Source organism: Vidua chalybeata, chromosome 4 (assembly GCF_026979565.1).
Source record: "Vidua chalybeata isolate OUT-0048 chromosome 4, bVidCha1 merged haplotype, whole genome shotgun sequence".
In the NCBI taxonomy this organism is placed as follows: domain Eukaryota; kingdom Metazoa; phylum Chordata; class Aves; order Passeriformes; family Viduidae; genus Vidua; species Vidua chalybeata.
In genome coordinates, this window is record NC_071533.1 from 38,472,102 (window position 1) to 38,533,049 (window position 60,948).

At 39.0% G+C, this 60,948-nt stretch overlaps 3 protein-coding genes and 1 long non-coding RNA gene across 5 annotated transcripts in view; 1 reads left to right on the forward strand and 3 right to left on the reverse strand.

Moving 5' to 3' along the window:
• LOC128787394 (cytochrome P450 4V2) overlaps window positions 1-9,183 on the reverse strand; it is a 15,444-nt gene extending 6,261 nt beyond the window's left edge. The window contains exons 1-7 of the mRNA XM_053941484.1: window positions 8,940-9,183; window positions 6,563-6,675; window positions 5,902-5,987; window positions 4,216-4,406; window positions 3,707-3,776; window positions 2,575-2,701; window positions 689-880 (exon numbers count right to left, since the gene is read on the reverse strand). Coding sequence (XP_053797459.1) covers window positions 689-880; window positions 2,575-2,701; window positions 3,707-3,776; window positions 4,216-4,406; window positions 5,902-5,987; window positions 6,563-6,675; window positions 8,940-9,153 — 993 coding nt within the window. The 5' untranslated portion in view covers window positions 9,154-9,183. The remainder of the gene's footprint in view (window positions 1-688; window positions 881-2,574; window positions 2,702-3,706; window positions 3,777-4,215; window positions 4,407-5,901; window positions 5,988-6,562; window positions 6,676-8,939) is intronic.
• A 7,432-nt stretch (window positions 9,184-16,615) lies between these two features.
• On the reverse strand, window positions 16,616-41,280 carry FAM149A (family with sequence similarity 149 member A). 2 transcript variants are annotated; one of them, XM_053940094.1, is made up of 14 exons: window positions 40,900-41,280; window positions 28,931-29,041; window positions 27,860-27,992; window positions 26,144-26,286; window positions 25,252-25,377; window positions 24,919-25,095; window positions 22,913-23,103; window positions 21,383-21,537; window positions 20,143-20,246; window positions 19,726-19,944; window positions 19,298-19,412; window positions 18,500-18,628; window positions 18,041-18,122; window positions 16,616-17,213 (listed from the first exon to the last, which is right to left on the reverse strand). In XM_053940094.1, the coding sequence occupies exons 1-14, from the start codon at window positions 41,157-41,159 to the stop codon at window positions 17,140-17,142; spliced, it is 2,019 nt and encodes a 672-aa protein (XP_053796069.1). In that variant the 5' UTR covers window positions 41,160-41,280; the 3' UTR covers window positions 16,616-17,139. The 2 variants fall into 2 exon arrangements, with proteins under 2 accessions (XP_053796069.1, XP_053796070.1); XM_053940095.1 differs by lacking the exon at window positions 40,900-41,280 and adding an exon at window positions 30,934-30,999.
• Window positions 41,266-54,641, forward strand: LOC128786664 (uncharacterized). The gene is made up of 3 exons (XR_008430416.1): window positions 41,266-41,351; window positions 50,938-51,033; window positions 54,388-54,641. It is a non-coding gene; the product is annotated as an uncharacterized LOC128786664 (long non-coding RNA).
• TLR3 (toll like receptor 3) lies at window positions 45,016-54,678 on the reverse strand. Its single transcript, XM_053940093.1, has 5 exons — window positions 54,634-54,678; window positions 51,492-51,940; window positions 50,138-50,329; window positions 46,673-48,498; window positions 45,016-45,892 (listed from the first exon to the last, which is right to left on the reverse strand). The coding sequence occupies exons 2-5, from the start codon at window positions 51,933-51,935 to the stop codon at window positions 45,664-45,666; spliced, it is 2,691 nt and encodes an 896-aa protein (XP_053796068.1). The 5' UTR covers window positions 51,936-51,940; window positions 54,634-54,678; the 3' UTR covers window positions 45,016-45,663.
• Between the last annotated feature and the right edge of the window lie 6,270 nt (window positions 54,679-60,948).

The following is a 60,948-nucleotide window of genomic DNA, read 5'->3' on the forward strand; positions in this document are numbered from 1 at the left end:
AGAGAAGTTTTGAATGTCCTGTCTCTCAAGGTGTCCAGGGCCAGGTGGAATGGGGACCTGGCAACCTAATTGAGTTGATGACATCCCTGCCCATGGCAGGAGGGTTGTAAGTGTAGGTGATCTTTAAGGTCCCTTCCAACCCAAGCCATTCTACGATGAGTTTCTACAAAATGAAGCACTGATGCACAGTGAGCAACAGAACCAGAAGACTGCAGGCAATGTAGCAAGGGAAAAAATATGAGGAGACATAACAAAATGCAAGTCAAAACAGTGAAACTATTTTGAGCTCTCTTCAGTGTTAATGAAGTTTGCAACAAAAGGCAAGAGCCCATGGTCTGTGTCAGCCATTAAGTTTTCATTTCTCACCTGCTTTCATGGGTAGACTCTGCTCACACAGGCAGGGCCTACCACATATGCATTGTCCAAAGTTTTTCCAGGGCATACCAATGCTTCTATCCTACCTCTGTAGAATAGAAACTGAGATTTTCTCTTGGGCTTCCAGGGCTTAAATAACATCATGCTAAAAGCAACCTCCTAAACTAAGACAAGAGTCACCACCTGAAAATTCTGAGTCTTGGGTTTGGAGGAAAAAACCAAACAAAAAACCCCAGCAAATAAAACCTTCCAAAACAACAACAACAACAACAGCAGCAAAAATGAACAATAAACCAATTAATCCCTTGGTTACCTCAAACATGAAAGTATCCACTTCTTCACGAATATCCCTGTAGCTCAATTTTTTCCCTTCATCATCTTTTGCATTCAGCAGCATGTCCAGGAATGCTTTTCTCTTTTTGGAACCAGTTTCTTCAGAGTTGCCATCATTATCATGTTTCTTTTGCTGGGTCTTTTTAAGTTCTTCAGCTTTTTCTGCAATGACCTGAGATTAGAACCATTACATCAGATATGATGAATTCAGCACAAGTGCGCCGTCTGCTTCACACAGTTTTGTCCTAACTTATCAAAACAACATCCATCTGTAGCTGTCTACATGAGCTAGTTAGCACAGCTGTCAGCAATAGGTCATGAAATTTAACTGACTTTTTATTAGTAGTGAATTATGACCAATCTTTCTTGCCTCAAGCAATAAACCTTTAACAGCCTTTGTGTGATCAAGAAAATAGAAAGCCAAACTACATAAACAACTTGGGGGTCATCAAGAAGTATAAACATATCCAGAGCATCTGGAACACACCAATAATGAACGCCAACAACGGCAACAGCATATCAAAAAAATCACCACAGAGTGATCACATTAATAACCATAAGATCTTCTCTATCCCATCTGAGAACTAAGGAAAGATCTCACTTTGAACCTCCAAAAAACTCAGGAAACTGAAGAGAAGCCAGGGCATCTCAGAACCGTGTGTCAAGACTACACACAATATTGCTGAACCCACTATACTAAAGCTTCCCAAATTTTCTCCAGTATGAGAGCAATGGCTGAATTTCCCTTTTTTAGGTCAAAGTACAGACCCAGTAACAGATATAAATTTCTTATTGTTGCCATTGTTGTTGCAAAGTCAAAACAGGACTCTTCAATAAACTGGCATTGCTCTTAAAAACAGCAAAATAATTTAAAAGGGTGTAGAGTATGCATTTCTGTTTGGAGGAGTCACTGAATGGAAATAAAAATACAGTTACACACACACACACACATTGTTTTCCTCACTGAACACACATGTGTGTCACATATTGACTCATCCTTCACCTCAGTGCTTGCTGTCATCACCTACACAGGTGCAATTGTTATTTATGGTCCTTTGTCATCTTCTAAGATTTGGCTTCTTATATTCAGTGCACCAACCCAGCATGGGAAGAGTGCAAGTGTTAAGAGCCTGTCTCATGACTCACTGCTGCAATTTCCAGTAAAAGGAAACAAGAAAAAACAACACAGAGGCAATGTGGCATATCATATGTAGCCAAAGATCAAAGATTATTTCCTTTGTCAGAGACATTGATATAATGACATCATGGGGTACATGCATAGGTAAAGCAGCCTCTCTGATAACATCCTAATAGATTTGAGAGGGCAAACTTTGGCAGGAATAACATAGGAATTATTTGGTGAGAGAAAGGGCTGTTACTTCCACAGTCTAACAAGGTGAGAGAACACTTTATTTTATGCCAAGTGAGTGATGCATGCCTAATGATTTCTGTATCGGAGTTCCTTACTGCTGCTGTGGGGACCTGCATGTGTTTGCTCTTCTCAGCACTTCTGTTCCAAATAGGGGAAAACAAATACAGGCTACAGTTTCTGAGGACTGAACCTAGTGGCACTACCATGCAGAGCCCTATGTTTACTTCAATGAATTTCTGTTGTTTATTTCAGTTGTCAAGGACCTGCAAGTTCTGGCACTCCCTTGGAGTAGTCTACTTCCTTGTTTGAATTCAGCAGAGATCCTGAAAGGGAAATCAGCTCTTGTCTTCTTTTCAGGGAATTCCTCAGCATCCCAACAGAGAGACAGCATATCAAGAAGGCTGAACCTCATTCCCATTTGGAAGATCTGAGTGCAAAACTTTAATCCAACAATTAAAATTATAATTATAAATAATTTTTAACTGACTCTATACCGTATCTGTAAAATTGTGAAGGATGTTGAGATTCTTCTTGTGCTCTCTTCCTTCTTTGAACAATACATACAAAAAATCAGGCCAAAGCCAAGGGCTTATCTGTCGCCGTTGGATTAGATCACTCATCCTAGAGGCAAAACAATTATATCATGTAACAGTACTAGACAAAACCACCAAATTATAGCACATTTCAAGATCAAAAAAAAAAAATCCAAAAAACAACTTCTATGTACCCTAATGAAGTAGAACTTAACATATTGTGTAGGTTTAAACCCATTATTTGAAAGGAAGGCCATTCACATTTACGTCTTGATTTTCCATCATCTCAAAATTTCTGTTACTTATCCCAGCATCACCATGTTTTATATCTTTAAGTATTGATCTCTGAGGACAACATATTCTCATTTAGTCTGAATCCTCTTGAAACAGTCCTATTAAGTCATCCAACCCCATCACACCCCCCTCCAGCAAAGCATTGACAGTGTTGTAAAGACTACTGATGACAGGGTCCTGAAATATCTGCCCCAAGAACTCAAACAGTTTCTGAGCATTGCATTCCTACTTGAACATCCAGATACCAGACTCCACATTAAAGGACTTACAATGTATTTAAAAAGAAAAATATGAGACTTAAAGTACACTCAAGCACAAGTGGAGTACATTTGGAAGGGCTGATTGTCATTGCTATTCAGCTCTTGCACATGCTTTAGCTACAGAGGAGTAATTATTACCAACTTCAAGCACACTTGTGCTACAGTTTGGAAAAGGCCAAGGAACCGATGATAATCAAACCCTTCAGATCTACCCCTGTTTTTTATCATACCTGTCTCAACAAGCTCCATCAAAAGTTAGGAGTGAGATCATAGAATCAAATTAATTTAGGTTGGAAAAGACCTTTTAGATCATTGAGTCCAACTGTTAACCTAGTGTTAACCCAGTCCATTGCTACATCATGACCCTAAGTGCAACAGGAACATGTATTTCCAGCTCCTCCAGGGTATTTAGTGACTCAGGGTTAGTCTGTTCCAATGCTTTACATCCCTCCCTCTCTGACTCCCTGACGTTTCTTCCTGACAGCTGCAGCATTATTTCCAGCTCAACTAAAAAATAGCTAAGGAAAATGTGCATTTACCTGTAGATAGCAGAAACATAGTCAGAATCCTTATTCTTCTGGGCATCCACATTCCTGCCCATTGCTGTTTCTAGAAGGAAAACATCAACATTTCACAAGTACAAAGTGAAATGCACAGTGAGTTACTACTGTAACTCACTGGGTAATGCACAGTGTACACAGTGAGTTACTACTGCTCCCAGCTTCTGACTATCAACACACCATCCCTTCAACAAGTGAATATGCATATCCCTTTGCAGGGAGTGAGCTTTATTTGTATTTCCATGCCCAGGAATCCTGCTCCTCAAGAAAACTTCTCTTCTGACTGCTACCTCTGTCCTGCCTGTCCCAAAACTCAGCTATTCAGATGCAAGTAGTAAACCCTGGGAAAAAGGATGGGAAGGATGGAAATCTATTTTAAAAATATGCAGGGACATTGCTCTTCAATCATCTTACACAAACTGGCACAGCTAAACTCATGATCTTGTGCATCATTCACAATTCTACTACAATAACTGAACAGGACTTACCACAAATAATATCAAGGGCACACAGAGTGATGTCCATAAAGACATTAAATGGCTCCTTGTCAACATGCTTCTCAAGTTTCTTCACCAAAATATTTCCTTGTTCATTCATGACCTCTAGAAAGTCACTCAAGATTTCAAAGTGGAATGTGGGAGTTATCATCTTCCTCCGTGACCGCCACTTGTCTCCAGTGCTGTAAAATTAATGGGGAGAAGGAAGGCTAAAAAACTCCAAGTCAAAAATAATATCCTCACCATTACAGGAAGTGCCCAGTGAATACGGCAGCCTGGAAGAGATGGACACACTGTAGATGTGCCTTCAAGCTGTTCATAGCACCCCACGGAAGGAGCAAATGGAAATATTTCTTGCTCCAGGTCTCTTGGAAGCAGAAACCACCATTTGTCCAGGCGATCTCAACAAACGGTGATACCAAAAAGCCTCCAGACAATACATCCTTGTTAGTCAGTGCACAGGCTCAGAGGTACCAAGCAGAAGCCAGCTGGAGGCCAAACCAGCTATTCAGCATCAAGGCCTCAACCCACCCCACCATGTCTCTGAATCAGTAGTTGTGTTGCCTTCATCCACTGACCATGAAATGAGGCCTGCAGAGAACTAGGGCCTAGAGACTGCTTCAAGGCATGGCTACAATCTACTTCCTTGGACATAGGTAATCACTTCCCACATGCCAATGACAAGCATGGAGGCACAATGAGAGTCACCATCTTCCTGGGGGTCCTTGTTCACTTTTTCTAAATAACATGCCCCACAGGTACACAGCTGTCACTTCTGCTTACAGGGTAAAACTATCACACCATTGCCGCTGTGAACTTGCTATTGGGGCACTCCACAGGCCAGCATATCTGCTTGCTGTCTGCCACTGCTGCCCCTAATCAGCAGAGACTGAAACATTCTCCTCCATTATGTTTTTGAAAGCACAAAAATACCTCTGTATGTCTATGGAAGACAAAACAACCAGTAAGGAAGAACAGTGAGGATACACCATGCCTGATGCTCACAGACTTCACCTCTGCACATTGCTACTGATTAATTACTGCCTTGCTAAAGGCCATGAACAAAACGCAGGATAAAATGCATGCCTCATACTCTCACATGAACTTGCACTTCCCATACCACACGATCAGAACTGGCTTTTATAATACCCTGGTCCCATCATGAAGCTTGAGAAGTCCACCTCTGAGGGCTCCAAACAAGCAACAAAGTTAACTACTAACACTGGGACCTTGACTTTTTTTCAAAAATTCAGAAGAGGCACAAAGGTACTAAAGACACTCCATACTTACCTTGCTCTGACTCTTGAATATCTACATCATCCAGACCAATCCTTCCTTTGCCCTTCCAGGACTGGAGGACACCAAACCCTTACACTGCTGCTCCTTCCTTTCTCCACTCCTGATTTATGTTCCTACCCCGGCTCACTACTCATGATCCTCTACTTCATAAATTAAATTAAGCAAAGGGTGCAGATATTCTCTGATCCTACCCCAAAGCATCACCAACCTCAGGCCTATCCTACTGGTCTGCAATATGACCAGCTGAGATAAGCAATGCACACAATCTCTTTGTTCAGAAATACATACAGCATTCCTACCACCAAGACCTCTTCTTATCATATACCCTGCAAATTTCAAAAAGGCAGCAGTGCACCTTCATTTCATTGTACATTATACCTTGTCAGAAGTCCAGTGCCCAGCCATGGATGCAGGAATTCATACAGGTATGATTTTTCTATATGTTTTGAATTGTTCAGAATAACCTGTCAGAAAAAGGAACAGCAAGGAAAAAATATTACTTGTTAGATGAAGAGAGATTTCTTCACTATTTCTTCAATAAACACTCCAACAGAGAAACAGCACTGTCTTACTAGATCAAGGACAATCACTGTTGGCAGCAAAACTAATGACTACATTTTGTGGCATCAAAACAGACCCACCAAGTTTTAATGCAGAAGTCTATCAAAGAGACACAAGTTTTGCAAACTGAATTTCATCATGTTCTGTCCTTATTTCAGTGGTCCCATCTTCCTTGCTATCTGCTTGTTTGTTCTGATCTTGGGAGCAGAAACTTTCACACATGTGAAAACCAAGCTAATGGAGATGCTTCTTTGATGCTTTTATTTGCTGGTCATCTTCAGTATTCCCCCCAATCCCCTCTGACTAGGCTTTTTATATTCCTTTACTTTACACCTTTGTTTACCACTAACTCAGAGGACTATCCCAAAGCCATCAGTCTAAACCCTTTTTAACAAAAATTACATTGAGGTAATAGAAAGTACCATGTTGGACACTGCTCTGCATCCCAGTAGAATAGACAGGAGACCAGCACACTCACCTCCACACTGTCAGGGTGATACAAAAACATTACAGGCACTGGTCCTATCCAAAGTTTGAACAATGGCCAACTTCTGAACTCTTCAGAATAAAACTGTATCTGTTTAAAAAAATCTGGAATAGAAAATCAGAGTAGATCTTCAACAAGGGGGATTTACAAAATAAGCAAGACTCCTGTAATGAACTCTTGTACCATGTGCCCTGCAATTTTGATTTTCTTTTTGTTTTAACCTGCTGCTGTGACCTAGCAGCATATTTTGCACCTGTAGATTTTACAATTCAGATGTCCTAATCCCTTCAGGCACAGACTCACAACACAATTTGTGCCACAGATCAACCTGAGGGATACCACTGCTGTCCAGCTGCCAGTTGGACTTCATAGCAGTCAGCTCAGCAACCCAGCAAATACTCCTCCCACATTATTCTGCAATTATCCAGTCCATATCTTGTTAATTCAGCTATACAGAAAGCATGGGAGATAGCTGAATCTGCTGGCAGGGGAAGAAGAGTAAATGGTGTTTGATTTGATTCAGAAAGATTTTTGATACCATCTCATCACAGAGGACAATCAGGTTCATTCCACAATATTAGAGGTGGTGGCAACTCTCAGAAGGTTCAAGGATTAAACACTTCTTTGCCCTTTCAGAAACAAGCTTAAACAACAAATGACACCTTTACAAGCCTCTGCAGAGTTGAAAATTCAAAGGTCCCCAGATCAAACAAAAAAAAAAAAAAAGAGCAAACAGACAAAAAAAAAAAAACCAAAAAAAAGTTTCCTAATAGATGTCCAATGTCCAAATACAGCTTTCCCCAATTACAGCTTTCTTACAAAAAGTAAATATTTTTCCTAATATTGTCATGATTAAAATAGCACATTTTCCAGTAACTGTCTAGCAATACCAATAAAAAACTCCTCATCATATGAAAAGTTATTTTCCTTCCTGTTATAGAACCTTACCCTTTTGAAAAGTTTTTGGTTTTTTTTTTGTTATATTTTTAATGAAAATATTATAAACCACAAACTTCACCCATTTCTGCATGAATAAACAAGAACAAAGAAGGCTGGACATAGGAGCCATGTGATTCTTTAACTAAAATATGGGAGTTATGTGATTCCTGCTAACAAATGAGATTAGGGAACACACAGAACATCAGAGTTCACATCAAATTGCTTTCTGGAGATAGAAGCAATGTTCCAGTTTGGTTTGGGTTTTTAAAGAAGATTTTTTAAAAAGAGGATAAGAAAGAAAAAAGAAAAAAGAAGATTCCTCTCTCAGTCCAGCTCATATAAACATCCTATCATCCTCCTACTGCTTCCCCAAAGTCAACTTTGTGGAAATCTGCCTGCCTTGACATCCACCACAGATGTCTCATACTTGTCCTTAGATATGGGACTGGATCCAGAGGAAAGATATAACAGTGTTGTGAACAGAGGCACCGTGTCTCAGCATGGGTCAGCAATGGGCATTTTGCATTCCAATGCTGTACTCTCACTTGACTTCACCATGCTCCCATGACCCATTAGTCTCTCTTCTGGAAGCATACACAGCAGCACAGCCAGCAACACATGGGCACAGAGCAGAACTGGCATACACAGGCATCCCAAACACACACAGAGGAGTGTGGGCCACTGGCAGCAGACTCAGCAACACTTTCATACCACAAACTCGTTAAAAAATATGTTCCTGTTAAAATATGAGTTAAAACAGAAAGGGAATATCTAGCACATTAGCGCTCTCTCATGCACCTGGCAAAAAGAAGGTCCCATTCATCAGTTCAAGAACAAAAAGATTTGGTTTTGAGTGATGTGCTATACGTGCTCAGCAAGTTGTTTCACACTCAACACATAAATCTAAGTCACAGATGATTCTGGAAGTGAGCCAAGGTAAAAACAATTTGGCATGCTAACGTCCTTTGCGCATGCTTGCTTGGGGGAAGGTAATTGTTTCAAGCTTTGTTTGGATCATAGCAAAAAGTCATGAGGACATAGTGTTTAACTGTGAAGCAGCACGTCCAGCAAGAGCCCACAGCACGCATCCCTCTCACTAAATCACATTCCACAGCGTTCATGCTCCACCCTACCAACAGCTTGACAGTCTGAGCCCAGCAGCAGCTGCAGTCAGATTTAACCCCCAGTTAGCCTTTGAGACCAATAATAATGCCACATTTATGCAGTTCCTCTCCTTTCCTCTTCACTGCCCACTCCTCACACTGTTCCCCTCTGCAGATTGCCCAGAGAGCAAACAGCAACATCCTCTGATACCCCACCCCCCTTCCACAGCTCAGCCACACAAGCACTTCACCACCACTGGTTCCTCCAGCAAACCCCAGGCAGTGCAGGGACCTCACAGCTGGGCTACAGTGTGAGCTGGCATTACCTTCTCCTTTCCGCTTGAGGAGCAGGGCATTTCCCACCACAGGATAGCAGGGGCTGACACCCGGGATGGACTTCATCATCCTCCATTGCCTCCAGTATTCCATCAGGGAGGGCAGGGAGCACACAGTCACAATTGTCAAAAGCAGAGCCATAATCCCAGCTCCCCATGGCAGCAGCTGGGGTCTCCCTGAGAGTACTTCCACGATTTCCATCATCACCTCTCAGCCTCCTGCTCTGAGCTTCAATCCCTGCTGCGAAACTGGCGCTAACTGTACCCGGCACTGCAGAAAAGTTGGCCAGAAGAGCAGGAGGTGGAGCCACCACACAGGCCACTGGCGTAGCTTCTTGCCAGGAAAATAAACAGAGTTGAAAAACACTCTTATGGAAAGGCTGCATTCTAGGATTTCCTAGTGGCAGGCAAGCCAGAGGGAACAGTCACTGCCCTCACTTGGCTCAAGCCAAGTGAGGAGCAAGAACCTTCTTTGCAGGCCCATGCAATATCTCACAAGGAAAAACAAAGCACCATCAAGAGAAAAAAAACACCTTTTTACAGATTTGGGATAGATGAGTTTTCTCAATATCGTCTTTCTCAATCTGTTCTCAGGTGCTCAACACCATTTTGCCATAGAGAACTACTCCAGTGCTGTCTAACACGATAACTGAAGGGCCAGATAGAGAATACCTTTTTTCAGTGGTTTGATGGCTTCAAGAAGTTACAAAAACCAAAGCCCATAAAAACCCCTGATCAACAGCAGCACTGCAAAGCACACTGATGCATCTCAGCTCAAATGGCCTTTACTGATCTCATTGTTGAACGCTCAGGCACAGGCTAAAGGGTGCCAGTAAAACAACTGGCAGCACCAGCACCTGTGCCCCTACTTGCAAAGTGCCTGGGTACTCACAGTACCAAACTCATCACATACACTGCTACCCCTCTTGCCTCAGGGGGATCCAGGGTCTCCTCTCACTGCTGCAGGGCTACTGAGGATCTGTTTCTCAAAGGGGGTGCTCAGAAACCTTTTGGTCAAACAGAATTTTGTTAGAGGCAGCATGGTTCACAGCCAATTCACAAAACTTCACCCCTCAAATAAAGCACAAATGGTATGTGCTTATGGCCATAGTCACATTTATCCTCTTTGCTTTGTACCAAAAATGACTGCACTGACTGCAAAAGCATTTTTAGCAAATCAACAAATAGTACAAACAAAACTATGAGAATAAACACAAACAGAAAGCTCAGAACATCAGAAGTTAACGAAGTTTCTGTGACCCTTGGAATTAGAGGGGGGTATATTTCAGCACTTTGTTCTTGCAGTCTCCCAGCAGAGACTTTATGATAAATGCTGACTGTTATATCTTTCTGCACAGTAAACAGCTGGAAGTGAACTTTGCTACTCTTGCTGTTGTTTGCAATGGTTTGTGACAGAAAGCAGCAGATATACCCAGTCTTGCAAACACATAGGCAAGTTAGACAATCATCAGCCCCCTCTTTTGTTCAGGTGACATCCTAGGAAGGAAGCAAGCACACAGGATGCAAGCACACCTTTTGTATTTTTAACATGGAGATCAGATTAATAATTATACTCTCATATTTACAAAAAGTCTTGCAGTTTGTTGCCTTCATTGCACCAACAATTAGATTAAATAACTATTTGTGCTTCTGAGTCAAAAATCTGTACTTCTAACTGCTGATTATTCCTACTATGGGAAAAAAAAAAAAACAAACACAAAAAAACCTGTGAAATGGCAAGAAGGTGGAAAGGCACTGGGAAAGCAGTAGAAAACACTGCAAAGCAAACATTGCAGCATCCTGCCAGCAGCTGGCAATGGTGATTATGTTAATAAAAGGCAGCAGAAATACTGGAATGAGACATAAAAGACATATACCCAAGAAACAAGAAATGAGAGGTCTAGCATCTTTGAGGCCTAATTATGTCACCAAGACTTGGAATCATAACAAAACTTGGAGGATGTTCTGTAGGAAATGAATTTTCTACCAGATTATGATCAGCATTTCCTTTTTACCCAGAGAACTATTGCTTAGTGTTGGAATACTGTGAGCACTCCACTGCTTAGTGAATTTTTGCTTTTATAAATGCTTGTAACAGTGCAAACCTGCTCTTCATCAGTCTCTTGTCTAAGTGGAAGCCTATCTATCTACCTGTGCTGGCAGAAGACAAGCAACCTGTTAGGCAGCTGTGTCAGCCACGAAACACAATGACAACACAGGCTTCTGCTGGTCCCTAGAATGAAGCCTGGACTCTTCAATAGGGAAAACTAATAAAATCATCATTAACAGCAAGACAAAAAAAAAAAAAAAAAAAAAAAAAAAAAAAAAAAAAGACAAAACAAAGCAAAAACAAAGCAAAGTAAGTCTAAAGCAGATCTGATACAAGAGTGGGGCTCCTGCTGGCTCCACTCTGGATCCACTGCAGAACATAGTTGAGCTCAGTAGCCAAGCTGAATAGAGAAGTACACAACTCATTCTGAAAAACTAAGAATGTTTTATGATTTAAAAAATTATTTTAAAAACTAAATGCTTTTTTCTTGAGAAAGACTTTCTTAGCAAGAGCTTCTCTCTTTCTAAACACACATCACCACAACATGATTAACCCTTATGCAGAAAGCTACTCTGAAATAAACAGGCTATTTGTAGTCCACAATAGCCATCATCTAGACAAGAAAAAAAAAAAAAAAAAAAAAAAAACAAACCACAGTATGTCTCCATACTGTGGACAGCTGGAGAGCTGAGAGATCTCCCCAGTCCTCAGAGAGGAATTTTAGGGCCTGATACTAAATTGCATGCCCAAACAAGGTTACTAAAGCTTCATATCCAAAATATAGACTTCCAAGAACAAATCCTGAGGAAGATTCCAGCTTCAAATCCTTCTGTAGACCCTTTCTCACAGGTAAAGGACATTAACAGCATTGGTGAGACAAAGACCACAGCTGTTTTTCAGGGACACCTATTGGTTTGATGCCACCTCCATCAAACATACCTTGCTTTATTTCTGCAACCTAGTGTTCACTGTACAGCAGCAACTGCTTTGTTCCTTCACTACAAGACATTTTGCATTAATAGATTATCCCCAACAGAATACAAAAGACTGCCTCCTAAGAAACCATAATCTTCCCTACCAGGATGACATACGATAACAGAGACCACCACTCATGCCCTAGAACACAGACTACTGTTGCAAAGCAATTCTGGTAAGGTGTCAGTTATGCTGGCATAACTAATAGACAATTAACATTAAGTAGCTACCAAAGCACTGCATCTGTGTTTATTCATCAAGGTTTCCAGGAAAGTGCATGCTCCCAAGCTGGATGATCACAACTCATCCAAGGTCACAAGTGAAGATTCCGCCCACTTCTCTGTGATTTGGCTAAATTGTACAGGCTTGATTGCCTCCTCCTTGCTAAACTCCAGCAAGTTTAAAGAAAGCATTTAGCACTGTGCAACACATTACATGAAGTGAGCCTGAGGTCATGAAGAATGAATAAAGAGGGCAGTTTAAGACCAGGAAAAACTTGTGGGTCACAGATGCACAGCACTGCAGATCTGCTACCTGCATTCTTGCAGCATGGAAGATTTGGTATTGGTATTTGCTCTAGGAAGTTCTTTGTCCACATTTGATGTGCCTGCACATAACACAGTCATAGCTGTACATCCTCTTAGAAGCTGTGCTGGATTAGCCTTGGACAGCAGTCAAGTTTATACCAAAAATGACTGCACTGACTGCAAAAGCATTTTTAGCAAATTAACAAATCCTCCATTCACTCCCGTCCCTCAACAGGACACAAAATCTTATGGGCCAAAATAGACTGGAAGATTGCTTATTGGTTACCATCATGGGCAAAACAGACCCAACTTCGGACATTCAATTTAATTTATGGACAAAAACAGATAATGAGGAAAATAGAAACAAAGACAAAAGTTCTTCTCTGCTGCTCCCTCCTCACTCTTTTCTTCTGCTCCAGCATAGTTTCTCCACATGCTGCTGAGGAATCTCTGCTCTGAAGCCTGGAGTACTGCCTCCTTCTCCTTCAACGACCTTGGTGTTTGCACTGCTGTTTCTCTCTCTTTTCCCTCCCCACACTCCTCTGTCTGTTTAGGATTTTTTTGTACACTTGTAAATACTTTTTCACAGAGGTGCCACTGGCTTGGCTGCTGAGCTCAGCTATGTCCTGCACTATGTCCTGCAGGGGATCCAGAGTGGAGCCAGCAGGACCTGTTTCTCTTCTCTAGCCTTTTCTCAGAGAGGCCACCCCAGTAGCAGCCCTGCTACTGACACCATGACACCTACACTCAGCTGAAAAGCCTACCATGAAAAAATCACAAGACTGAAGGGGAAAATAGGGGTGAAATATCCTTCACATCACCCCCTAGTGAGACCAGAAATGTCAGTTACAAAGTGATGGATGCATGCAAACTGTTAACAATATTTAATATTTGGAAACCATATAGGTACTTTTCCTTATAATGTTCAGGGAAAAATCCCTCAGGACTAAACTTCTCCAGGTCAGAGAAAATCTTGGTAGGGGAAAAATTATAAAAGGAGTATTTGTACCAGTCAATACTTTATATCCTTCACCTAGGAGAAAAGGGAAAGGAAGAAGGATCAAAGCAACAGCAAATAGGTGGCTGTCTATAACTGCTTATAAAATAAAAAAGAGAAAAACCCTACCCTTTACCTGGAAAACTTTCTCAGTACTCTCTGCTGCAGGTATTCCAGCACTCATCCCAGCCACCTCTAGCTACTTAAAACCCTAGAATGGCCACATGGTGCATTCCTATCTCAATTTCTTCAATCTTGATAAAAGAGGAATGGAAAACTTACCACATTGTCCAGTTCTCTGTGAATCTTCTTCTGGGCTTCAGGATTACATCCAAGTAAGCACAAGGCCATTGCGAGGGTGTGCAGAGATGAAGTTAGAAAAGTAAAACCTCAGTTCAAATGGAAATTTGTCAGAGATGTCAAAAACTACAAGAAAGAGTCCTTCAAGTACTATCATGGCTTAGACCATGATGAAGTACCATGCATACAACCCACCCCAGTGGAACAGAGAAGAGTATCAGAAAAAATAATAAAATAAAAGCTATGGATTGAGATAAGAAAAGTTTACTGATTGAAATATAATAAAGTAAAATGAAAACAGGAAAATAGGAGAGAGGAACAAAACCCAAGAAACACAAGCAATTACACAAAACAATTGCTTACCATCTACTGACTTCAGTCCACCCCCAAGCAGCAATAGGTCCCTCCCAGTCACCCCCACCTCCCCCCCCAACCCCAGTTCATGTACTGAGCAGGGCCTTCTGTGGTATGGACTTTATGGTATGACCAGTTGGGGTCAGCTGTCTTGGCCATGCTCCCTCACTTCTTGTGACCCTCCCACTGGCAGAGTATGGAGCACTGAAAAGTCTTTGATGTTGGGCAAACGCAACTTAGCAAGAACTAAAACATTACCGTGTAATCAACATTATTCTCATAACAATTTAAAACATAGCACTGTGCCAGCTACTAGGATGAAAATAAATTCTATGCCAGCTGAAAGCAGGACAGGTATGTAAACAAGCAGAAACAGAAGGTAAGTGTTTGCCTGCTGTTTAATAGGAGAGATTAATTAGTCACCAACAAGACTGAAAAGGCATAGATACTCAACACTTTCTTCACCCCTATCCTTTCATCAGCACCAGGCCTTGGGAAAAAAATCCTGGCTGATGCAAACACAGACCCACTATCTGAGAAGGAAGGGTTGGTATGTGAACTATTACAGGAGCTTGTCCTCTAGGCATTGATGTGATCTGACAGTATCCAACCAAGGAAAGCTGGCCAATATAGCCGTGAGGCCACCCTCCATAATTTTTAAGTTGTGGAATTTGGGGGACACCCAAGAAGACTTAAAGAACGCTAATGTCATTCCTGTCTACAAGAAGGACTTCAGAGAGGATCCAGAAAATTACAGGCCCACCTGTCTTACTTCAGTCCCTGGGAAACTTACAGAACAAATTTTCCTGGGTGCTGTTACAAGGCAAATGGACCCCATGATTAGGAAAAGCCAGCACAGATTGACCAAGGACAAATTGTGCTTGACAAACCTGATTGCCTCTTACAACAAATGAACCTGCTTGAACATTGTCTACCTGGATATCTCCAAGGCTTTTGATATGGTTTCTCATGGCCTCCTCCTACAGAAATGTGTATCTGATAGTGTGGATGTGTGATCCATGTGATGGGTGAGAAATTTGCTGCCCAGCCACACCTGGAGGGTGGGAAATTGCTCCCTCTCACCCTGCCACAAGTGGAGTTGTCCAGGGAATGATACTGGGCCCAACACTGTTTAGTATCTTCATCAGTGGTTTGGATTATGGGATCAAGTGTACCCAGATGAAGTTTGTCAGTGATACCAAACTGAGTGAGGCAATGGACACTTTGGAAGGGAGAGCTACCCTGCAGGAAGACCTGGACAGGCTGAAAAATTTGGCTAACGAGAACCTTATGAAGTTCAGTAAGGACAAATATCCTTAGGTCCTGCACATGGAAAAACATAATCCAGGAGAGCAGCAGAAGCTGGGGATCTACCTGGCTAGAGAACAGCTCTATGGAAAGGGACCTGGGGGTGCTGGTGGACAAGCAGCTCAGTGTGAGTGAACAGTTTGTTGCTGCAGCAAAGAAAGCCAACACAAGTGCTGGGTTGCATCAGTGCCAGGAGAGATAAAGTAACTGTGCCATTCTACTCAGTTCTGGTCAGGCCACACCTGAATATTGTGTTCAATTTTGTCCCTGCTTTACAAGATGTGGACAGGGTAGAGAAGGTGTACTAAAGGGCAACAAAGATGACCAAATTACTGGGTAGCCTATCATGTGAGGAGAGGCTGAGAAAACTGGATTTGTCCAACTTGGAGAAAATAAGCCTAGGCACATCTTATCACCACATTCCTGTATTTAAAGGGTGTCTACTAAGACGACAGAGATTCCCTTATTTTCCATAAGAAGTCTTATGGAAAAGTGAGAAGTGATACATGCAAATTACACCTGGGAAAATTCCAACTGGACACAAGAGGAAAACTTTTCACAATGAGAATAATCAGCCATTGGAATAATCTCTCCATTATGTGGCAAGTGGTGAATTCCCCAGCATTGAAGACTTAAGATTCAGCTGGACAGGGTGATGGGCCATCTCATCTAGACTATGCTTTTGCCAGCAAAGATTGGGCCAGATGATCCTTGAGGTCCCTTCCAACCTGGAATGAGTCTATAATGATTATCAGGATAACCAGCAATTTTCAGGTACCCAAAAACTGACCAAAAGGGAGAAGTGTTAAAATACTTCTAGTAGACAGCAAACATCCCTCTTCCTCTGTCTTGCCACCTGAGAGCAATCCATTGCTGCTCTAGTAATTAGCAAATCTTTCTTTTTAAGCCACAGAAGCTTGTTGTTCTGCTCTTTTCTTCATTTGTGCAAGAAATCTCAAAAAGTGGGAATGGTCTTACAGATTTGTCAGCATGTGGTTCAATTGCTCAGCATCTATAAACATTTGGCTAGGCAGGGAAAACATTACTTGCTGTAAACAAGTTTATCCCAGCAGTTCCCATAGTTACTGATGACTAGAACAGCAATAAATGAGATTTCAAAAGAATTAAAGGAAGAAGAAAAGGTTGGTACACATCATACTTTTAAGAGATAAAATATAATAATATAATAATAAGCAGACAGACTGAAACATGAAGAAATGTTAACATAGCAGTTAAAGAGGAAGTACTGCAAACTTCTGTTTAAAAGTATAAATTTTATATATGACTAATAATTAGATAGACTAGAACATCTTTAAGGAAGTAAAAATAAGTAGGGACAGCACTTTATGTTCTAAATGCATCTTATTTGATAGGTAGAAAAACAATTCCCTAGGAAAGGCATAAAAAGGAGGAATGCCTGAGAAGAAAGTGCAGCCACAATCTCTTGATATTGCAAACAAAGCAGATACCTCAACCATTTATTTCATTTTGTTATAATTTCAACTCTAAGCTCTGGTCAAATAATTTTAAAAGAAGGTAATGCAGGCATCCTGAGGATTGCAAGGCTCAGCAGACACCGGCATATGCACACCTTCTTTGTTACACAAGATACTAAGTGGCAAATTTAGTGCTTCAGTCTTTCAATCAGTGCAGAGGGTTTCTGTTTCTTCCTAAAACAGGTTAAGAAGCAATCTGAAATCTCTTCTTTGAGGTTGGAGGATTTCTCTGAAAGGATCTGGAGTAATTCTGTGAACCTGGAAAATATAAAAGTTTGCTAATTGTTGTAGTTTCTCAAAGACACTCCAAGATTATATATGAGTTACTTCCACCAATGTACTCAGATCAGTATTTGCTAACCTGCCCTTATTCTTACATCACCTGTTATATAATTTTGTCAATGATATAATTATTTAAACTCAAGGAACTTCTAAACGAGTAAAGATTACTTATAACAACTCAAATACACCAGGAACCAGCTAGTCAGCTTTATTGTAAAAATGAAACAAAATGAGCTACACAGTGTTGTTCTCTTTTTTGGGGTTGTAAATTCAAGACAGAGCTGCAAATCAATACTGATTTTTTTGTTTTATGAGAGCTTTATAATTTTGTTAAAAATGCACATTTTCAAATCTTCTTTTTCTTCACACGAAAAGTTTATTAATTTCAGACCTAAAATAAAATTTGTCATAAGCAGTTCACAAGCATGCAACTGTGTTACTACTCTAGTAGCTGCAAAAAATATCTAGCCTGCACACTACAGCCTCTTAGTTGTAAATATGTCAAAATAAAAATAAAAAAAAAAAAAAAAAGAAAGAAATTATGAGATGAGATGATGAGATAGAATCCTTTTCCTACCACGTCATAACAAGAAAAAGAAGCTTCACAGGATTCCTAACCATAAGAGTTAGGACTCCCTCAGAACAAGTGAGAAGAAGCTTCAATCTAAACTCAAAAATCCTGCCAAGAAAACCTGTTCTTTTATGCTGAGATGGCTCTCCCTAAGCGCTATACTTTCTGACAGTATGATGGGTTAGTAGGTTTTGTTGGCCTTTTACATTTCAAGTCATTCTCCTTTGCCTACCTGTTATCAAAAATCCTTGACCGGTCCTTCTGTAGTTAGCAAAATCCACGGGAGTCAGTGACTTCTTCTGAGGTGTGTCTCTCTGTAAAAAGGAAATATATACTCTTACCTAGTGAGATACACTTATCTACAGAAAGGGTTTGATTATGGTTTTATGATCTAGTCTCGCAGACTGGATCCTACCAAAGTGCAAAGCTCAAAACAGCACTAAAACTGCACACTTCTAGCACACACACCCCTTTCAAAACCTGAAAAAAAATTCTTTCTTATACAACAGTCCCACACCCTCCCCAAGACTTTTAGCATCCTCCTCTCTTCTCAGGGATTCCTCAGGTAGCGGTAATCCTTGTACATCAGAAGTCAGGAGAGACTCAGAAATGAGACCTTCTGTAAACCAACAGCAGGCATGAAAGAAAACCTCTTCCCTTTTTCCAAGTCTCCACTTACACTGTAACGTACCCTGAATGTATGAGTTGTGTTGGGTCTTGAAAATTGATCAACAGTAACACTTCTTTCTCTGAGTGGCTGTTGCTCTGTCCTGTCAGCTACTGCACTTGACACTCTGCTATGAGCATATCGTTCTTGATGCTGAGAGAATTAAAAAGAGCATTAAGAGAATGCAGCAATTGAATAAGTTAATTTTTTTTTCTGTTGACATACAGAAGTTCACAAGAAGATAAGAAAAATATGTTTTCAATAACCAAAAGCATCAATTTATGTGCCTGTTTTTTAAACAGATGCAAGACTGTTTCTATGTTGGCATGTTGATATATCAACATGCTAATTTACTTCTGGTGATTGATTACTTCCCAAACCTTCAAAATTGGCCAATATTAGATCTGGCTTTTTTCAGTTGTTATCATTTTCTACTTCAGTCAGCATAGTTTTCTAATTCTTATAACCTAACATTAGTGAATAAAACACTGAAAAGAGCGATTTAAATCCAGATGCATAGACCAGCAAGGTTACTATCTTGTTATCTTGTTGGTTGGTTCTTTTTAGCTATTTTTTTTAAAAAGGTTTTTCTGTTGTCAGACAAGTCTTTCCACTATAATTTGTCTATGACCTGAGGTTTTGAACTGCCTTCTCTTACATTGTAATTGCACCCCAATGCAACACACATTAGCATGTTAAAACTATGTATTAAATACAAACCAACACCAGCTGTAAAATTACTTATTTCAACCACTGACATAGAATAATTTAATTCTAAATAGCTTGAAGTTCTTCACCAGTAAAATCATGAACACAACTTACAGGGCTCTGTTGCATTCGAGGTACTGAAATGTGTTGTTCAACAGGCTCAGAGTTTATTGGTGGTAACTTGTTCCGGGTTGCAGGCACACGAGCAGAAGATAAACTGCTGCAAACCCTACAGAATCGTAAGGGTTCCTCTTTTAGGAGTATTTACATTACAGACTTCATTGAAATAATATAAAATTATTAAGTAGTACATTTCTTTATAAAGCTTATCTACAGAAAGTAACAGCACCTAATACAGCAATAAAGAAGTAAAACAAATGGCTCTCCTTAAAAAAATCATGGCTCTACTTGCTTTCTTCTTCCCTCTGAATTCTACAATTAATAATAAATTGTGGGTTAGTTCTCAAGTAGTTTGCAAAATCCTTCAGTTTTTTTTGAAATTTCAGTAAAATTCTGAGAAAAGAATAAAATGAAAAACTCACAATTTTGTCCCTTTAAGGATTTCATCATTGTACATATTAGGAACTTCTGAGCATGGTTGGTCAGAGGTGAGAGCAGGTAACCTTGGTACTTTCCTAGAAGATGCCAGCAGAGTCAGAGATGATGACAGAACACTGTTATCAGAAATTCTCCCCAACCTAGCATGTGCTGAATTTGGAGTGCTGGAGGCACTGCTATGCTGTTTGTCTTCTTGATCATTCCTAGGGAAAGAGAAAAAAAGAAGGAATTACGATCTAGAAAAACAAGGGTTTAACAGTGCATTATTTCTACCTCTGCAAATTACTAGCATATCAGTGATCACAAGATCACACAAGATCACTGCCTTTTTTATATTTTTTTTTTTAATTGCAAGACATTTTTACATGATGCGAATTATGTCATATTTTTATGTCACCTACTGTGTTTTTTCTGCTGTGGCAGCATGCCTCTGTTGGAGCGGTTTTGCTTGAATTGTCATCACACCACTCAGATCACTATAGAAATTGCTGGAGAAACGGTAAACCTATTAAAAGCAACAACTCTGTGTTAACATTTACTTTTTTAGAAGGATGATCTTAAAAAGCACATAGTTAAGAGGTATTTTACTTGTTTTTTACAAAAGTTTCTTTTAAGATGGTTCAGTACAATTCTCAGGAGTAGATGGGGCAACTCTGCTTTTTTCTCTTGCTTATCTTCAACAGAATTTTATAAACACAACTTGTGTAATGTAGTTACTGAATTGCAATTTGATTTACAATATAGATTTCAGTTGAAGCCAGAGTTTGATTCTTCAAACTTTCCATTTTCCCTCAGCACAGGGGCATGATTTATCAAAGCATTTTACTTCTCCTGGCTGCTGGGACTGCTACAGAACAAAGCACATCTATGGGGAGAACCAAGACTGCTGTGCTATCTTTCCTGTGTTCCTTATCTCACTGTTTAGCAAGCATGGAAAAAGAGCCAATGGAAGAAAATTAAGTCACTTGAATTCAGTAGTGAGAGACAGGAGAAAAAAAACAAAAAGAACAGAAACAGTGGCTGGAAAAGGAAACAAATGCACAAAACATGAATCAAGAAATCCAGAAACAGAGGCAGGAAACAGCAAGCACGACAAATTAGGACATTTTATCAGTATAAGCATGAGCTTCTACAAAGACAGGTAAGGCCTAGTGCTGGTGGATGTACTGCAGAATCTCCTTTCAGAGGCAAAGAAAAAGTGAAGGAACGGGAGAGTCTGAAACTCGCAGTGTTGTGAGAAAAGCACTTCAAGTTGCAGCTTCACATCCCAGTTTGTGTTCTTAATTCTACCATGAAGAAATTTCTGGATCACAATAAAAGCAGAATTAGTTTTTTAAGGAGAGAATAGAATTTAACAAGACTTTGCCAATCAATGGCAGCAATACCTTAGTGATAAATTGTACCTTTAAGGTCCACCAAATAAAAACAACTGACAATAAACAAAAAATCAACATTGAATTAAACCTCATTTTAAATCAGATGACTTCAAGTATGCCTAAAATTGGTATAAAGAAAAAAAAAAAAGAGAAAATAAAGAAAAAGAGCCTTTTCAAGTTTTGATCAAGACTGTCCAAGGTTGAAAAAAAGGTGTCCAAGGAAGAAAAAACAAACATTGGACAGAAAGGTTTGTTTTATTCTTACCTGTGATGAAACAGAATGAGCCCCAAAAGATACACTTTGTGCTTCAGAGCCTCTGGAAAGGGGAATGGTCCCAGCATCAGCTGTAATATGAATGACTGGCAAACGTGGCAGTTTTGCTGTAACAGTTTTCAGTTTTTCCATTTGTTGGTCACACTCTGCACAACAGCAAAAAAAGTAAAGGAAATAAGAATGTTTACCAGCCATCATTTCTTGGGGTTCAAACAATATTACATAGTAAATAAAGACTTGCACATAGCTTTATGTTTCCATGCTATTTAAAAATCTAATATAAATTATGGGTTTTTGAAAGCATTTCCATTTGTCTGTGCTTTCTCTGACACTGACATACAAGCTGGCCTATACAGGTAGATTTGGAGGGGGTTGTTTAAGAAAATCCCCAGAGCTTTTCTTTTTTAAGTAGTAAAAAAACCCCAACCATATATATATATAAAATCAAAAACCTATTGATACCAGCATCATCTGACAGCAGCTATACACTGTTTCATTTTGGGTATATGCTACCATCTTATTTCTATTATAAATCCAAATTCTTTTCCTTCCTAATTTAAGTACTAGCCATATGACCTTTAAAAATATAAAAGGGCAAACCTATCATAATACTGCTAAATTATCCTCCCTAAACTATAATACAGAGAGCTAAACAATCCACCTGTGCTGTCAAAAGAACTTTTAAATTGCAGTAAAGCCTGAAGTTCCGATGCTGCAAGCATTCAGAGAAATTTTGCCATTTCTTACTTTGTTGTATTCTTATATTTGAGGTCGAGTGTACGTTACATTAGAGGTAACTTCCAAGACCCCCCTCAGGTATTCTTCTGTTACTTCTGTCCTTTTAAAATATATTGAAAGAGCTGAAATTTCCCTCAGCCTCCAGAGATAACATATGCACACTAAATAGATTTTCACTTCTATTTATTTTTCCTAGCTTTTCCTTTTCTCACTGAAGTCTGTTAGAATACAAAAACATAAAATTACATGCATCACCTTTTCTTCATCTTATAGTGAAGTCTTGAACTCCTGCACATCAGCAAGACTGTCTATCTCACTTTAACATTCTGACTGCCCAAGGGTTCTTTCTATTAATAAAGCCTAAGCAATGAGGACTAGGACTAGGAGACTCTGATTCCTAGGTTCCAGATCACATTGTCAGTGGTCCCCTGACTAATGATGACTAACAGCATCAATTTACATCTTCAAGAAGTGATTAATATTTTTATTTTTTTAAACATGCTCTCTTGCAATGAAGCTATTTCAGTCAGTATATTTCAGTCACTATTTTTCTTTTTACACCTCTCATACAAAACTCCCTGAAAATTAGGAAGAAAGTTTTATTTTAGGTGTGTGTGTGCGCACACATTCTCATGGCAAGGCATTACATATATTACTATTCTACAGCACTGGTTATCTTATCTAAAGCCTGGAATATTTGCTTAATTTAAGCAGATAGGGAAGGATGACTTTTCTGAATTAGATTCAAAAAATACCGTATTTTCAAATGAAATTATCAAATACCTGGGATACTAGTTTCCCAATTTTTTTTAATCAGTTCCTCCAATATTCCAATGACATTGCTCCAGATATGATCAAACACTTCAGAAGCCACAGCATCTTTGATACAGGCATTGGGAGAAACAGGGGGAATGCCACGCTTACACCTCTTCTCAGAAAGATGCATTTTCTGTTGCTCCCAAATCTCATCCTCACTAATAAAGGAAACAAATTCAAAAGAATTCCCATGGGAATTAACTTCCCCCCACCCCCTCTTTCAACAGAGAAACGTACATATGGAAGAAAAGGAATTCAGCTGGAGATAACCAAAACATTGAAACTCAAATTCACCTAAGGGAAGAGAAACTATTAAATACATATACACTGATTTCTCTTTCATTTGCTTGCCATTGAAAAATTTTTAAATCCCATTAGGGCATCACAACAGAAAGATCTACAGGTCTAGGAGAAAGTTTTATATGTGGCACATAGTCATTTGAGACTAAATCCTATGCTTTTTACAATAACATAGGCAACAACATCTGTTGTGTTTGTCAAGAGGACTCTCACATGAAAATTTCTTTCTCAGCATGCCCTGTGTATCTGCACACATCTCCAATTTCCCACCATTGATCAAAGATGAAACAACTTTAAAGGATTTCTGCAGTATGACAAGAATAGTAGAGCCCATAGCCTTACACATCCCTTCTTTCCTATACACTACAGTAGGAACAGTTATGCTTTTTAATTTTTTTTCTGTTTCTTCTGTTTCCAGGGAAACATGTTTTAGCTACATCTCCTAACCTGCTCTTCTAATACACCCTCTCAGGAAGAAAGTTTTAACTTTTTTCTTTTTTTTTTTTTTACCATTGTGTTTTTTCCTAAGGAATGGGGTTTTTTGGGGTTTTTTTTGAGGTCAAAAATATGCCTCCAAATTCCTAGTGGTTTCTACTACCTCCCTTTCTCTTCTCTGACACTTCTTCGCTTCTTCCTCAAGCCATACTGCATAATTCTTAACTGTATGTGAGATGTGACTGATTGGTCCAACTCACAAAATGACCAAGCTATTCTCATGTCAGGCTTTATAACAGATAATGTTTTAGTTATGGAGAAAAAGGCATTTCAGAACTGAAGGAAACAAGAAGCATATGAAGGAGACAAAAGAGAGAAACATACCTTCAGACAAGTCTCCCTCCCAAATTAAGTTTGCTTACTTATTAAAACAGCGAAAACTACTGAGAGTATTCTTAAACCTAAACGCTTCCTAAAAAGGCAGCAATCCCAGCCTTCTCTTTAAAAAAGAGCACTGAAAGGGTCTCTGAAAGGTTCCTCAGGTTTTCAGAACAACCATGTCTTTGTTCTGAGTGTGCATAAGGCCTTAGCACAAAAAGCTGTGCTTTGTGCCCAATGAGTCCTACCAAAGCTTTCCCCTTTTAGAGGCCTCTTAGAAAAAAGCACGTGATGATCTTTCATCCACCCAGTAGCCTAGCTGCTGGAACATTCAACTGGCTCGCAGGAAACCTAGGCTGCACTTTCAAGATGACTGAATGACTTGTTGCTCACAAGAGTGCTCTAAATGCAGGGTGTAACCTGCAGCTCTCCTCACAAAGCTGTTATACTCTGCACAGAAAGAATAAAGACTCATTAGGGCAGATAATGAGAGCACTAACAGTGTAATGACACTAAACAACCTGATGCTCAAGGCACTCATTTGGGGAGAAGGGATGCCTTCATTCTACCCCATCTCAAAATTAAATATTCGTTTTATTGAATATCCATGCATCAAATACCTCAAAATAACCAGTGGTCAAGACATTCCTCTGAAATGGGAGATGTGAGCTTTAAACCACTAGAGAGGCAACATACCTAATTTTCCACATGCCCAGTGAGTGTTCTGACCACTCTGCTACTGAACACAGGGACAGAAGGAACTGTATCTCACAGAAGAGAAACACCATTTAGGAACCCTGACTCAGTTCATTGATAATTTTTCATTACATTCTTCAAAAATACATATATCTGTTATTTACAGTTCCTTGTTGTCAAAGGCAAGATATTCCTCTATTTTTCCATCCTCATCGTAAATTTCTTCTTCCAGGAAGGAATACATGGCTGAGTCTGAAGCAGAAATCCTAGTGGAACTTGAATCCAGTGACGTATGTATTGGAGATACTGTTGGCATCAGTTTAGAGCCTGAGATGCAGAGTCTGAAAAAAATACCAAGAAAATCAGAATTAAAGATTCAGAGAAGAGAGAAAGTGCATATTTAATTACACTGACATGTTTCAGTAATACAGAAGTAATATTTGTACATGTTTCTGAAGAGGGAAGACCAAAACAAAAACTTAAAAAAATTAACATACTCTTTTGTATGACCAGTACAGTCAAGGAGACCAGGCACACACTTAGTATCTACATGGGCATCATTTCTGCTCTGAAAATGCTGAAAACCTTCATCCTTTGGCACTAGGAGTTGCTTTCCTAGAACCCTGAATAAAAAGGAGAGAACAAGCAGTGTCATAGGTGGAAACCTTAGCCATATGCAAATATCCAGAATACAAGCACCTGCAAACAGTAGGCAATGCAAAAGCACAACTTATATCTGCTTTGAGGGGCCAGAGCCTTGTGTATTACCTTAATATTGCCTATTATTTAAGTCATTAAAGTTAAGCTGATTTACACAAGATGAGAATCTAGTTGAAAAATTTTAAGAGCAAATAATAAAACTTGTTAGATTGTTCTAAAGCCAGACAAAAGTAAACACACTTCCTTTCTTATGAAAAAACTCTGTAAGATACATTTAAAACTGGATGCAGAAGACAAATAACATCTGCTGTGACTTCACTTATCCAACTCCAGTATCCACCAATGTGAGTAAAAGTGCTAATCAAAACTGTTTACATGGAAAGTTAAGGCTACTGTTAAAGTTCAGAAAATGCACGAACTCCAACATGCACAATGTAGAGAGGAAGAGAGTAAAGGTGAAAGCAACTCTAATAAATATACATTAAATTATATAATAAAATAATTTCTGAACAACTTTGCCTACAACCATTTTATTAATCAAAATAAAGGGCATCAGTTGCTAAAGCACCACTGCCCAGATTTACTGAGCAGCTATGGCACAGCTCAGTCCCAAAGATACAGATTTGAATGCACAAGTGTTGCTGATGCCCAAACCATAAGAGGGTACCCCAAAAATTCAAATTCAAAATTCAAACTGTTTAAAACTACTACTAGCAAGAATTTCCTCACCTTATATGAGGAAATTGTTCAACCCAATCTGCACATTCTGCCTTCAGGTTCTCTGTTTGGGAGGTCACTTTTCCTTCAAAGAGCATTTCATCAATCTCCAAAAATAACTGATGCACTCTCTGTGTGTTGGCTTTATCAAATTCCTATATATTATAAAGTTAATAGTTGTTAGCAAATATGCATGTATACTAAAATTTCCATGATATTTAAAGAATAGAACAACAGGAATCAACCTGGATGTGCATGTCAGAATGCATGTTCAGACTATATATTTTGGACACAATTTATATACCACAATGAAAAAAAAAAAAAAAAAAACAACAAAAAAAGAAACAAACAAACAAAAAACCACAACAAAAAGAACACAAAAAAAAAATCCTAGATAGCTGGCTGGTACAAGTTGATTTAGCAAAAAGGAACTACTAGACTGTATTTCTTTGACATTAACATATAATATAAAGCTGCCTAGAATTAGCCCACATTAAAAAGAAAAAAAAAAAACAAAACACAAGAAAAAAACAGTTATAAGTTCTTTGGTTTGGACTCCCAGGTTGCTCCCAGTGCTAATGTGAAGCACACACACTGCATCTCTGGCACCCAGGGCACTTTGCTCTTTCAAGAAGTGCTCTTCTTCTTTCTAAGTACAACAGCTAAGAGGGTAAAGAGGGAGCACCTTACGCCTGTGTGACCTAGTTTAGAGCTTAGGATACAGCTGTCAGTGTGAGAAATGCCCTTCCATATTTCTTCACTGAACCTACAAATCAGTGCTACTGAAGACTGAGTTAACACAGAGGCAAATGAAAATAGTAGAGAAATGCCTGATTTTATCCAGTGATATGGAGACAAGCACTTGGCTGAGGGTTCCTCAGCTTGGCACTGTTTGTAATGACATTTGCCACTTACATTAGATACTTTGATACACTAAAAAAACGGATACACTAATAACGAGGCCCAAATCATGCTTGTTTACTTCCAGCTGAATGCCTCAAAGCACTTCAGGGTACAGGAGGGATCACACTGAAAAGGAATGAGAAAATAACTCTCACACAGGTTACTGTAATATCCAGAGTGAGGCTCTCTCCTGAAGGGCTGGCTGCGACAGATGGGGTCAGTACCCTAAAGATTAGGGCATTATGCAAAAAGAATACCAGCCACAGAAGGCTTTCTGAAATGAAACTGGCAGCAACTGCAACACTTTTGGATTTATTTAACACTTCCAGCCTGCACCAGGTATGCTTCAGAGGTCAGCCTTTGTAACAGTAGGACTTCCCTCTGTATCATTTACAAAAAATAACTGAGTTAATGTAAGAGCTTAGTATTTACCAAAACTGTAAAATTTATATGCATGTTTATGAATGTACTTCATAACTGAAAACATTGAGAACAGTTCCATTTAGACATTGCCTGCACAATGCGGTGTTTGAAAAGACATGTTTTATCATTCACTTGGACTCAGAAACCTAAGCCTATCTTCTTCAGTAAAACAGCTTTGTTTTCCCCGGACTTAATCATTTATCATTTTATTCCATTTTCCTTTGTTACACATTAGCTGCACCAATACCAACCTGCAACCAAAACTATTTTTTAAATACTCAATTAATACACTTATTCATGAGGCTGTTATGGATGAGGTGCTGCATGTCCAACATCAGTAAAAAACTAATATTTTCTACAATATTTAGGGAAAGGGGTACTGTAAAAGTTTCTGTGACATACATCATCCCTCCAGGAGTAAACCGAACTTCTTTCAGTAGACAAACTAGTAGTATAGCTGTTTATTCCAGACCAAGAATTATTCAACTCCGTGGGTGTTGTACAATCACTAGGTGGAAGTGATGAAAGTGTCTCACTGAAAAGAAGACAAATTAAAATGAAGAACACAATTATTTTCTGTATAAACATCTTTTAAATAGAGCAACTAATCAAGTAAATGGTGCAAGAAGATATTTTAGAGTGAATACATGCTCCTATTAGTACTATTTACTGCCTTAAAGGCAATTCCTTCTACACTATTAAGTTTTTGCATGCATATACACCATTGCAACTGTATGGCACTCTAAAATATGCATATATATGTGTGTATGTATTTGAATATAATTATATGCATGTATCTATATTTCCAGCTCGAACAATTATTTTGGTTTCTCCATGTCAGCTAGTGATCACATGAAAAATAGATGAAAGATAATATAAGCTTTCTTTAACACTTTCACATTAGAAGCTACCACAAGAAAACTTTTGCAAAACTAAGCACAAGATCTCTATAGGTGTTTCAAATAGCACTGAGTTACTTGTCTCTATGAGGTGTTATTTATGTTGCTAAATCTGGTGCACTTTAAAATTTGATCCAGAGCAACTCAAGCCCCCAAAGTTCTAGCTGGTCCCTGCCAGCTACCACCCAACCCCAGGATGCAGGGAAAGCAGTAGTAATTGGATGTGCAGGCAAATCCTAACCAGTGTCATCTGGAATAAAATTTCTTGAAAGTTAACTAACCTGCAACGTTGGTGAGCATTATTTCAATTTAATCATGAAGTCTGATTTCCCTTCCAGATCTAATCAGTACCCTCTACTGTGATGTTAAAATACTTAAATCCATATCACAAACCAGGAATAAAGTTCAAACCCTTTAAACAGAAAGTTAGGTCAATTTGTATCCTGCATTATATTGTGCAATAGTTATTATCCATGAGAATTACTGGAAGAATGATTAGTGAAAATTAACTCCAATCTGGAAATATCTAAGTCAGAAGTGAGTTAAAAGTATTATTTCAGAAGTACATGTATACCAGGTATAATTGTCAATGGCTTCTTGAACATTTCTTGCAAAAACTGATGGAAGAGATACTTCACTTTTTCCAGAGAGACTTCGATTTGGAGAACCTCTGGACAGTCCCTTCCTATAAAGAGAGAAACATAACATTCCATAATTTTAAATAAAGTTAATTCACATCTCCACTGGAAGGGGGGATGAGGAGGGCAGGGGAAAGGAGAAGAGGAGGAAGACAACTACTCTGTTGAACTTTTCAATTTTTCAGTCCTATCCATCAATACAAACATTTGCTTAAAACAAACTACTTTGTTTTAAAATAGCTTTTATTTGTCTAATTTCCAAAGGTATGTTTAAAAAACATGTACTTTTACTCTGAGACTTGCTTTACTCCACTGGAATCCTCCTTGGATTTTGTACTTCAAAACTTGCAAGAAGTACATACAAATGAAGCAGCACCTCACTATTGCAACAACAGACCAAAGGCACAAACCAGTATTTGCCCATACAGCAGTTTAATGAAGGAATGTTTTTTCCTTTGTTTGGGAGGGTAGGGCTTTTTGTTGATCTTTTTTTTTTTTTGTTTGTTTGTTTTCTTAGATGGAAGCTGCTTATAATTACACAACTGTTCATAATTACATATTACATTTGATGCATGAAGTTGGGTCATTAATATGCTAAACCCACCTCTTCAGAACATACACAGACGTGTGAAAGTGTTCCTTGGAAACACTTACAACAACTGATTGCTTCACCTATTTTCATGCCATAGAAGCCTCACAGCAGCATGATTGCATCAAAGTAGATTTGTGAATGAGTAACTATAAGAAAACAGCTCACAGTTCCAAGAATTTTCTTCATTTCTTTAGACAAGAACTGTAGATTGGCCCTGCAGCAGTTAGGATTGCTTTGTCTTCTTTCTATCCTTTCCGATATTTATCTTTCCATTACACATACTACAAAGACACATATGTCAAAATCGAACTCCCCACTCAAATGGACCACATCACACATCCTACTGCTATGTCTTGGTTAAGAAAACAGCAAAACCAACCATAAGTTTGAACTTCTCATCAGGGAAGACCTTAAATTTAAAATTCTTTAAGTCTGGTAAAACAGCAGTGGAAAGCATTTCCATGTGTTTGCACTTCATATCCTATCTCTTCCCTACGCCTCTGCTTTTGATCAGTAAGCACCAGGAAGCTCTATGAATATTCATAAAGTCCAATCCCATGACTTAAGTCTCATTTTGTCCTAACACCAAGATGTATCTCCCAAGAAGTAACAGTGAGCTCACAGTCCATTTTCTACATGGAATGCTGTTTCCTTCTGTTCCCATACATCCCTCTCTGTCTAACATTTGCCATATTATTTATTGCTCAGGCAGCCTTATAAGGTCTTTCACTTTTTTTTTCTCATAGCTGACCCTTGTTCTTAGTATTTTTCTACAACTTAATACATCACCAAGGTTTAACACTTCACTGCTCTTTACCTGCTCAAACTGCCCAGGTCGGATTCCCAGGAAACACCACTGGAGGAGGAAACCACTTACTGTTAACTTCTGCTTACTAATATCCAAGCTAAACCTCCCCTGGCACAACTTCAGGCTGCGTCCTCTTGTCTTGATGTGAGGTGGAGCAAAGTAGTGTTTCTGCCACATTTTTCCACTGCATGTTGTTGTACTACGTTTCCCGACTCCTTGGATCACATGCCATTATATGTGCCAGGAAATTGTTGCAATAAAATAAAACGATAGGAAAACCCCCTCCCAGCACATCTATAGCATCACTTCCCCTGCGCTAGCAAGCGAACACCAGAAGCTGGAGCAGCTCCCGGCTGCTCGGCGAAAGCTCCGCAGCGACGGGCATTACATGGGGACAACAATACAGCGGCAGCGCTCCCGCCGCCCCGGCAGGACGGCAGGCGGGCCGCGGACACCGCCCCGCCACGGGCCGCGGCCCCCGGCCCCGCCGCCACACTCACCCCGGGACCGGCGGCCCCCGGCCCCGCCGCCACACTCACCCCAGGACGAGCAGCCCCCGGCCGCAGCCGCCCGGCGGGCCGGCGCCCCGCGCCCTGCGCATGGGGGCGCGGCGGGCGCCCCTCGCAGCGCCCCGGCGGCGGCAGCGCCGCACCGCCCGCACCGCCCGCACCGCCCGCTGCCAGCGCCCGCACCGCCCGCGGACTCCCCGCGCCGCGCCACGCCCCGCGGCAAGGCCTCGCACCCCTCCGGGCCTCCCCACGAAAAGCTAAAGCCTCAGCCTGGGCGGGAGCGGTGCAATCTCCCCATATCTCGCCTCGCAACACGCAGCCAAAGAACGCCGAGCTTGGTCTTTCTGACCAGAGGAGGCTTCCCTCGCCTTCTTAGATGAACAAGGGTTATGCGATGCTAGCCAACTACATAAAGATTTTCTCTTGTTAATCGAGTTCTCCTCTGAACTACCCCTATGCACGTCACCGATCTTCTTCAGCACGGGTGCCAGGGCAGAGCATAGACTGTCAGCTGCAGATTTACACCAGCTCCAGTAATCCACTAGCTCCATTCATCTCTAGCTCCAGGACATAAAAACTCTGGCGTCTATATATTTTGCATAAAGCGTCTTATAAAGGAGAAAGCAGATCTGCTCATAAGCAAGAAGAAAATACAAGAAAGAGAAAATAAAATAAAGGCAGTATTAAATACTCATTAAATATGAAAATTAAGATAGAAAAAGCAAGGCATATGAAGCCTCACCTTACAGGAAAACAAACAGCATTTTACAGGAAAAGCAGCATTTAAATGGCATTTGAAGTTTTATAACCAAACAAAGTATTACTCACTAAGACAGGCGTATAGAAAATGCCTAGCATTTGTTCTCTGATGATAAAATATTTTCTTTTAGCCTGTTCAGTAAGGAAAGTTCCGCATTCTTCAAAGCCCCATTCTTCCGTGTCAGTAAATCATTAAGAAACTGCGTGTGTAATAACAACTTTCCTTGTCCTTAGCAATCATTCTTCTATAGGAGCAGGTTTGTCCAACACTTCAGACACATGCACACACACGAAAATAGAGTCCTTTGTCAAGAAAAACTTATCCAAGCAGATGAAATCTAGAATAGCAAATTATGTCCTGGTTAAGAAAATGCAATTTTAACCTTCCACCTTCTCCTACATTTCCACAGTGTAGAGACTAAGAGCAAGAGTTAAATTTTGTGCAACTGTTTTGGAAGGCTTTTTTGTTATTGCAGCAACAAGATTCAGCCATTGGTCACCCCCACACCTTACCACCATAAAACCCCACAATATCATTTGCATTTCTCTAAACCAAGCCCCTCCTTCCTTTCCAACCAACACAATGATAATTATATGGATAAATAATTGTGAAGGAGGGTATTATTAGTACTAATACTACTTCCATCACTCTAATTTGGAACTGGAGAGAACTAACAAAGGACATGCCGAAAGGCATTCAACCAGAGGAGTTTAGAAAAGTCAATTAACAGAGAAAAATGCTAACTTTAGTATCTGTCACACATGCTATAAGACCTCTTTAACAGATGATTCAAAGTCTGCATTGTAGCCACAGCCCAATAGAAAATATTTATTATGCATTGCTCCCTTGCCAACAATGTATAATATCCTAATTTCTAATTAAGCTGCTGCCTTGTTGTCTGAAATAATTAATTTTCTTAGATTTCACATAGTTACATGTTCTTTACTATTTTGGAAGCATGATTTGTAACAAATGTAAACATACTGACCACATCATGCTCTCATAACAATACATGCTTTATCTTTTAACCTACCATTTACAGCTGGGGCAGTTAAACCTGGAGAGAAAGAAGGCTCAGGGGGACCTTATCACTTTCTAAACTACCTAAAAGGAAGGAGTTTGCAGCCAGGTAGGGGTTGTTCTCTCCTCCTAAGTAGCAAGAGGCAGGATGAGCAGAAGTAGCCTCAAGTTGTGCCAGAGGAGGTTTAGATTGGATATGAGAAAAATATTCTTCACTGACAGGGTGGCCAGGAAAGTGGTGGACTCACCAACACTGGAGTGTAGGTGTGGCACATGGGGACACGGTTTAACAGTGAACACGTCAGTGCTGGGTTAATGGTTGGACTTAATGATTTAGGGGTCTTTTCCAACCTTAATAATTCTCTTTATTCATTTCACTCATATTCTCACTTTCTGCTTGTTTGTCTATCCCACACTTGGTTTGTAAAACCAAGAGATTATTATTTATATGCCAGATTTCTGTAAAACTTTGATGTGAGAGTATAAAAGAAATTAAACTATAAGCTCTCTATAGCATAAATGTGAAAACACATCTATTGGGAAAAACAGATTTTGGAATTACACCAATCTTTCTTAAACTGGTCTGGGACAATTACCATGGAAGTCTATTTCTTATTCTTCTTTGAAGTGATATAGCAAACAGAAGCTGTAACTCCAGAAATCTGGCTTGCTCAAATATTCCTCTGTAAAGGGTCACTCTCAACACAGTACCCGCCTGTCAGGGGCATTTTCTTGGAAGTGAATAGACACTCCTGGTCAGTATCTTGTTCACTGAGCAGAACGTACAGACTTTGTTGCAAACAACACTGAAAATCCGTCACTGCACAAAATGGTGCTTCCACATGTTCACCAGCTAATGCTGCTCCATATTTGGAGCAAGCAAGAAACAGACATGACATGACTACTTTTCCACATCGATAATGTACAACATTCCAGGCATGCATCACAGTATTGTAGTTGAATATTTATATCACAGAAAATACTAAATTCATAAGAAATAGACACATCCTTTTCCTTCTAGGTCAGGCAGTCATCTGATCAACTTGGTTGCAGTCAGCCATGGTAAGCTCTTCCATGTATTGTTTGATGACAAAACACATCTTTTTCAACATTGAGAGGACCTTTAGGAAAAGCACTGTCACCCTCTTGTAACAACTTCAGTGACCACAAACTGCCAGGTATAGCAGACAGTATTGAATGTCATTGGCAGTCCCCAGAGGAGGTCGTACTATCTGAAGACTGCTGTAACAACTGTGCCAGGGCTGAGCATTCTTACACTTGGTTAATACAGCAGCACCAAATTCTTCCTTCAGTACTCTGGACCTTTTATGAGACATATCCAGTGACTTTTATAGCTCATGAAAGCAGTCAGTTTGGCTCAGCATTTAATCACTTATTGCAGCAATACAAAGAAAATCCAGGTATATGACAACAATGCCCGCCCCTGCTTACAATCCCTCTGCCTCAGCTTTCTCAAAATCAGACTTCTTGTGGCATATCTTGAAAAAGCATCCCAGGAATAGTTTAGCTGACGTAACTCCAGTAGGTGAACGTAAATGAAACAGAATTATGAGAAATTTAATAGAACATTCATCTAGCCTTCTGCAGAAAATTATTTTAAGGCAGCTATAATATGTTTGGCTTGTTAGTTTAGAAATGGCATAGCTTATTAAGGAGAAGGAAAAAAGAAACCTACCTTGAAAGGTAATATAGTAAATTATGACCTTCTTAGCTTCTAGCAACACTACTTTATCATTACTGTTACTGAACATGCCAGAGGCTTGACAGCTAGCAAAAATACACTCCAAAAATTATAGCATGTCTCCATTTGAGAGTGTCACTCCAGGCTTGGAGATAATTTTCATTTTGTTCTCATCTTTATTAATGAGCACTGCCAGAAGTGTTTTAGTATTTTCAGTCATCTGGTTTTGGTCAATGAATGAAGTACTGACTATATATAAAGCATCATTATCAGAGTTTTTCCACTGATAGTGTTTAATCATACCACCTGATTGGCCCTTTCCTCTTAGAAAAATGTCACTTACTGTCTTTGAAGCTATGCATGGGTTACTGATGCTTTGAGGATTCAACTACTTTGGGAGGATTTGTACAGTTGAACTCCTGGTGAATTTTTCAGGTGACTATCTTTTTGCTCAGCACAAATTACCATAATTAGCCACAATGCCAATTTTCTTCATGTGTTGCTAAAATTCTATTTGTAAATAAACATAAAAGCCTCTTTTGGTTCAAAAAGTAGGTAGCATTGGAATGAGAGCATGAAGGTTTCTCTGTGTTTGCCTGCATCATCATCTACAGTTTGTCAGTCCTCTGTGGCTACGTCCTGCACAGAATGCGCACTAGGTGCACTCAAAATCACCTTTTCTACCCAAGATCTGTTTCCCCTAAGGGTCAAGGTTTTCACTTGTTATTTCATCTGGAGTGAAGAAAAATAATAAAGAAGCAAATGTAATTATTTTCTTAAATCACTGATAACACTAAAAGCAGGCCATCATTTTTAATACAATCTCAATCTGTGTGCATCTCAGGCAGCTATTTGCAGTACATACACTTAAGTGCAATGCCTCCTATTAGACATTTTCATATTGAATTCTGAAACAGATGTAAAGCTTTTCCAACCATTATCTGTGTTGAGTTCTGTTCCTATCTTTATAAAACTAAGTAAGAATAAACTGCTCCAATTTTTAAGACAGGCTTATTTGTATATAGTAATTTTATTCTTCTGCAAATTTTAAAGGCTTTGTAATTTTGAAATGCATTCAAGATGGCATGAGCTTGCAAGGTATTATATATATAATTTTAAATCTATTTGTAATTTTGATTCTATATAAAAATGTAACTGCAAGTGTAATTCTTGGTTATAGGAAATACAAACAATTTCTGAGTGCAAGATACTATAGAAGTAAATCTGACTTTTTAATATAAATTATGAATCAACACTGAGAAAAATACTATCATCTTAATTAACTGCAATAATATAGAATGCTAATTAGTGTCTTAGAGAAGGTGTTTTATTTCTTTGGACCTGATAGGAGGCATTTACTGCTGCAGGATCAAGTGTCTGAAGAGACAGGGACAGAGTAGCACCCTAACAAAACACTTGGAAGTGATCCACAAGACTTTCCCCATGTATTCTTTTTAAGTAAATTTGGAAATCCAGTAAATATTTTTTTTTTAATCAGACTTCTTTCAGCAGCATAACAGATTGGATCATGTTTTCCCTTCTGTTCTTTGATCTCTGAAGAAAATTGCACATATAATGAATCACTGAGAACAGGTGCAAAATTTATCTTCTCAGAATTAAAAAAAAAAAAAAAAAAAAAAAACAAAAAAAAAAAAAATCTGAACTGTGACAGTTCTATGGCACAGAGTGAAGCAATGTAATTGTGGGGAGACCTTAGTCTGCATATGCTCAGGCATACTAAATACTTTTCTCCTTCCTCTGTAACCACAAACACCCCTGGCTTGAGATATCAAGATGTCATATTCTAAAACATTATGTAGCCAAACAGATTTGAGGACCTGAAAGTTTTCCTCTGTTCTTGCTATAGTATGACTTACATAGTGGTGTACTAGAAGAAAGGCACTTCTAAAAAACAAAGTAACGATCCTTTATTCATCCCACAACCACAACTCCTTTCCTAAAAACCAGAGAGAGAGAGAGAGAGACGGAGCAATAAATTGCAAATCAGAAATAAGCAATTGCACAATACCACTGCTCACCACCTGTGTGGAATATCCCTTTGGCCAGTTCAGGTCAGCTGTCCTGGCCATGCTCCCTCACAGCTTTTTGTGCACTTCATCAGTGGCAGAGCCTGGGACACTGAAGAGTCCTTGACTTGGGGTAAGCACTGATTGGCAACAACCAAACATCAGTGTGTTATCAACATCATTCTCATACTGAATTAAAAACACAGCATCTACTCAGGAGACAGAAGTCATCAGAGCAAGAATGTAAAAACTATCACATGCCAACTTGTGAACATTATGAACATATGTTTTCAAGTGAAAGACTCAAAACAGCACAGAAATCCCCACACTGTTATCCATATGATGTACATACATGCACAAGTACACATTCACACCACATCAAAACTTTTCCAACAAGACTTTAGCAACAGTGAAAAAAGACTCACTGATTCAGTCCCCAGTATTTTGTAAGACAAGAAATCTCTAATTCCTTTAGCATTTGACAAAGCTGACAGGAATAATGTCACCACTGAAAAGACTACAAATTTTCACCAAACTCCTGCAGTATCCAAGAATCTTCTTCCTTACCGAAAATATTGATGAAGAATAAAAAATGCCCATTATGGGCCCAAACCTTAACTAAAAGTGTGGCCCCCATGAACAATGCATGCTGAACTCTACATTAATGAACAATTAAAAGAAATAGTCCACTAACTCAAAACATTTTAGAGGACTTTATGACAGTTAAGAGTAACAATAAAGGCTGAGGGTACTTCCTCTTCTTTTCATAGTTGTCTTAATAATCCTGTTTATTGAGCACTGGATCAGAAACAAAATGCCTGGTTGTAAACATATCATCTTAGTTTCCAACAAACAAGTCCTCTCCATCTAAGAAAAATTAAAGGACTTAGAGCTAACATGAGATTCTTTGGATTTAAGGGCTTTGTGGTTGCTTTTTTTTTTACATTTATTCTCTAGTTGATTAGCTTGTACTGCATCTAGCCCTTGGACCCCCAGCATAAGAAGGATGTCAACCCCTTGGAGGGATCCCAGAGGAAGGCCATTAAGATGATCAGAGATCCAGAACACCTCTCCCCTGAGGACAGGCTGAGAGTGCAGGGATTGTTCAGCCTGGAGAAGAAAAGGGGAGACCTTAGAGAAGGCTTCTATTACCTAAAGGAGACCTGCAGGACAGCTGGAGAGGGACTTTTTACAAAACATGTAGGGCAAGGGAGAAAGGCTTTAAATTGAAAGAGGGCAGGTTTAGATTAGATACCAGGAAGAAATTCTTTACTGCGAAGATGATGAGGCACTGGAGCAGGTTGCCCAGACAAGCTGTGGATGACCCATCCCTGGAAGTGTTCAAGACCAGATTGGACAGGGCTTTGAGCAATCTGGTCTAGTAGATGATGACCCTGCCCATGGGAGGGAGATTGGAACTAGATGATCTTTAAGGTCCCTTGCAACCCAAACCATTGTTGGAAGTCCATAACATTTTCCAAAAACTGAACTTTATATACAATATTACTAAATGTTAGGAATTATTTTTAGTAGCATCCATCTAGAGAGTGTAGATGAATGTGTAGCGCCATGTGAAATTAAAATTTGCTTCTGAGTTCTTGTACACTTAATTGCAATGAAAAAATAGACCGTGGCAAATCACCACATTACTGAATTTACTTTTTTAGATCAGTACAACAAGGGAAGTGACCATCTTAGTAACACTACAATGCCCTATCTAGGTTAGTATGCATTATACAGTGTGAAAGAGCTCTATTGCTTTTAGTGGGTAAAACAGAAGACAGGAAGTCAGAATTCCCACTCTCTTCTGCAGCTCATCAGGTTACTTATATCCACATTCTCAAAGTTAATAATTTCTAAACCCAAAGCTTGAGCCTCGAGGAATAAAAGTTGACAAAAGATAATGTTATTTGTACATCACAGATAAAGCTACACTTCTCATATCAAGTTCACAAACATTTTTTTCCATGTGTCAGAAGCATTCTGAAAATAGGAAGCAGCAAAATTAGTTTCTACAAAATAGAATCTCTAAACCTCTAAACAATATAATTTAAGCTTTGCCCAATTTAGATTAGGGAGGGGTTGTTATCTCGCCTACCTATTGCAACATGTTAGGATAGCAATAATAATGTTTCTTTAAAAAACAATCTATGTATCTTGGTACATTAACATATTGTTGTAAGTGTAGCATAAAGCGTCTTCATATTCTCTGAAGAAATGTCATGGTCTTTTATAGCAGAATATATTTTCTTTCAAATAAGAGTAAAAAACTATGAATTTTTTCCTCCATTATAAAAAAAATATTTATTCATTATAAATCCTCCTTCAGTTTCGTTAAAAGAACATGAAATTGCTATGTAAGTAAATAGTAAACGTTAAATCTCACAAAGTACTGCCATAGTTTAGCCCTATACACTATTAGGACAAGTAGTTGTTAGTTGTGGAAATCAGAAAATGTAGCATGTCTGAGAAAGACAGCAAGAAATCAGTGCCAGATTTTCACTATTTTGCACTATGTACTGTCATTGCTATCAGCTCGTCCATACTTAAGAAAAAAATACTAAGACATAAAATGGATCCTTTATTAACCAATTACTCATTGTAGATTGTTATCAATGAAAATACAGTGGCCATCGATGTATTCTAAATAATTTTAAACAGCAATAAAACTTGTAATAAAGGAACTTTATTTACATAAGCAAAAGCTTCCTGTGTATAACTATCAATAATATATTATCATATTCTGTAACTCACAAATTCTAATCTCAACTCTAAGCAAGGAATACTAAGTTTTTCAATATTTAATTAAGATGCTTCTTCTAAAAGCTTAAGTGAAACCACCTAATTAAAAAAATGCTAATGTGGAGGTATAGACTTTCCTTGTCAATGTGAAGTATCTTTTTCCTTCTTCTACCTCTTTCTGGTTTGGTTTTGGTTTTTGAAGACAGACAATACCTTATCAGTATAACCTTTACTGCTATTAATAAAATATTTGAAATGCCACCATGCATACAAAGGCATAAGTTAGGGGATAATTAGGTGATATCAATTAGATGTGCTTCAATAGCAAGTCAAAATGAGTAATTTGCTGGACATCATCAGTTTTAAAATAATAGGGTTTATTCTTCATCCCAATAAAATCAGTTTGTTTTAAGAGTGGATTCCATTCTTCAATTTTTTTAATGATAAAAGTCATAGACATTTTTCTTGGCTTTATTTTTGGTATTAAAAAAAGAAGTAGCTGGGGGGAAATTACAGGGACATAACACTGATTTGTTCTGGCATTGTTTATATAAAGCACCAAATGTCTTATAAACAGAGCTCTGTTACTACACATAAAACAAGATTAGCCTCCCTATTCATAAAAGGCTACTATTTTACACAAATACAGTAAAAGTTTAAGCCTGAAAAAGCTTACAGTATATTCTGAAACAAAATTAAAAGCTCTAAATTGGAGAAGGGGGAAATAAAAGAAGTATGTCAGGGAGGATTTGTGCTCCTACTTTATAAATATTATGCTACGTGGAAACCGAACTTAGAGCTTCCAAAATCCATCTGAAGATTTAAGTGTACTAAAAGATTCCAGTCCTTTAGAGTTAAAAACTTAAATATACATTCATTCCTATCAACACCTAACAAAACTTTACTGTTCTTCTGATTGTCCGTTGCGAAGATTAGCACAGTTTAGTACTACAGAAGCAGCAATTATAGATGTCCATAAAATATATACAGTAGCTTCCCTTTTTTTTGTGATAGTATGAAAAATTCCACCAATACAGTAATGCAACTGTTGCTCACTTTTATAAACTCTTCTGTTTTAAATACACTAAGAAACCACTGCATTATACCTCTGCTATAGCAAAATATCACCAAATGGAAGCACACATATTTAACAAGCTTCTTTTATATGCAGCAAACCCTAAACGTTTCAAGGTTATACTTGAAAATTAAACACAGAAGCATCCAAACCAAGTTTCACACCTGTTGTTGACACTTTAGAACCTCACTAGGCAGTGACTGAAATGTCTGCTTTGATGCGCAGTAGCAACTTCGAGACAGAACTTGATACAACCCGCACACCTACGTGAGGGACCTTTACGATACCTACTCAGGCTCACCATCCCCTGCACGCCCTCTGGACCTCGGCTTCTCTCCCTGCGCATCCCGAGGTGGGGACGGGACAATTTTCCTCCGGCCGTGCAGGGCCGGGCTCTGACTCCCATCCCCTTCCACGCGGAACCGCGAGCGTTTTCCAGCTCCGCGTTCCTTACGGCGCCGCACACAGTCCGCGCGAGCCATCGCTCCTGCCCGTGAAGATGTGCCTCTCTGCCTCTGGCATACTGCCGGGGGAAGGTAAACCCTGCCCACTGAGATGTTCGGTACTGCTCAGGACACCCAGAGGCAGAAAAAGCCATGTGGAAGGAAGCTACAGGAGTGAGGGGCGCACACCTTCCCCGTGCCCCCAGGTTTGCGGGGCGCTCACTCACGTGGGAAGCCGTGGGCTGCCGGCCGCCTCATCGCCCTCGGCCGCCGCCTCCTCCCCGATGTCGGGCAGGGTGATGAGCAGCCCCTTGGCCGCCGCCCGCCCCCCGGGCTCCTTGTCCGTCTCGCTGGACGCCGGGCTCGGGGTGCGGCCGCCCCTGCCCGCGGCGCGGCCCCCGCCGGACGGGAGTCGCGGGCTGGGGGCCGGCGGGGAGCGGCGCAGCCTGGAAAGAAGGGCTCCCGCCCCCAGGGCCGCCACCTTCATGGCAGGCTGGGACGGGAACCCCTTCCCGGCGCCGCAAGCCCTGTCGAGGGGCCGGCAGCCTCCGGCGGGAGCTGCCCGCTGCCTGCGGCCCGGCAGGCGTTGCTAAGCCAAACAAACCACGCCGGGCACGCACCGCCCTGGGCGGGGAGCACCGCGCCGGCGGAAGGCCCGGGAGAGGCCCCGACCCTGCAGGTAGAATCCCACCTAATATTATGGGGCAAAAACGAAGCCCACCTGCCAGGGCAGCAGGGCCCTCAACACATTTAAGCCCTTCGGCTTAACCAGAAGTGGGGAGTGAGAGCGACCCAACCCAGCACATCTTTATCACCATGCCAGGCAGAGGCAGAAAGGAGCTGTGTGGGAGCAACAGCTCGCGTGCTTTTAAAGGCGCTCCCAGCCATCCTGGGCAGTTCGGAGAGCAGTAGAGGGTGACAGTGACACAAGCCAGACAGCTGAGGGCACACGAGTGGGGAATAATTAACTTTGCCCTAGGTTTCCAGCACTGGGTTGTCTGCCTGGCTGAAGACAACTATGAACACACCAGCAGCAGTTTGGGAACACTGTAATGCTTAGTATTATGGATAAGGCAAACATTGTGGCAGCTGAGAACATGACAGGTCCCGTAGCCCTTGGAGTGCCCGAAAGAACAGCACAGGCTGAAAGTTAGACCTGTTGCTTTATACATATGAGCCCCAGGATTATACATCAAGCAACTAGCTGTACTATCGATTTTAACTTGGCAGCTGCTGGTCCACAACAACTAAGGGTACAAAGTGAGGAATTTTATCCCTGCCTTGTCTTCCTAGCACACATCAAGTAATGCAATGAGCCAGCAGAGAGAGCACACAGAACACCAAGTACAGGACTGAGATTTGAAACTGGGGCATTCCTGGCCTTTTTCTTACAAACCAGAATAAATATGTTCTGACAAAACCTTATGGAATAGGTGTGCTTAAATCTAACAGCAGCACAATCTGAATTGTGCTTTTTACCAGCACAACCGTGGTAAAAAGCCCTGACTGAGCCACAGTGAAAGTAGCATAATTGAGCTCATTGGTGGGTAGTATATTTATCTCAGCTATATATACGAACATCACTGTCTGTAACTTGTTCATTACTCCTTGTGTCCTGGTTCTGGCCAGGATCAGGTTCATGTTTGCAGTAGCAAGGAGGGACATGGCTAGGACCCTAAGGTAATTCTATGTCACCTCACATCAAGCATGAGGGGCAGAGGCCCTTTGATTTCCATGTGATAAGAACTCACATGTGAATCGATCACCTCTCTTATACACTCTGTTATTAATATTTTTAATATTTTCATGTTACTGTTTGGTTTTTATTTCATTGCTTTTTCAAGTAAATTGTTCTTATCCAACCCATGATCTTTACCTTTTGTGCCTCTAGTTCTGCTCTCCAGCCTGCCAGGGGGAGGGAGGAGTGAGCAAGCCAGCACATGGTTTAGGACACTAAATTGGGGGATACTACTCCTAAACCATAACACCCTATCAGTCAAGATCTGCAGAAACAGTTGGGCTCCACTCCAAATCTCCAGACTTGAGCATTCTGCCTCACTCAAGTCCTTTACATATTCTGCTTTCAATACAAATGGCTCCTCTTTAGTCCTACGTAATATCTTTGATATTTCAAGTTTGTAACTTCAAACTTTTCATTTATTTGGTTTTCAACTCATCAGCAAATCAGAATTATATAATCTGATGCTACCCACTGCAAAGAGACTGCCCAGCTCAGACACAGACTGAATCCTGAAAGCACTTACAACTCTTAGCCATGGTAAACCCATTTATTTATTCTCAATAAAATTGTCGAACAAATCTACAGGAGCAGACCAGATGTAAGTAACTTGCAGAAAAACAGGGAAAATTTATAGGAAAATTTTAGGTCTGGTGTAACTGATGATTACCACTGGCCCTTTGATTATGATTTCTGTGCCTTTTTTTTATACATTATGAACCTTTTATTAATTTTATGCATTGTAAACCTTTATAATGTCTTTTACTGTGGTAATTATTTTAAACTGAATCTAGGTACAAAAATAATACATGATATGTATTATGTACATGATATGTACATAATTATGTATTATACATAATAATGTATTCATCATATTTTTATAATTTAAAGGGATTTTTCATTCATCACTACATACTTCTTGTTTGTATTCCTAGCTGTATTACCAAACTAAGAATTTATAAGATTTTTTCACTGTTCTGAAACCAGTTTTGGGGGCTTTTGTAGTAAATAGAAACAACTTCAAGAATTTAGACATGCTGTCATTTGTCAGGCTCTAAGGGTCATAAAAGACCATTAGATAATCTAGTCTAACCTCTTGTATCACATTTCACCGCAGCATTCCTCCATGCGTTCTCTTCATCTTTATGCCATTTCTAATATCCACGTGAATACTAGTAATATCAATGTGAAATACTAGCATTTTCTAAACAATTTATATTGATGTGGAAAGAGAAATTCTGCTACTATGTGTCATTGCAGATTTAGGATAGGAACCCTGTCACATGTTAAGTCTTTAAATAAGAGAACGAACAATTGACATGGTGCATACCTGGCACACCATAATTACCAACTTGCCTCCTCAACTTTCATGGCCTAAGCATGAAGAAAGAATTTGTCACTTTGCCTGAGAAGGTCAGAAAGATGAGATGAAAGAATCACAATGGGGATAATCCTATTACTGTAATTAGGGAATCATCATCTATCACTTCAGCTGTAAACAAAGCCTGTTTTTGTTTTCAGTCAGGACTGCCCGAGCAAGTGAAGACATCTGCACTCCCTTCACTATTCCAGTGCATGAAAAATCCTATTTCACTAATTATTTGTCTTGTTTAAGTTTTTATCATCATGAGACATAGGAAACCTATTAAAACCCAATTTTTCATCTACACGTGTAGCAAATAATGAGAAAAGCTGTTTAAAATGTGAAGTATAGAACTGTTTTCTAAAGCAGTAAAACAGCATTCTTGTAGCAATAGTGGTATTGAAGTTGATGAGGGAAATGCTAGGGGGAGAAAGCAATTTCAAAATATTCCTGAGCTATTAAAGGATCACAGACCTACTAAAAGCTGATAAAGTTTTAAAAAGTCCTTGCAGCAGCAATTAAATATTAACAAAAGTATACAAATGACTGCCTTGTGTCTAATTTACAATCACTTGTGCTCAGACTCACCATAAAATTTTAGCCAGTGTTAAACATTAGAAACACTCTTGCAAAGCACATTTTGCTCAGCCTCAGCTCTCTCTCCAGATCAAGCTGCTAGCCCATATGTTTGAACCTTAATGCCCTGGCAATTGCCATCTAGCCAACATTTCTGTAAAATATGTTCAGGAAAAAATCAAACTAGCTTAATATTCAAGAAATAAACTGCAGAATTCTATCTGATTTTTTTTACGGTTTTCTTTTTTACTATCAAAGGCAAAACTGTGTATAAAAGGAAACAAAAAAAAATTAAAATTAATCTAGTTTTGAAAATTTTTTCCCACTCCACCTCTAACTGTGGTCACGATAATGTTTCTGATATTATTTAAAACAATTTATTTGGTTTTGTTGTTGTTGCTTTACCAGTAACAAAATTTTTGGTAATGAAATTGCAGTAGCACCACTTTCTCCATGAAGTTGGCTTCTGGTTATATTACAAAAATATCTGTGCCTTTATTCATGTTATATAGGTGCAGCAGCTGTGCCTTGGCCATGCTTCACATTGATTTCAAGTTCTGTGTACAGGCCCACATACAGTTTTGTATGCAAGGTGACATCTCTCAGTGTTGAATGTCCTGCCAGCTCTCTGAATTTCACCAGAGAAGAGCAAAAATATTTTTCCTGATACCAAATTTATTAAATCAGTTGACTCATCATCCTGAAAGTCACTTTTTGATAGCAACCAGCAGGCATAACCCCCCAGAAGGCATAATCACAAAGGTTTTAAAACTCACTTTGAAACCACTCACTTTGAAACTCACTTTTGAACTGCAAATTCTTGTTTTGAATTACAGCAGTCATTTTCTGTGTTACTTACTGTGTTTCACAAGGAAAGCTTTCCAGCTGGAGGCACTGAATCCCCTACGTTTCAAAAGCAAGAAGTAGTGTCTACTCTACCTTCTACAAAGAATTTACTGTTTTATCATTAATGCATTTTCTTTTGTATATCCCCTTAGAGAGTCTGTCTTTTCTACCCTACATCATTTCATAGAACATCAGTGATTCTCATTGCTTTTCAGAATTTCTACCACATTTTTAATACACTGATTGAAATGACTATCCACCATGATCCCTTTTAATGTCACTTCAGTGCAGCTGAATTCAAATATCAGCAAAAATATTAATATAAACAAATAAATTTAAATTATAATGACTCTTACATATATTTACAGGGTGACAATCTTTTTGAAACCTTCATGAAGACTTGCTAGTTTTCCAGTGGTAGAAAATATACATAAAATGACCCCATAATTTAAATCTGTAGTTCAAAAATCAGTGCACTTTACTTTTACATTTAAGTGCCATCACTAATTGCTGATGAAATGCACCGATTCGTTCTTTCTGGGCTGGCCAGTTCAAGATGCAGCGAGATCTGAACATTCCTCTTCTCAGGTGAAGTGCATGATATAACTTGTAATCTTGGATATCATCAAGAAAGATCAGTATGATGGAGTCCCGACTTTGTTCAACAGCTTGCTGAAGAGCATGATACACCTTGAAACTGAAGCAAAAATAAGACAAAAATCAGTGTTTTCTATTATGTGAAAGAAAAAGAAAAGACAAACAGTTCTTAACAGGGATCTTAATGTCTATTTTGTGATATACAATGATTATTACTTTTCTTAAATTAGTTGCCTCTAATGAAAAAAAAAAATTAATGCTCTAAAAATATAACCTACATCTACTGCCTTGATTAGCAAAATCCCTTTCTTTACGAGACCACTATATAAGAATGGTGAAAAGACTAATTTAAAGACAAACAAAAATCATCTTTCAATGCTAGTGGTCTCACTCATTGTTGCTCTTCTTCAAATGTGTAATTTTAAGGAAAGCAACCTGCAAAGGTGTCAGCCTGACTTTTGGGAAAAAAACCCCAACCAAACAAAAGACCCGCCCCAAAGAAAACCCGAAAGCAAAAAGAAAACCAACAAATCAACCAAACAAAAAAACCAACCAAAAAACCACAACAAAAACAAACAAAAAAAAAACCCAAACAAATAAATCAAACAGCCAAAAAAAGCACAAAAAAACCCCAAGAAAATGCCTACAATATTGACTTAAACATTCAAATGTACACTACCGTATGTGTGAAACAATTAACTTTATTAACTTAGGAATTATTCTGAAGTTACAATATATTAGGTAAATATACTGAAGTAGATTTTGAGTGGGTATTGTTCATTAAATGCTATTTTTTTTAATTACAGTTAAAAAATTATCTTGTTAAAATATCTCTTAAGAAATTTTCCCCCTTACAGATAAAATTATATATCCTACTCACTTTTTACACCAGGGATCCTGTAAAAGGTGTTCAGTCACAACAAAAATAATCTTCCTGCTCATTTTTATGCTGTTAATTGTGGCTTCAAATACAGATACACCTGCTTCAAAATCCCGTTCTTCTAAACAAAACTTAATTTCAAAGTGGTTATTTTTTTCTAGAGACATGAAATTATTAGACACCCAATTCTTGTCCTCTCTTGCATGAATAACATAGGCATCATATTCATACTGTTCCTGTTGTCTCTCAAATTCTTTAAAACCAAGAATTCGATTGACTAAAATATTCCAGTAGAAAACTATTCTCCACCCTTCAAATTGGATGGTAAGGACAATAAAAATGAACAGCATCACAATAGTGGTAGAGATCACAAAAAGAAGTTTAAATGGAGCACTGTCTTTGCAGGCTGAACTATCAAAATACAAAACCAGACTACCATGATATTTAGGTGGGGTGTTGCAAATGTACTGGGACCTCAATCCAGGTATATCCACTTGGGTCTCATTAAGCCAATCAGCAAACCAAGCAATGCTTTCACAGGTACAATCAAAAGGATTGGAATCCATCTCTAGTTTTCTCAAGCTCCTGAAAGGTGGGCCAAATACTTTTTCTTCAACTGAGGTTATCAGATTTTTCTGAAGGTTCAATGAATTCAGAGAGGCTTGGTCATCAAACAGAGTTGCTGGAAGCAAATTCAAATTATTCGATCCCAAATCCAAGTGTTTTAATTGAAACAGACCCTTGAAAACCTGAACTGGAATTTCATCAAGCCCATTTGATTTTAAATTAAGAATTTGCAAATTGGGAAGACCTTTTAAAAAAAGAACAGGGCCATCTGGATTTGCATGTTTCCAAAGCCGGGCTAAATTATTGTGCTGCAAATCCAGGATGTCAAGTTTGTCAAGTCCATCAAACAAGTCTTCTTTTATGTTTGCTATGTTGTTATTGCTGATGTCCAGGACAGTCAGGTTTCGTAGACAATGAAAAGGTGAAGGAGAAAGTTCCAGATTACTGCAGCCTACCTTCCTCAGCATCAGTTTTCTAAGGCTTGGGACAAAAATGAATGATTTACTTTGCAAAGTCAAATTTTTATTATAGGAAAGATAAATATCTTGTATATTATTGAGGCCTTTAAACTCATGACCTGTAAGCTGTTGACTAATTTCATTGAGACCAAGATCAAGAATTTTCAGGTGTCCCAGGGAAGAAAATGCCTCACTTTCTATTGCAGAGATTCTGGTTTTGGTGAGGTTGAGAACCTGTAAGCTAGAATTAGCAAGTGATGAAAATGTTTTATTAGTTATTCTTTGTAAGTTTATGTTGCAGTTGCAGAGACTCAGATATTTCAGGTTGTTCAGACCTGTGAACATATTAGCAGTAATTCCTGGAAAATTGTTATTATCCATTATAAGGTACTCCAGGTGGTACAGCCAATGAAAAGAAAAATCTTCAATTTTCCCACTAAGTGAGTTTATGAGATTCAAATGTTTAAGTCTGGATAATCCATAAAATAAACGTGAAGATACGTGAATATTATTAATCTTCAGGTTTAAGTATTGTAAACTTGAAAGCCACTGAAATGAGTCATTTTCTATGAGAGAGAGAGAATTTTGGGAAAGGTTTAAAATTGTAAGATTTGTTCCTTGTAGTCCCTGGAAAGTTGACTTGTTAATGTAGGAAAGTTTCACGTGGTTCAGTGAGAGGTTTCGAATCTCTGTGTTTGATAATTCTGTACAAAGTTTCTTTGTGCGATTTTCACCAAGCTCAACATTGTTCAGTATGAGGCCAAACAAATTTCCAATTGTATGGAAACATCCCGTATGAAACTGAAAGGACAAGAAAAAAAAAATCTTGAGCTAAACAAGGGAATTATGTAAGAGAGTTGACCAATAAAGCAGAAACTTGGAAAGGTTTTAAAATGTGATTTTCATGCAGAATAGAACTCCTACACTCAGATTGCTTCACAGCCAAGCTCAGACAAACACTTTTTGGAGTTTACACTTCTTGTGACAATATGTCTATCATTTATAACATGATTATCATAAATATGAGTAGTATTATTTTAGAAGAAGATAGAAAGTGGCTTAGTGAGATGCAAGTTTGTATCAAACAACCAAAACTCCTTCTCTAGAAGTATCTGAAAATTTTTGATCTTTCTTTTATTGATATAGGTATACTAATTTACTAGTTATTAGGTCTGCAGACAGACAAGAAGAAACCCAGTTTCTCTGTGCAAGCTGAAGCTACTATGAAATCTAATACTACGCACTTGTTTTCACAATATGGATCACAAGCTTTCATCATAGAGCTGTCCCCTCATCTTGATTAAGATATCAGCTGATGGATTAATTACTCCATTTTTCAGAATGATTCAAATACATAAGTCTGCTTTTTAGAGAGCAGTACTGTAAAACCAGAGCAGCTGAAAGGGGCACAAAGTAGCGGTGCCCAAGAAAGGAGTTGTGCCATTTACTCATCCACACCCTGTAGCCTTGTGCCAAATTGCCCCACATGCAGTCACACAGTGAACCAGGTAGGGAACCAGTGTGGCTATAAGCTAACCAAGCCAAAACACCTGTAGAGTTTCCCCAGTGATCCAGTGCATAGCCTCATAAAAACTGGTATCAAAAATAGGAAGGGATGAAGTGGCCAAGCAAAATAGGATGGTGGGATTCACTCTTAGCACTGATACAAACTTATACCACCTTAAAATATTATTGTAGGTTCAATGTACATATTTTTTAGAGATCAATAAACTGGAAACAAAGCAAAAGAAACAAACAAAAACCAAATGAACCAAGGAAATTCAATGCATATTCAGTGTTTGTATGCTGAGGGTGAACCAGTTTACAATTGCCACACTTAACCATCACTCTTCAAAGAATCGTAACACCGAGATGCAGGTCAGAGAGAACAGTGAGGTAGATGGAAGACAAAGCACCCATGTGGTTTTTTTGTTTTGTTGTTTTTTGTTTTTTTTTTAAAGAGTGAGTATATGTTTCTGGAATGATTATTTCTCTGGTGTTCCCACAGCCACAAGCTGAACGCTCTCTTTGATTAACTGGGAAGTGAAACCTGTATTGTATAACCAGACTTGAATAATAGCACACTTTTTACCCACTTAGAAAGTGTGTCAGCCCTTCACCTTCAGCATGTGCAGAAAAAGTTCTGCATGGAAAATACCTGGTAAGGATTCTTAGAGCATCTCGATTTAGGTCTTGCTTGAGACCTCTGATCTACATGGAACCATCCTATATGAAACCAGCCTGTGCCAATTTCAGTGGCAAAACAATAATTCTGTAAGTCACTTCTGGAGGTCAGGAGTAATGCTGTATAAAATAGAATGGGTTTTGGACCTCAGTGCATCAAAATTGTAATGTAAATGCCATACAATCATAAAGGGTAAATCAGGATAGTTCCATCTTCTAATTACACCTGTTAAATTTGTGTTGAAATGCTTCCTACCTCTTTTAGTGGATTTGATGACAAATCTAGACTATTCAATGAGGTGTTGCTAAGAAAACTGAAGTCTTCTTTTTTCAACTCAGTGATTTGGTTGCTACCCAATATGAGCTCATGGAGTTTCTCCAACTGTTGCTCCAATCCTAAATTGGCTGACTTTAAAGAATTATGAGATAGGTCCAAAATATTCAAGTTCTGGAGAGAAGATGCAAGAAAAAAAAAAGGATAAAAATATTTTTTTATCTTTATTTTATTAATATACAAAAATATTTAGAAATATTTCATTAGCGTATGACAGATTAGTTGCAACACTACACTTAAAATAAATTTGTAATACAGAAATGGCAGCTTTCAAGCTCCTGCTGGAAGAAGTATTCTGTATCTTTCACACTAGTAACTTTAATGGTATTAATGGTATTAACCTGCTAAAGTATCTACTGCAAACCAGATTTGGTTAAAGTTCCTTAATTCACTGAAGGCCCTCCTGCCTCAAATAAAGTGATAAATGCAAAAGCCTACAGGTGGCTGCAGTTACAACTATTGCAGTACTAAACATTGCATTCCATGCTTTTTTAGTGTGGTCCAGGCCCATAAATGGAATGAGGAAGGTGAAGTTCTCAGCATGAAGCTGGCTGCACTCTTGTATATAGTTGTGTCAGCAGTCCTACAATGCAAGCAAGTACACTTCATGCAACTGAACTGGAATACTGAGTTTAGCAGGAACATTCAGACCTACTCAAAACCACATGCGTACTCATTGGATCACCGATCCAATGTCTTTTCTTTACTTTTTTTGTCCTTAGGCTCTTGTTTTTGCCTGAGTCCTGCCTGGTGCAAAGGCAGCTGCTTTCTGTGGTGGTCCCCCAGTCTCTGCTACAGACAAGAATATTTAACCACAGGTAAACTACCAGAGAAAGCAAAGGTACAATAAAAACATTTTTACTCTTTCTCAATTCTTTAAGTCCTTTGAGACAATATATTCAGCCTAAGCACTGGCCTTCCTGGTTTGAATACTTAAACGTCAAGAGAATTTAGGCAGCTCAGATTCCACAGCAACCACTTCGCTATTCTCATCATCTACTGCTCCTATTCACTCAGCACATATCCTGCATGGAGAGGTGCTTCAAAGGGATGCAATAAGAAAAAGGAATGGAGAGCATTGACTCACAAAGATGACTGAACCTCCAACATGCTGAAACAGAAGCCACAAGGCCTCTTCTTCAGCAAAAATCAGTGAAAGATTCTATTTTGGGTATTTTGAGATACCAAGGCAGCAGTTCTGTATATGCACTGGAAAATACAGTAAATTGCCCATTTATACTTTATTTACATGAAAAGGTGCATTTCTAACTCTTACCTTCAGGGTTATGAAAGGATCATTTTTTATTTTTAGTCTGTTGTATCCCAGATTGAGCTCAGTCAGGTTGGTGCAGGAAGCAAAGACTCTGTCAGGGAGCTTACACAATTCATTATGTTCTAACTTCAGAATCTGCAACTGGGGCACATTTTGGCACAATTCTGGTTGCAGTTTAGAGATGCTGTTGTAGCCTGCATTCAAGTAAACCAGCTGGCTGTACTTGGTCAGATTTGCAGGACCTAGCTGTCTTAGCTGATTATGAGAAATGTCCAAACTTGTTATATTGTTTGGAAGATCAGAGGGAATTTGAGTCAGCTTTAGGTGACTGCAGTCAGCCATTTCATTTTGGATATGACATTGCTTTCCAGTTGATGCACACAGCCAGAAGACAAACATCAGTCTGACATATAAGCTGCTCCACCAAAGAATAGCGTTTCGTATCATTCTATCTGCAAAGGCAAAATGAACACTGCAAATTACAATCATTTTGACACGACTTGCATCTTCAACTGAAAGCTAAGCAAGCAATGCTTAAAAAATATGTGATTTCATAGTGAGTAAACAGTCAGTGTTTTTAACCCATGATTTTTTTCTGTATTCATTTCTGCAGAAGAGTTATGCCTAATAATCTCTCTATATAAAGACTTTTATTTAAAAGCAATAATATTGTCTTGCATAAAAATAGGTATGTTCAAAAAGTTACCAACTTTATTATCAATGAAAATTTCTCTTTTCTGATTAATTCTGCATTGCTTTAACATTCATAAAATACAATAAATGACAAATTGTACATAAGCCTCTCAATGTTAGTAACTGATCTCTGAGCTTAATTACATGTAAAATATTTATAGTTATATGCAGTAAAAACACATAATATACCACTTATTTCTTTTACTGTTCTTGCCGGTTTTTATTTTACAAGTCAATCACACAAAATTCTACCTGTCATACAATCTTATAGAGAAAGAAGGAATACCAGGCTAAAGAAACATATATGAGAAAGTAAGAACACGGAGAATAAATCAGTAACAACCTCATAAGAGAAAGAAATGGAGAAGAGCCAAGGTGTAGAGGAGACACTGCCCATAGATTCAATACATTTATCCAAATACTTTCAGGAAAATTTGCACATTTAAGGATTTATATACTCCACCCCATATTTTTGGTCATTTAGATTAGGATATCAACATTGATCTCTAATTTTCAATGACTCTACCTGTTTTATCATTACATTTCTAGTGGATCTTAGACTTTTTCATATTTTGTTCATTTTCCATTTAGTATCCATTAGATTTAAATTCACCTAGTGATCTTGTAATGAACTTTACTGCACAAGGAAGAAAATTAATTCCATATATATTCTGACCAGAATAGAGCTGTAAGAGCTCAGAAGGGTTTGACTAGCCTTCTGAGTCATAGAGCTTGTCTAATTAAATGGCATTTCTTCTAATCAAAAGTCCTCTGTATCTTCCATATTATTCTCTACAGAATTAATCTTTAACAGAGGAAGAACATACTTTGTGAGTGCTTGCCAGAATGTTTTTTCATGCTGTAGCAGAGGACAGTAAGCTTATACTTTCAACCTTAATGCTTTAATTGTCTCCAGTCTTGATACACACATATCTGTATGGCCTTCTGCCAACAAACTTGGAACCTACCTACCAACCTCAATTCACCAATTAGTTCAGTCTCAGCTGGATGGGCTCCCAGGCAGAGAAAGCTATTAGTGCCACAGTAAAGAACAGGCTATAGATGGGAATAAACCTGCCTAGACTTAGCAGGAAACTAGAACAGCTTCTCAAAAGACTAACACATGGGAAGTGTGAGCTTTCTTACTTCTACAGCTCCCATTTTCCTTTGCCAGGAACCTGTGTTTAATTAATATGATTGAGCTTCGAGCACATTAGAGTATCACACTTCAGCAAACAACGAAACAAGAAATGAGAAGAGAAATTAAACCAGCACATTTGTCTAGAAAAAAGGAAAAATTCTTCATAACTGATGTTTTCTAAAGAGACAAATTTCCATTAGCATAACAAAACACTCTAAGGAGTTGACACTGCAACCTGCAGCCAAACAGGAGCTTAGCAGGTCAGACCCTAGCAGACTTTGACTCCATAGCTGACCTGCCCTTTCAGAGGGCATGCATTAGGACTGCTCCAGTGACAAGAAGTCACATTATAGTGGCCAGAGATGAACCTCATGGCTGCCTTTTTGGGAGCAACCTGGTCATCTAAGGAGAGACAGTTGTATAATCCAGTGAGAGTGGGGGTACAAGCAAGGGATAGAAGGACATAAAATATTGCAAAGGCACACACAAAGGACTACAAAAGATGGTTTAAAAGGAACCTTAATGAAAAAACAATTTCCTGCTGGGTACTGCGTGTCAGGCTGACCCACAAGCTGCAGCTCTCATAGCCTGGCTCTCCACTCATCTGCCACTGGTTAATGGGGAAGAGGAGGGGACAGCAAACTCTTGGTCCTGCAGACAGCCTGGCCTGCTACGGCTGCTGCCAAATACAGAACCCGTGTCCCCAGCTGAGAAAAATAAAGGACCACTTGTCCTACCTCTTTCCTCTGCACCCCAAACGCTGGAAACAATAAGGAAAACAAAAGGGAAGCTTATCTGTGACAGAAGCTTGCATCCTGGTCAGTATCATTCTCAGGGTTTGTTTTAGGGTGATCAGATAGTTGCTGGGCTCTGCAGCAATTGTTGCCAGCTCACCTTTAAATTTGAAAGGCGGAAAAATGTACTGCGCAATCACAAAAACAGGTTCTTTAGCTGACTTCCAGCGAGGCCCAATGGGCTGCCTTTTCCTGGTTTTTTCATTGCAAGAAATCTGGAACCAGCTTTAGGTGTTTTAGCTTTGTCCGTGGTTTTTTTTTTTTTTTTTAGGGGTTCAGAGAAGAAAGCACACGCCCATTATCAGATTTCAGTGACAGCGTTTCAGGTGGGCAAAACAAAGAAATACAGTTTTAACATTATAAGCAAGAACTTTAAAAATTGGCTTTGACTTGGCTAACTTGCAAGTGAAGAGAAATCCAGGATCAAGGAAATCACCCAAACTCCTAAGCACCACTTTGCCTTTGCAACTCGATATTCACATTTATTACTATGAAGTGAAGAATTTTACCGACTCACCTCTGTGGGCTTTATCCCTTTGTGTCTGCAAGCATCCCACCTCTGCACTAGTTTCTCAACACGCGAAAACCATGAGGAAACACTCTGCCCCGAGCCGGAAGAAGTGAAACCGAAAGCGTGGCCAGGCGTGGCAACGGAAGCGGGGAGCGGCGGGGCCGGCTCCGGCAGCCGGCGGGATGAGCATCCCCGGGCAGCGGCAGCCACGGGTCCCCCATCCGCAGCGAACCCTCCTGAGATGAAGGGTTTCAGAGGTGCTGAGGGTGGAGATAGCTCCTAACTTCACAGTCGGACTGCTGCATGTGGTTGCTGACCGCAAATAAACGGATTGAAACACACAGATTTGTCACAAATGAGCAGCAGCATCACACGATCCTATTTAAAACTCAGTTACAATTTATCCCTGGCTATTTCCAGTGTCTCTGAAAATCCTCAAGGACATATCCCAAAAGCCAATATCCTGACCGACAGCTCATTGACATAGGAGTATTAGTTTTTAAAGTAGAAACAGCAACAATGTTTCCTACAGAGCCATGTACAGTATTCCCTTTAAAAGGGAATTTGATTATGTGAGATAGTAATATATGTAATTTCTAAGAAAGAAAATAAAATATTTTATGTTTAAAAAAAAAGAACAACAAACCAACAAATTGTTTTTAAAAGTCCAAGTTAAAGTTTCAGGTAGAGCTTTCAGATGTGTGTCCTCTTCATACTGTTCGTGAATCTGTGTGTCCCTGCTTTCCAAAGGACCTGACCATCAGTATCCTGGAGGGGACTTTCTCAGTACCAGCTTCTGGACATGATAAGAAGTGCTATTGCTTCAACTACATTGGCATTCATAAATATTCTTCAGACCTGATTCACCTATACATAGGACACACCAACAGCTGAGGTCACTTGACATTTTTAAGTAATTGTGCAGTCCCCTCTTAAGTGGGAGGGGAAGAGTGGGTAGCTGCAGACTAACCCAAAAAAGAATAAAGTTGGGCTTTAATTCTTCATTGGAAGTGTTTGAAATTATAACCTGCAGCAATGTATTAACTGCCTGCCCATCAGGAGCTTGGGGGAGGGAGGGAGCTTGTGCTGGTTTCTTCTCTAAATCTGGGGCTACCAACATATCTGCTGTGGAGGAGGCTGGCTGGGAGATGGGCTGGGTAACAAAGAGGTTGAGGCCCTTACTTCCTCTACTTCTGTTCTCTGAATTCTTTCAGCAATTGCCGAATAGAAATTAATTTTTATTCTTGGAGCTGGGACACAAACTGAGACCAGAACCAAGATCCTTTGGAGCTGAAAGGCTCTAAAGCCTTTCATTCCCTTTTCACAGTTAAACCTTGATCCTCCCTTTCCTCTTGGTGTGGGAAGAGTAAATTTCTGTTCCATGCTGTCCAGTGTGCTCATGTCAGGATAAGGTCATTTGATCAGAAGGACAGCCAGCTGAAGTCACATTAAGTTAATCTGAAGAGGATTTTTGCTTTGTGTGTTGTAATTCTGCTGCTTTAGAACATAGAAGATCACACTGATGGTAAGAAACATAATAATTAATAACCTTTGCAGATCACTATTCCAGCATAGCAATACTCTCAGGTATTTTATCTCTCCCTACACCATACTCATAACTGCAGATAAAATGTGGTCTTTGATCTTACCTCACAATTTACTGCTTCTCAAACCTCTCTTCCCTGTACACATAGGAGACTATTAGGAAGCTATTGTCCCAGGCACAATGGAGAAAAACCATCTAATGCTGGTGAAGCTGTTAATTTTTCCACTAAGGCTTTTTCAACACTCTAGCCTTACAAAAAATATCATTGACTCGGGGAGACAACAGCACCTGGGTGGTCAAAATCTCCACTCTTTTGGAGCTCTTGCACTGGGGGTAAGAACATTTATTTTAGTACAGAAAATTTCAAAGCAATGAAGCTCTTGTAAACATTTTGCAGTGAAATTTACAAGAGCCAGCAAGATAGTACTGTGCAAGATACGCTCTAGGGCATACAGAACCAGTGCAGATTCAGCACATATGGCTGGAAGTTCTGAGGCAGGTAACAAAGAGCATACATTTGTGCTTACTTCAGCAGTGTGCAATCTCATCAGGTTCCCAAGTTGCCATAACTCCACTGTGTGGCCTACTTTGCCCTACACTTACTTCAAGTGCTGGAAAGAACATGACAGCACGTAATGCAGGGCATAGTTAAGCAATCCACATGTCCAGAGAATAATTTAGAATAAAAGCAGCACAATAATTAGGCAAGGTCTCACATTGAGGTCAGGGTAAGCTTGAGTGAGGTGGTTCTGAATGGTGACAAAACCCAGTCAGGCAGAATACTGGGGATGAAGCCATTTCATTTACATGTTTAAGAGCAAAGTAACCAGCTGCTGCACAGACCGAGCTTAAGTTTATCCGGTCTATAAACACAGAAGGGTGGGGATGTACATGCACTATCTCACAGAACACTGCCAGAGCTAACATGCCACCACAACTGAGCCTAGGAAAAAAGGAAGTCTACTGATCTTACCTGATCTTCAGATAAAAGCACATGGGTAAGTTAAATACACTGGGACTTCAGTGTTTTTGTAAACTGCAAGTCACACTGCAAGCATCAGGGAGAAGACCTAAACTGAAAGAACGCATGCAGACACTTCCAATGACTATCAGCCACTCAAAAGGTGAAAGCACCTTTTGTTGTGGTTGGATTCAGACATCCTATGCAGCAATGGACAGGTTCATGGAAACAGAATTTAAAGATGTCTGGAAGTGAGCACAGCTACCAGGAGAAAGAAAGCAGGAAAGAGCAGACCTGAACACTAAAGATCTGAGTCAAGTCTTGACAGGGGACTTCCTGCAACACCAAGGCAGCTAGAAGGGACGACAGTGTGGCAGACCGAGTTAGCTTGGATGTGCCTCCTGAGACAAGAATAGATGCTTCTTCTCTTGTAATTACGTGAATTTGGCTAAGTTTAACTGTGCTGTTGAAGTATCTAGCAGGTCACCTGAATTTTAGATGCAATAGTTCCTCTAAGGCTGCTCAGTCAATACTGCTGATTTACAAGCTGTAAAAATTAAATTACATTAGATTTTTGTTGACACAAAAGTGGAAAAGAGTACATGGGGATTCACAGCCAGAATATGTTCACTAGCATCCTCCCGAACCTCAAAGACAAAGGACTTTACTTCCATGCATTTCTTTGTTTAATTCCTCTTGTGGAATAAAAAATGTGTTAGTGAATGAAATTTGGGAACATGACCTGGGCAGGTAACTGAGCATTCCAGCCATTGTTTGGTATTTAAGATATCTAGTAGCCAGCCAAGAACAGTGGCTCTGACTAAAGTGTTTATCACCTGGAAGTAACATTCAAAATGCCAGTGAATATGCAGAGATAAAGTACAGGTTTGACTCATCAGCTTTGACACCTTTCTGATGTGTTGCACTGACTGTAAAGATCAATTGCTACTGCAGGATAGGTCACATTCCCTGAGCAGAACAGGTATCTGAAATATTCTGGTTTGTAAGAACATTCACAAAAGTTCATTTCACTACAGTTAGGTTCCTTTATTTAGCCTAGCCAGGAGGCAAATTAGAGAACTGAGAATTCAGCTCTAGGATGGATTCCTGTTCAAACACTACCTCTCCTCTCTTTATTGTGACAATTTCAAAGGCAGCCTTTGCAACCCTTTTCACTGCATCTTCCACTGCTCCAGCAAGGATGCATCAATACTAGCACACATATTATGTCAATGCCTTTACTTTTCATCCAGGGAATTCTAATCCCAAAGAGAGGACCCTGGAACCAGAAAAAGGAGAAGTCACTAACTTTTAAGTTAACCTTTTAGACAGAGTTAGAGAAGGTCAAAATGTTTCACTTCATTATGCCACCATTTTATAAAAGAGGTCCCTCAATGTTTCATGTTTGCAGCACTGGATTCATGTATATATAACTATTGCTCTTAAATATTTTAGCCTTTTTTTGTAAGGAAGCAGTAAAGAAGCTAGAATTTAGGACTTAGATATTCTTGTGTTGTGGAAATATTTTTGTACCTCCAAGAACTCTCCCTAAAAGTTGACAGCCTTCCTAAAATCTTGTTCTTATCCAGATTTCTCAATTAAGCATGCATATTAAATATTTTTTATTTGAAATAATTTCTATTTAACAGCATCTCCCCACAGTATTTAATTGTCTGGTTTCAGAATCCCTTCCTTTTTTTGTTGTTCCCCCTTTTTCTGGCACATTGCCATGCATGTTTTTGCATGTTGTATATTTCCAACAATAAATCTATATCCCAGTTCAGGTCGTGTACAGTGGCTCCCATGCCAAGCGGTTTCACTGTGAGCACAGCAAACTTTAATAATAAAGTAGAAATTCCATCATTTGATTTACAACCATACTTGCAACACAAAGAGCAAACATTAGGACAAGCCTACCACTTTTAGAAATATTTTCCCACTGTGATTTTAAGGCAATGTAATCTCTGGAATCTGAGAGTAACCTGTATTTAAAAGAGCCACAGGTGTATTTCAGCTTTCAATTTACTGAAATCTCTATCCTGTATCTTTTTTCATTGATTTTTTTTCTTGGGGAATCCCTATGGCTTCAAAGATCTAAATGCTCAGATTCCCTTTGATCTCACAGATGGTAAGATGCACAGAAGTAAATAACTGTGAAAACAGCCAGATAGTCCACACTTTGTAATTCCTCATCCCCAAGAAATATTTGGCTGTGCTGACAGCTGACTACTAATCCAAAATTGCTTCTTTACAAAGGCCCAAGCACAAGTCTTGTCCACACTTATTTCTAATGTCTCTCATATAAATATGGAAACAGTAGCAATAAGTTATTCTTTAGGTTGTTTTTTTTCATCATGAAAATAAGTATATTTTAAACCCTATCAAATTTCAATGCAATGAAAGGAGACACTGTCAGCTGCCAGGTATTAAAAAGTTTCTGAAGTATATCACAACAGCTATATACACAAATTGCTACATCTAACTTCTCTTACAAGGTAGTAATCAAATCATGAGCATGCTTTTAAATGCAGTGAATATTGATGGTGAGCCTTCTGGAAATATCATTGTTTACTTGGACTCCACAGAGATGATTCGACTTATGTCTATTCTACCTAACTGTGTGGGATTTTGGCAATGCTCTGTTTTGTTGTGAAGAATTCAAGGATATTTGCACATTGCTCCTAATACAACTTTGTTTACTTTGCGTTCTATTAACTACTGAAATCAACATAATACAATTTTAGTTACAGGTTTGAGGTTGCTGAGCAAAATAGCCAAAGAAATTGTAACAGTCCTTATAAAAACAGATTCTGGTATCTAAGGAAGAACTTCTTGGAAAAAGTTTTTGAAGAAGAAATATCAAATAATTTGGACTTTCTCATTCATGTTAGATTTTATTTTAGTAGTGGTAAATATGACCTATGTAACCTTAAATGTAACAAATGTAACACAAAAATTATGAACTCAGTAGTAAGTATAGGATGAAGTAACATGATTCTATGTTCTTAGAACAAAACTTTGGTTTTACAGGTGTTTGAAATTTCTATTTTTCATTCAGAATCCAAGTGAACACAACAGCTATTTGAATCCAATCAACAGCTTTTTTAGGTCCGTTGTCTACAGTACCATTGTAGCCCTCTCTTTGCAAGACGAACAGAGAGAGTTAGAAAACCATTCACAGGGAAGAAAAAAAAAAAAGGTCAACCATAACTGCTAGCAAAAAATCAGACTGTAACTATAATATTGCTAGATTGAAATATGAGGTCCCTGTGTGTTAGATAATTAACAAATTCACCTGCAGACCTTAAACATCTGTTTAAACATCTTAAACATCTAAGAATAAGAATGTGAAAACTTTTATATATAAATAAAGCATGGAACAATATCTTTCAATTCCTTCTCCTAGCCAGAACAAGGGCACAAAAATAGAGAAGTGTGTCTTACTGTAACTGGCTAAATAAAATACTAGGTTTAACAGTTGTTACACATTTACAATTTCATTTAATTATTATGCCAAGTTTTATGTAAGTAGTGGAAATATTACTATTATGGACAGAAATTCATCTATTACATTTGTGAAATTCAAGAAAATATTTTTAAAAACAAATTGTAAAGCACTGGGCCTGATTCAGTGTCTTGAAGCTAGAGACTATTACAATTTTTTTACTGTATTGCACAAAATGCATTCCTTGAGGTCAGTTTCTTCTTGCCTACAGCTTATTGCTTTGAGCATATGAAATAAATTTGGAAACATTTGTTTGCAAATACAAATAGTCATTTGCATATAAATATGTTCCCCTGCATAGTAATAGCT

Excerpts from the sequence above, each read along its gene's own strand:
- FAM149A (XM_053940094.1), bottom strand. The coding sequence starts at position 41,159 with ATGAAGGTGGCGGCCCTGGGGGCGGGAGCCCTTCTTTCCAGGCTGCGC. Across the intron at positions 27,993-28,930 it reads GCCATTGACAATTATACCTG|TGAGACACTTTCATCACTTC; the intron begins GTATACATGTAC and ends TCTTCTTTTCAG. Across the intron at positions 23,104-24,918 it reads GCCTTTGACAACAAGGAACT|TGAGGATGAGATTTGGGAGC; the intron begins GTAAATAACAGA and ends TTCCTTTATTAG.
- TLR3 (XM_053940093.1), bottom strand. The coding sequence starts at position 51,935 with ATGATACGAAACGCTATTCTTTGGTGGAGCAGCTTATATGTCAGACTG. Across the intron at positions 50,330-51,491 it reads ATCCTTTCATAACCCTGAAG|AACTTGAATATTTTGGACCT; the intron begins GTAAGAGTTAGA and ends TCTTCTCTCCAG. Across the intron at positions 45,893-46,672 it reads CAGGATCCCTGGTGTAAAAA|TTTCAAGGTGTATCATGCTC; the intron begins GTGAGTAGGATA and ends TTTTTGCTTCAG.